A 60,948-nucleotide genomic window follows, 5' to 3' on the forward strand; every position below is an offset into this window, starting at 1 on the left:
CTGACCATGAAGACGGTCATAAGCAGCATCATAAGTCATTCCCAAAGGCTTATAAACCCTCCTTTGCCTTTGGAATCTTTGAGGAGGAGCATTAAGGGCCAGCACATCATTGATGTTGATATTGTTGGTAGCATTATTGGGCTTAGAAGACGAAGAAGAAGGAGTGTCGTTCTTCTTGTTTTTCCAAGTGTTGTTGTTATTGTTGCTACCAATAGATTTCATCAGTTCGTCTTCGATATTGATTCCAATATCGTATACATCATCAAAGGTACTTAAGGGCAGAAACTTCAGGTGCTTGTACTTATGAGTCAGGTTGGCAATGAACAAGCGAACCATTTCCTTCTCCTTGGGAGGATCCACCAAGAGCGCAACTGTTTCTCTCCACCTGCTTAGGTAAGTGGTGAAGCCTTCATTCTCTTTCTGTTTGAGAATGGAGAGTTCACGTTCAGAAGTCTTGGCCTGGATGTTACACTTGTACCGATTCATAAAGCTTTCAGTAACATCCTCCCAGGTCGCGACATGCTTGGATTCCAGAGAATAGAACCACTGTTGACAGGCATGTTCTAAGGAAAGAGGAAACACCGTAGGAAAGAGTGTCACATCTACTGCCTTAAGAGCCATAGTTGCAGAAAAAGCCTTCAAATGGAAAAGCGGATTATCAGTAGGCTTGAACTTGGGAATATCAGCAGTGGAAAACTTCTCAGGAAGCTTCTCTCTTATAGACGAGGAGGTGATAGGTTGTTCCACATAAGTGAACTCTTCGGAAATCTTGCTCATTTGTTCCTTGATCTTATCCATCGCAGCAGTAGTGACACTGTTTTGCTTGTCTTGCTCTACAGTAGTGAGTATCTGCATCATGTCAGACAATCTTTCGATTGTCCTGTTGAGGTTCTCGATGTCTTCCTTAGTGGCCATTGGTTGAAAGTAGACTGGAGACGAATCTTGTGGAGATGACTGAGGTGGTTTCCTTGTACGCCTCTTTGGTATAAGAGGTTGTTGGGGTATGGACTCGAACCGTAACAATCTAACCCTGCTTCTGGCCCAAGTGCTGTGACACCGAAACAAACACACCTTTAATGACCAAACTTGACCTTAACCTATCCGGATTAAAAAAAGAAAAAAAAATTATTTTAATGAAGCTCTACTTATTAAAAAAAAAGAAAAAGAAAACATGAGAGGATACCATCCGACTTACTCCGAAAAAAAAACGACACAAAAAACAAAACTTCCCTAAAATACGGTCAAAAGTGGTGCATGACTAAAAAAAAGTGTGTGGACATAATATGTGAGTGATTAGGTGAGGTTATAGACGCGTGTTTTGACCGGATAGCTAGACACGACTCAATACTGGACACAAAAATCGAGAAAAAAGACTGACAGGACACTGTCCTGGGCACCGTGTCACGGTGCAGACTGGCGTGACACGGTACAGTCTACCGTCAGACGGTATACTTTCCCGTGTCACGGCACTGTTCACCGTGACACGGAAGAACCTGCCGTGACACGGTGCGCAGTTCCAGGTCATTTTTATAATTTTTCTGACTGGTGCCCTGTTTGCTTTTGCGCGCAACCGAGTTATCCAATTTTTCCTACGGGACAAACTTGAATGCGACGTTAAAACGTCTATGTAGATGCAAAAAATGCCAAATTAATCACAGGAATATTTTTTCAAGAATCTTTCAAGTCTCATCCACTCATCTTAATTAAATACCGATCGCTCAAATCGATAAATAATTAAGAATCATCCCCAGTGGAGTCGCCAAATTGTAGGCGTCGTTCGAAGTGCGCCTACGTTAAAGCATGTTGTGAATATGTTTGGCACTCATAGGAAGTGGGAACTGACATTACGATTAGGGACAACGATTAGGGACAAATAAAGTAGGGAGCCGCCAACAAGTTTTTAAGGAACTTGTAAACCGTTCACGGATCATAAAAGGCAACCACGAATAAGGGACAACGAAGGCAACAACGATTGACCCGTGAAGGTTACACCCCATTCATAATCCATGAGATTACTAACTCCATATGGTTCGGAACCACGAAAGGAGGATCGGGGATGATGGTACGAAGTGATTCATGGAGTTACATTCGCCCGTATTGGCCTCTACTCGATTCTTATAGTGAAAAGCATTCCTGTGATCTCAAAGGCATACAAACAATAATTCAATTCGCTCCAAACTATTATTTAACTAAATTGGTTCAAGATTAATGCACACATAATTCTAGAAATTTGGTGATCACTTCAATTAATAATAAGATTAAAAAGGATCCTAAATCGGTCGTCCAAATTATCTTATTAGTCGTGATTTTCAATTACATATTCCCTTTAACATGCAATATGGTGATCAATAAATAAAATCAACATTAATATTCAAAACCAATTTAATCACAATTCCAACAACATAAAAATCGTTAGAAAAATAATAATAATAATAAAAAGAGCATGATCCTTACTTTGAATCTGTTTGCTTGCAACTACAAAATAATAAACGAGTTAGTAACTTCAAGGAAATAATAAAACAATAACTAAATTAAATTAAATAAAACTAAAGTTGATTTTAGGGCCAAACCCTCAAACGATTCTACCTTTCACGCCTTGGCTTAAGGACATAACCTCGAGTAAAATATGGACTCCTTTGAGTGCTTGAAGAAGGAATTTTGAAGTGAAAAGGGTAGACTAGTGTTTAGGTTAATAGCATAGAAGAGAGAAAATAAGAATAATAAAATTCTCGTCGCCCCGTACATCAGGAATGAGGGGGTATTTATAGGGAAAATGTGCTGAGGGAGCACACGGAACCCTAAAATAATAAAAACCCTAAAAAAGTATCCCGTGACACGGTCAGACTGTACCGTGACACGGTCAGACTGTACCATCAGACGGTACACTTTCCCGTGACACGGTACAGTTTTGGAGTGACGCGGGAAATTTTTAGAAAACGGAACGAAAAACGCGTTAGGGGTTTACGCGGAAAGGACACGGAACATCCCGTGTCACGGTAGACCTCCCGTGTCACGGGAAATCCCACCGTCAGACAGGAAGGGTTCCCGTGACACGGTCATACTGTACCGTGACACGGTCAGTTCCAGTCCATTTTTCCGTCTAAATTCATTTTTAACCCTAATTTCTTTCGGCTTTTTAAGTGCCGATTGATAATTTCGGGCTTTTTCTGACTTTTATTATTCGGGCTAAAATAAGAAAATAATAAAATAAAAATAAATAAAATGTTTGGGCCAAAAATAAATAATAAATCAATAAAATAAAAAAGGTTTGGGCTAAAAATTAATTAATAAGTTTGGGCTAAAATAAAAACTTTGCTTTTACCAAACAACAAGACTAATCCATGGACCTTTCAAAAGTATGAATTTAATAAAATAAGATTTTTTAAGCACTCTCGGGATTAAATACTAAACCTGACCATTAGTGGCGGTGAAAGGTTATTTATCATCGGGTTTGGTTTTGGGGAGACATTTTTAGGTGTCTACAGTTAGGTTCTAGATTGGGGGGAGATGTTTCTCATTTTGTCCATTTATCATGGGAACGGTAATCTAATGTCTAGCTTGGGGGAAGTCTTGGGGTCTTTATGTATAGGGTAGTTTTGGTTTTGATAGGATTTGTGCTTTCATGTGATGATCTTGTGCTATATAAGGAGAAGTTTAATTTTGTATGTGGAATGTTTGGCATGAAAGGCTTAGCTTAGACTTTGGGACTTGTGCAAGCTCAACTGACCTCTATTTGCCAAAAATTAGATAATCTGAGCACCGCTAATGTAGCTAATGTTTCTGCGATAAATAATAATTCTAATGAGGCTTTCTGTGAAAATTGTGGTATTGTAGGTCATTGGGAGAAACATTGCAGGAGTTCCGTGGAGCAAGTTAATGCCTTCCAAGCTTATAGGCAGAATAACCCATACTCCAACACCTACAATCCTGGGTATCGGAATCATCCATACTTTTCCTACCGGAGTACTAATGTTCAAAATCTACCACCACAAGAACCACAGGCGTCGCAGCAACAGCAGCAGAAATATTACCATCCCAATGCTAGCCAGAAGAACCCACCACAACAACCCTCCTCATCTTCTGACCCTTCTCTGGTGGAAATTAGAGCAATGTTGGTAAATATGCAAAAGCACATGGAGAGTAGAGATGCGACAATTGATCAAATTCTAGCGCATAATAAAATTGTAGATAAACAAATTGCGCAACTCTCCGCTACCCTACAAGCCCGCCAACAGGGAGCTCTTCCGGCACAGCCGACTAGGCCTACGGATCAAGCATTTGCAATTACTCTAAGGAGTGGTTCAAACTATGAAGGGCCCTCTATGCCCAGAGTCGATGAATTTGTTTTATTAAATAATGCTAATCTTGATTCCGTTGAACCAAACAATGTAGTTGATAGCCCTTCAGGGCTAAATGATAATACTAACATATCTAATTCTACATTGCAGGGTACAACTCCAGAGAAGGTGGCTACTCCAGACAAGAGTAATAATGCTCCAAAGCCAATTATCAAACTTTCATTCCCCAATCGTCAATTGAAGACAAACTTGGATAAGCAGTTTGGTAAGTTCCTGGAGGTGGTAAAAGATTTGAAGGTAACAGTTCCCTTTACTGAATTGATCACACAAATCCCCTCGTATGAAAAATTTATGAAAGAAATATTGACGAGAAAAAGGTCTATTAGTGAGGTAGAGACGGTAGCTTTCACTGCAGAGTGTAGTGTCGTACTTCAAAATAAGTCTCCACCTAAATTAAAAGATCTGGGTAGTTTTTCTATCCCTTGTCATATTGGCAATCTCTTGATTGATAATGCATTATGTGATTTTGGTGCTAGTGTTAGCGTCATGTCATTATCTGTGTGTTCTAAGTTGAATATGGGTAAATTAAAAGCTACCAATATAACTCTACAAATGGCCAACCGTTATTTCAAATACCCTTTAGGTGTTTTAGAGGATGTCCCCGTTAGAGTAGGTAAATTTTATATACCTGTAGATTTTGTTGTCCTTGATATGGCTGAGGATATGCAAACCCCAATTATTTTGGGTAGACCATTCCTTAACACTGCAGGAGCAGTCATACATGTAAGAAGTGGTAAGTTAACATTATCAGTAGGGGATGATAAAGTTGTTTTTAATCTGAATAATTCCCCTAAAAGCTCCATGACTGAGGAGAAATGTTTCAGTGTTAATGTGGTTGTAAATTATCCTAACAAGCCCCAAGCTCTTGAAAAAGATCCATTGGAGGCGGTATCTTGTGTTGCATCCTTTTCAGATGAGATAGACAAATGGCAGAAGGAAGTCAATGCAATAGAAAGAGCGCTTTACACTGTTGGTCTTGGTTTCGAGGATGAACAGGTGGAACCGATCGAGCAAGTTGTGCGAATCGAGCCTACGGTGAATGTTCCGCCAGATCGAGTTGCAAGTGTTGAACGCAATGACAATTTGAAGCAACCTTCGATCGAAGAAGGATTTTTAGTGCGCAGCATTGAAGATCCCCCAGTCCAAGTCAAGGAGGACCCGCCTGATAAGGTAATTTGGCGTCCCACAGGGTATGTCAGGAAGCCGCATCGCAACCTGAACACCGCTAGACCGGGTGAGAAACTACCCGATCAAGCGTCAGGCCAAGGGTCCTTGATATTGTACTTGGTAAGAAGGTCGTGCGGGACCTAGATAAACCAGCGCTTTGCGGGAGGCAACCCGTACTTCTTGCTTTCTAGACTAGTTTTCCTTTTTATTTAATTTTACTTTTATTTTAGAGAGGTGAGGAGGGTGAAATTTTACCGTTTATAAGTGTTTTTGTACAGGTACAGGTTTCAGAGGTCGAAAGACTTAGAAAAATTTGAAGACGAAGAAAAAGCTAAGGAAAACTGACTGGGCACGGGCCCGATCGGGCGGAGCTCGCGAGATCGGGCGCGCAAGCAAGGCAAATTTCAGCCTTAATTTCGCCCGATCGGGCGAGGCTGCCCGATCGGGCGCGCAAGTGCAGTCAGAAACTCGAGTAAATTTCGCCCGATCGGGCGAGGTTGCCCGATCGAGCACAAATCGAGTGAAGGAAAAGATATGTCGGGCGAGTAAGAGGGCGAAAATTTCGTTCGTGTTCGCGCCCGATAGGGCGGAGCTAGCCCGATCGGGCGGGCAACTGAGTTTCTTGAAATCAAGTTTATCCGCCCGATCGGGCGAGGCTCGCCCGATCGGGCGCACCTATTTTGGTCTTCCCTTTAATATGAGAGGATGGATGACGATGAGGAGTAGCTCTCCCTAGCTACCCTCCCAAGTCAATGAGGGCATTGCTTGATTTGGCTTGGGGGGAGATTTCTTGTATATATGGTAATCCTCTTTCTCTTTTCTCTATTTATTGCTTTCTTAGTGTAGTTTTTATTGCTTTCTTATTTATGAAAAATACAAAAAAAAAATCAAAAATACGTTCCAATGAATTATAAATTATGCTTCCCTGTGCCCCTTACTTGAGAAAAATTGTTTTGATTCCTGGTATTTGATGATAAGCATTGTGGATTAGTTGATCATGATTTGATGTTTGATTGCCTTGAAACCTTGACATGCGTCAATTTTGTCCAACTACTTGTATATATAGTGCTTGACTAGTTGATTTGGTAAGGAATGTGTGATAGTTCCATATTTCCTGGTATGTCAATGAATTTGAGTATTGGTTTGCAACTATAAGTAATGATTATATGATTCATTATTATGCACATTGGTCGAGGAGGACGAAGGCATTTGTTCTTTTAGGTAGCCTCCAGATATTGTAGATACATTTGTTCCCTTCTTGCTACCCATGTTGTTGCCTTGACTTTTTGTTGTTTATTAGCCATATTACAAGCCTATTTTTCCCCATTGGTTACTAGTCCCAAGCTTGGCTTGGGGGAGCTATTAGTGAGTGAGGTGAGGGAGCTTGTAGTGTGCTTATTATTTGCACAATTTGGGTGGGCTTTTTAGAAGTTGTTTGTTGTTGATCATGTTTATTTTTGATGAGTTTGAGAGTTATATTTTCTTGAAAAAAATAAAGCATGATATTATGAAAAAAAAAAAAGAGAAATTCAAAGAAAAAAAAATATGAAAAAAATAAGTGAACTTCGAAAGGAAAAAAGTGTTCAAATGTTCTAGTTGGAGGTTGATCAAAGAAAAATAATTTTGAGCTTCAATGAAAAAATATTCAAGTTTGAAAATAAGGTTTGTTTATTCACTCTATTTCTTCATTATTATATCTTATGAGTGAAATCGTAAGAGTTGGGATTATTTATTATGATTGGAGTATATTTGGTTGATGTTGGAGTTGGTTATGTAGGAGATGTATGATCATTATTTATTTTGATCATGGGTTTTATTAGGATATGGCTCCTTTAAGCATAGCTTTTCTCTCACTTATTCCCAAATTTATCCTACCCTTTACCCTAGCCTTACATTACAAGCTTTAAAGACCTTCCGACCTTTGTGCATAGAATTGTATGAATGTGAAAGTGTTGTTTATCAATGCAAGTTATGATTTGGCATATTTCGAGTCGACTAAAAGGATTGAGCGTTCATTATTTTATACACACGAGAGTGTGAGTTGGGAGGGCATTGTTCACATAAAGGGGTTGGATGGAGAGCAATCGAGTACATCTTTTACTCGCCACATAAGTGAGAGTTGAGTGTGTGAGTACTAGTCTTGAATTCTATATGCTCTTGTGGTTTGCTCTATTTGACAATTGTTAGGGAGATTGGTAATTAAATGGATTTTATTGGTTGACTTTGAATTGTGTTTATTTGATTTACCCTGGATCGTTTGTGCTTGATTTTACTTTTGGGGTGAAGCACATTTATTGATTCATTGATGAGATCTTTGCTTAGGGACAAGCAAAGGTTTGGCTTGGGGGAGTTTGATATGTCCATTTTATATAATGTTTTACCCCCGTCCCTTGGTCGTTATTAGTAGTGTTTTTGGCTCTTTTGGGCCACTTTTATTACTAATTTGTGTTTTATAGTGTTTTCGTAGTTTTAGTTGTATTTTATAGGAAATTGCACTCTTGGAGCATTTTCCCGGGCTTTATGGATCAACTACGGAAGCTAGAAGGACACGAACACTTTTGGAGCCCAGGATCGGTGAGAGCCGGTGATTAAGGGCTCGGTAATTGGGATCCCGGGGTATTCGGACCGAGTGTTCAAGACCCGAGGAGGAAATCCGGATTGGGCCGAGAAATCAAGCCCAATCGAAGTCCAAGCCTCAAAGTGGAGCAAGGGCCCGATCGGGCAAGATGTCGCCCGATCGGGCGCGGCAAGGCTAGGTGTTGTGCGTGCATAAGCACGCCCGATCATGCGAGCATCTAGCACGATCGGGCGATGCTGCTGGCAAGGAAAGCGAAGAAAAAGGCGCGCCCGATCGGGCGCGTGTTTCTATAGGACCTGATTAATTAGTTTTAATTTTTGTTTTAGGAAACGTTTATATACGTTTTTGTACGGATTTTTGTGTATCTTCTTCCTTAGACTTTCTCTCTCTACTTAGGATCTTTTCTCTCTCTTAACTCTTCTCTCAACTCTTTTTCTTGGTTATTTTCCATTAATACAGATTAGTTTGGTAACGATTTCTCTTCTCTTAATCTTAGTTATTTACTTTAATCCTTTTATCATGCCTTGCTTTACTGCTTTGATTAGTTTAATTTCTACTATGTGTGAGTAGTTTTAATTCTAGGGTTTGTGGGGATCCATAAATAATATGAAGGGGTAATTTATTATTGTTAATTATCAATGCTAGATTAATTTACTATTGATTGATTTAATGCTTTGTGACTAGATTAGGCCTGATCTTTTATGCATGAGTTTGACAATATTGATTCGAGATTCGAGAGATGAGAATTGATGTTTAGGTCTAGTTTCAATAGGCAGATTAATTTATAAATGGTTAAGTCGAGATTCGAGAGATGAGATTTAATACCGGTAAATTAATTGTGTGATTGTAATACGTAGCGAAATCCCTTTACAATCTGGTTAATTGATGCATTGATGGCTGACTATTATTGATTATTAATATTGCATGATAATTTCTTATTGAATTGTTTTAACGTTTTACAATTGCAGCTTGTAAAAGTATAGCAATATTGAATTGATGAATCGAGCAGATGTTGATTTGATATTAAAGGCTATTTTCAATAAGAACTTAGATCTAGTAAATTGCGAGAGCCTGTTAGATCTATGTTGATTAATAAATTGCGCTAGGCTGATAATCATGTAATTTATGCAATGTCAATGATTGATTACTATGTTTTACCCTGGAGTATTATTTATTGGTGAACCTATGCCCTAGATCCTTTTATATATTGTTTTCTCCCTATTCTCAATCTTAGTAGTTTAGTTTCTTATTCAAATATAAATATTGGTTACTTCATAATCTAGATTATTTTAATTAATTAGGAATAGAAAGACTTGTTTCCCTGTGGAGATCGACCCTACTTCCCTATCTACATTAGTTAGAGGATTTAGGTATTACTTTTGATTAGGGAATACGACTTTACCCTGTCATGGTGATTGGGGTACTAGTAGTGCACCGGACTACGGTCACTATCGTAGTAGCCCCAACTATGATCTTCCTCTATACATGGATTAACCTTCCTACTCCGGCGATGTAGACCTAAATTATAACTACATGTCATCGCCTCCTAGGGAGGATGATCGGGTGTAGCCTTTAGACATTTGTTTTTACCGTTCCCTTCTCTTCTTTCCCGTCATGTGTAACACTTAGGCCGGTGTCAGGTTCTAGCTTGGGGGGAGATGTTTCTCATTGTGTCCATTTATCATGGGAAAGGTAATCTAATGTCTAGCTTGGAGGAAGTCTTGGGGTCTTTATGTATAGGGTAGTTTCGGTTTTGATAGGATTTGTGCTTTCATGTGATGATCTTGTGCTATATAAGGAGAAGTTTGAGTTTGTATGTGGAATGTTTGGCATGAAAGGCTTAGCTTAGACTTTGGGACTTGTGGTAGGATTCATGTGGTATTATGTTTTATATGGCACGTCTAGGCTAGAACGATTGCATATTGATGTTTTTGTCTCATTTCTTCTTATATGTGTGCTTTGGAGCATCTTATTCCAATGAATAGCTTTGGTATTTACATGTTTCTGGTTGGTTTGTGTGATGATCGATTGCATGGTATGGTTTGTTTGCTCTTGGTCTCTTTGATGATGATTTGTGATGCTTGATGAGGATTGATGATGTTGGTCTTTCCCTAATATCCAAACTTCTTCTTCTTATCTTTTAACCCCTCTAATATCCAAATTCCCTAATATCCAAACCCTTAATTTCCAAATTTTTTAATTAGTTTTCTTATCCCCCATTTTCAGCTTTCAAAAAAAATGAAAAAATGGAAAAATGAGCTTTGAAAAAAAAAAAAAAAAAAAAAAAAAAAAAAAAAAAGGAGTTTGTTTTGCCTTTGATTGGTTTGCAATGATGATATTGGATTGTATGTGGTGGATGCTTGTTTTCTTTTTGTAATAAAATTTCGACCATGGTTTAGATGCCCTTGATTGAACATAGAATTGGCTGGTTTAGGCTAGTGTGAGAATAACCTTACCGAATGTACGAGACTTAAAGTCTAGGTTTGTGGTAAGATGGTGTCACCTATCTCAAAGGAATTTGATCCCCGAAAGGTAGTATTTGATCCCACATTGTCCCAAAAAGTGAGGTTTTAATATTTTTCAAGCCTACTACATTTTGTATGAGTAGGAAGGATCCTCTTTGATTTAGTACCTAGATCGAGAACTTGAGTCTCAGCTCCCAAGACCGCGGCCTAAACTACTCTTAGTATTGATGAAGGTTGTTATGTATTGATTACTCACAAAAGTTAAGGCATATCATTTTTGTTTCCTTAATTCAATATTTAAGTTAATTGTAATTAGTAGTTAGTGATGTAAATATCCAAGTTTGTATAATAATAATAATAATAATAATAATAATAATAATAATAATAATAATAATAATAATAATAATAATAATAATAATAATAATAATAAATAAAAAAAAAGTAAGTGAAAGAAAGAAAGAAAAGAAGTGATGAAATGTCACCACCCTAGCAATTAAACAAGCTTGTGGGCGTGTTTTTGTTTCAATTCATTCATGGTTTGTAACATAGGTCAAAGTTAGGAACCTCTTTAGGTTTGCTCTTAATGATATACATCTTAGTTTGGCTTAAATTAAAAAACACTTCTAGTTCTATCTATGCCTTAACTTTGTGCCGAAATCCTTGAGTTTTGTAATGTTAGGAGAGTAGTAGAAGCCATTGTCGGTGGATGGAGTTGATTCATAAGAACATGGAGAGGGTACTTTTTCATTGAGATGTCGAGTGTTCAATAACCCACTTTATCTATATTTTTCGGTTCCTTCGAGGAGTCACGAGACACTACCATTAGGGGGGATTTGAACTTTGTGATGGGGACGCGGTAAGATGTGTTGAATAGACTTAAGTTGAGTATTTTCGAGAGGTTAGCTATGCCTTGGATAGTCATGATCGTGGTTGATCTTAGGCATATTCCTCATGCTTGAGTTTTATTGCATAAGAATTCTTGTATCTATGCATGTGTTTTTCTTTGACCAAATTGAACTTTTGGTTTGTTTTTGGGTAATGTGAATTGCTTGAGGACAAGCATTTGGCTAGCTTGGGGGGATTTGATAAGTGGTTTATTTGACCAATTATTGTGTTGGTTTAAACCTGATTTTTGCAATCTGTTCCCCTCTTTCTAACCCGTTTATGAATGAAAATGTTGTATCTCGGCTTCGCCCCTTCTTTGCATGTGTTTGTCCATGTTTTCAGTAACTATATCTCAATTTGACAAGCACTCAAAGCATGGAGTGATGTCCAAGGCCTGAAGACAAAGAAAGGAGAGCCTGCTCCAGGAGGAGTGGGCTCTCCTCAACTTAAGCAACATTCTGCCCAAAATCCAATCCTTTGAGGAGGGGGCGTACGCCTCGTCTAGAGCGGGCGCTCCTTCCTATTTCAAGTGATTCTGCCTTATGGTGAAGCGGGGAGGAGCGGGCGTGCTCCTACCTTGGAGCGGGCGCTCCTCCCTTTGAAGATCAATTCTGGTTTATATGCTGAAGCAGGGAGGAGCGGGCGTGCAGAGCTCGTGGAGCGGGTTCTGACATATGATGAGAGTAGGGGAGCGGGCGTGCAGAGCTCGTGGAGCGGGCGCTCCTCCCCGATGTTTTGAATTCTGACTTTCTTCTAAAGAAGGAGCGGGCGCGCAAGACTTAGGAGCGGGCGCTCCTAGCTGAGGAGCGGGCGCCCCTCATTATGGAGCGAGCGTTCCTCACTGGAAATCTGCTCTTTCTTGACGGATTAACCTATGTAATTCGGGGAGTATAAATACTTTCCCTTTAGCTCATTTGTAAATTAGACAGTAGTAGCCTAGTTTTAGAAACTCCTCTTAGTTTGAAACATTCCTCTTAGTTAATTTAGCTTAGTTTTCATCAAATCCAATCATTGTATTAGTGAAATTCAAGAATTATTCTCAAGGTTTGGCACTTTGTGATCAACATTTGAAGCTTCAATTAGTAATTTCTTCAACCTTCTTCTACTTAATTTCAAATTTTGTTTGGTGTTTGCATGTTACTTGAATCCTTTTAGTTCTTGATAATTTGTTCTTGGATGATAGTGAATTCAATTGTTAACCATTTTTCCCAATTATTGAACTAGTTAGAACCCTAATACTTGTTTGCATGTTGATAAATATGAGTTGTGAGTAGTCTTTTAGGATAGTTATGCAAATGTGGGAGTAGCATTGATGTTTTTATTGCAATTAAATTGATTGTATGAGATTGCTTAGCTTGTTAGTTCTTCATGATAGGATTAGCTACCCTTGATTTAGGAGCTTGATAGCATGATATGCTTAGTTTGACATGGAAATGTGAATGGAGCATGGCATTACTTATTGCAATTTGATTATGTATATTCTATTGCTAAACTAATGAGGAATCTAAGTTTAGTAGTGTGAGTTGTTTCCTAATTGCATAAGGTTGATCTTACATATAGTCCTTGCTATATCTTGTCTACTTTACTCCCCGTTTGTAGAGCTATATAGAGTGCAGTTTAGACCGCACCAAACCGCAATTTTGCGGTTTGGTGCGATTTGCGGTTTGAAAATTGCGGTGCGGTTTTTTGAAATGATCAAACTGCGGTTTGCGGTTTGGTGCGGTTTCCAAAATTATTGAGATCAAACCGCACCGCAAACCGCACTTTAATGCGGTTTGCGATTTTTATACTATATTTTCGTTAAAATTATATAAAAGAACTAAAATATATGAACTAATTTTTTACTATTAGTTAATTAAAGGTTAATAAAAAGAGTTTAATATTTAAATCATCAACTAATAATTATAATATAAAATAAATTTTTTGTTTTAAAAAGAATAATTACAATTTTAATAAAATACGATTAAACCACAAACTGCACCGCACTAAACCGCATCTTGCGGTGCGGTTTGATGCGGTTTGAAATAATTACAAATCGCACTTTTGCGGTTTGGTATGCAGTTTGGTGCGATTTATGATCCAAACCGCACCGCGAACACCCCTACCCGTTTGCCTAATTGTCTTGGTTGAGTGAATCTCATTCCCTAGTGGCTTTAATCCATCGTTTTAGAACCACAATTTGTTTGTCTACTTGACGAACCCCCAATTTACCAAAGACTTCGAATTAGCTTAAGTGTTAAGATCTTTAGAAACCATATACCGTTCCTTGTGGACCGAAATCTTACTTGTCATTATGCTTGGTTTGTAGGATGTTTGTTTATAAGTGAGTTTGATTGAGTGTGGAATGTACAACCGTTCTAACGTCAATCAGGGAACTTTTTTTAGTAGATGTTAGGTTGATTCGGTGTAGGTTTTTTGTGATGAAAGATATATATGAAGTAGGCTCTTTCTCTAAGTAGGAGGGAATACCCAACTAGAAGAAAATACAAGGAGCTTGGTGAAAACATTTTTACAAATCTACCATTGATTTCCTTTTATTTATTTATTTTTACATGAATTTAAACAAACAAACAAAACCACTTTATTGAAAGAATAAAGAAGATAATTGAATTACAATTAGCCATGGTTAAGGATATGCATCTTGTCTACTTGTTCTCTCTAAACCTTGCAAATGCTTCTACATCGACAAATATTATCCACCGTCCATCTAAGACTGAAATAACAACCTACAAAAAAATATTTTGTTTCCAACCAAAGACCTTCAAGACATACATTCATCTCCACATGTAAGGTAGATTGAGTCAAATTGTGGGCTGCTCACCCCCCAACATACCTTGAATACCAAATTGAATAGTTTTCAGCCACTACCCTAATTTCGATCCATGAGTATGTTTATTATTCCATGGGCCATCTACCAACATTGGCGTTGTAAAAACACCACTCCTGCCGTCATTTTGTAAAATAGCCCACATAAATCTCGGGGTGAGTCCGCTAATAACAAGCTTTGTTGCTTAAATCCTTCATAAATATTAGACGGCGTAATTGGCCCCCAAAAATTCTATTAATTCCTGCAACCCACAACCTCTAGAGTGTGGCATAAAGAATGTAGTCCTATGACCACTAATTCCATCCTAGCTTAAAAAAAGCCTAATATAATACAGGAATCCAATCATAAATTGGCTAGTCTGCAGCTATTACTGAGTGGATTTGTAGCATTCCAAATTTTCAACCCTCCAAGCTTCCCTGCAGATGTGCAAAATCTAAATAGATGTTGTAAATCGGTATGGATCACAAAAGGTATCAATATCTATACCTCGCCTTCCTGGTTTCAAAGATTGATTCAGTAAGTATCACAACTTAAATTTTTAAAATTATGGTCTCTAATATTCTACTTTAAAATCAGTACACTAAATCTTTGGTCTTTTAAAACAAGGAACTTGCTCAAAAATTAGGAATTATAAAGATAAATACAAGGAGCTCTAAGGTATACATCAGAATATTTAGGACTCGTGGTGTTTATTATTAGACACGTTGAAATTCAAACTTAGGAAAACAACAGCAAAAGTTACAACAATAGTCAAGAACCTGTTTGTACTCCCTTGAAACTGCAGATTCGGTCTTCTGATCCGCGTTTATCTTCATTGTAGTGACAATCTCATGCATTGCACCTAATTGGTATTGTAGATCAATCCACTAAAAAAGAATGCATTCTATTACTATTATTATGGTGATTATAATGTTACAGCAATAATTTACAAGGATGATCTAAATATACTCGCCTTTGCCTCTCTGCCCTTGTGCTCTCAAAAAATAGGAAGAGGACTCTGGAATCTAACTGATGAATATATGGCCAAATTTGAGCATATGGAGTTGGATAATATGTGAAACTTGAACCTAGGATAAACTAATTATGCCCAAAGAAGCCCATCGAATCCGATTTCCTCGTTTGATACAGGACTATCCCCAATATCCTGATCTACAGCGCTATTATCTATGAAATTATCCAAATAAGGCTCCATTAGATCAGAAGATCTCTCAGAAGGAATCCCATAATCTTTCAGGATGCAAGTTGAGGCAGCTGCAGCTACTTCTCGCTCCAATACAACAAGGTAATTATCTTCAAACTCGAAAACTAGATACTTATCCTTGCAAGCTGTGAAATAGACAATAGAGATATGTAAGATTTAAGGATAGCTAGCATCAAGATGTTAAGAAAGAAATTTGTGTCCTTACAATCGACAAGATGAGCTAGATGATGAATGTTTCTGATGTGTTTGCCATTTAACTTCAAAACCTACAGTTGATAAATCTCAGACTATTAGATTATGTAAACAAACCAAAAACAAATACGGGACTGTTGGACGTATGATAGACTATGAAGCTTACCTGTTGATTTCCCATATCTTCATATCCAATATTCACTTCATTTGCCAAGACCTAATACAACAATCTCCCAGTAAGCTAAATAAAAAAAGCTTTTTTAATTTTTAAATACTTTGCACTCTCTGTTAAATCAATATTATTATGTTAAATTACATATAGCATATTAACTTATATATATTCTACTTGGAAACTGAGGGCACCAAAAGGAAACCCTTGAGCGGAAAGAATATAATTAGATCAATACCATTTCTGTGAATATAATTATTTTCTTGGTGACATCTTACATGTAGACCTAGCAATCCTGACCCCGACCCGAATGACCCGACTCATGACCCGAAAAAGAGTTGACCCGTCCTGACCCGACACCCGAACTAACCCGACCCGAAATTGACCCGAATTGTTTGACCCAAACAGACCCGATACCCGAAATTGACCCGAACAAACCCGATACCCGAAATGTCCTGAACTAAAATTACCTTCTTATTGAACTTAAAATGTCTTGTACCAAAAATAACTCAAATTGTTCATCTTTAATCGTTGATAAGCTCATAAACTAGATTGGTAGTGTTTGTTATAACAATAACAAAATATATACTGCGTATAAAATTATTGGTTTGAGCTCAATTCACAAATGAAACAACCCGAACATGACCCAATCAGATTTTGACCAGACCCGACCCGAACATAACCGACCCGAATTGGACCCGATTTCATGACCCAAACTTGACCCAAAACCCGAATCGACCCGACCCGAATGTTAGCTGACCCAAAATGGCCCGACCCGACCCGACCCGAATGACCCATTTGCCAGGTCTACTTACATGGTACTTGAATTAATTATATTTTTTACAAGACTTCGGCACAAAATTGATTGACATATTATGTAGCTACCTGCCCTCCAAAAAAAAAAAAAGAAAAGAAAAAAGTATGTAGCTACCTGTGATAGGATAACAATTTGTTCTCCTTTGAATCGTGCCAAAGAATATCTTGCTTTTGCCACTAGTTTCAGCTGACAAAATGACCAAAGGAGATGTTAGCTATTTTCAACATCCAAAAAGCAGTCACAGAAAACAAGCACTTTTTAAACAATACTTGTAAAGCATTTTGTTGCTCTTGGGTTAACTCACCCCCATAGCTTCTTCACATTCCTCTCTATGCAGAAGAAAAAAATAAAATAACAGTTCATTAGCATATAAAAGTTGAGCCTTCAAATATAAGCTAATGGAGCGTAAAGTTAGGAGAATAGTACTCTATAAGTGGTTCAGAAAGTGGGGTGAACACCAATCCAGCAACTATCAAATATGCAGGTTGGCCTCCTTCAATGTGGAATGGTACCTTCAAGATCAGAAGTATAGGAATTAAAATCAAATGAAACGAAATATATGCAAGTATATAAATTAAAGTTGCTCAAAATCATTGGCAAAAAAATCGAATAAAGACATACCAAATGGACACGTGGATTCAAAATTGTCTGAACTTTCATATGAACCCCATTCCTAATGATGCCAAGCTCTACAGAATCACCTGAAAATCTATACAAAGATACTTTTAAGATTAACTGCAAACAGTCTCAATATGAGGCAACAGCTAATTCAAGCTGGTTTTCAACAATTCAATAATTATCGCCTGATGGTTTATGTGGAGAGCCAGAACTACTCTGTATATTACTTTTCTGTAAAATTTTGAATAACAAATTTGAACAATTGTGGAATTAAGAATTTATATTATACAAAAAGGTGACTAAATGGAACTGGAAACTGAGTAATGCAAATTGAAATGAAACCTTCCTAAATTGCAAGGTGCTAGTCTCTGATTTATGACTCTGCCAAATAGGACTTGCAAGAAGCTTAAACCAACAATCCATTTCTTTAACATTATAGAGAAGAGGAAAAGTAAAATTACTTCTGACTAATGAGATAGCGGAATGCAATACGCTCAGTTGATCGGAAAGGCACAGTTCCTTCACAGCCAACATGAACTCCGTCAAAATTCACAATCACGTCGCCCTGTAATATAGCATTTCCTTTTAGTATCATTTTGATAGTTGTAGTTTTGACAGTTTTAAGGTTTTTTTTTTGTCATTGAGCTCTTCGTAAACATTACTCTACCATGATTAGCAGCAAATTCAACACATGAGCACAAGCAGCTAATAACAAAAATGTACTGTAATCTACAAAGATATGTTGAATACACAACGGTATAAAGCATAAATTCAAATTTTCATTTTGTATATATACAGTGTGTGGATAAGAAGGTCAAATTCAGTACTAATTGGTTTAGGTTTAGTTTTATCTCTTGTGAGAACCCTACAACGTTTATAAAGTGAAAGTACACTATGAGACTCATCTTCAATATATAAAAATGTTGAATTACAATTAATGGTCTAGATGACAAACTAAAGGGTTCTCTCCCTGTTCACTCTTGCTTCTCCTATATATTTTTCTGATTTCTCTGACACTATAGTAAGCAAAATCCAAAAGTGAATCTAATAAAAGATTAGTGGTAAAATGACCTTAAATGACAGCTCGCAAATGCTTCCCAGTCCTAAACCAATTTCCAACTTTGAATTACTCAGTATTAAGTATGAGTACAAACAAGTAGTTCATATCCATCTCATAGCAATACTCCAATCTTCACTCACAACCCATTCAGGATCATGTCTAAGGCTAAAGTAAATTTTTTTATTTTTTTTAAAAAAAAAAAACGATGTTCACTTCATGCAAAAAATCAATTCAACAGGAAAATGCAGCCTTCGATATAAGAGTTAGCTTACCTCCTTTAAAACATTATGTGCATCAGAAGTGGGTTCAACTCGCCGCACTAGAACTCCCTGGAAATTGGGATTTAATTGTAAACGTCAAACACATAATCTGTTGAGTGTCGTACAAATGTCATAATTGGATTATGCAACCAGAAACACTAAATCTTCTCTACTGCTAGCACAGTAAAGTTTTCTTTTCTTCTCTATGACAAATGTACAACACGGTGAAAGCAGAATCTGTAAGGGATGGGGTCATTCTGAAAGGCAACATCTTAAAACTATAATACAAAACTACACTTGTGTAAAATCTTAGCAGAAGTGATTGCTTATAGCTTGGTGGAAAGATCAACCTCATTAGACGTGACTTTCAAGCAGGAGCGTAGAGCTGGATTCTCCAACTTCTGCAGCAATACACCAAGGCAAGGGAAACCTGAAATTGTATGCAATAATTCATTAAATAGATCCAGCTCAAACCAAAGGTGATTAAGATAATTTTTGTACGCCTGAACAATTAATATTCACATGAAGGTTACTCCTTATCCAAGTAATACTGCAAAAGAGAGGAAGACAGACAGTTGATACACAAATTTCCTATCCTTCTGGCATGATGAAAGCAATGAAACTGATGGAAATGGCCAGTTTAATATAGTTTATGTTAAGGAAAATTTGGATTTTGGTACTTCGAATATGGGGCTACTTGAATTTTCGTACCCGTTTAAAATTTATTTTTAAATTGGTACCTCCAAAAACACATAACTGTAGATTTCAGTACCTCCGTCCAGTTCCGTTAAGTTTTCCGTTAGTGGGGCCCATTATCTAATTATTTAATAATTTAATATTTTTTTTTTTTAAAAAAAAGAAAAAACATTTTAAATAAAAAATAATAAAAACTTAAAAAATAATAAAATAAAATTAAAAATCAGCCACCGGCGCCGGCTTCCGGCTGTTGGTGGCCGAATTCCCCTGGCACCGGCGTCGGCCACCCCTTCCCTTTCCCTCCCTGTTTTCCCTTCCCCGAAACCCTAGCGCAACCACCACCATCTTCCCTCCCTTCCTCGTTCCTGGCCGCGGCACCCCACCCCCTCCCTTTCCCTTTCCCTCCCTATTTTCCCCTTCCCCGAAACCCTAGCGCAACCATCCACCGTCTACCCTCCCTTCCTCGTTCTTGGCCGCGGCGATGTGGTGGTTTTTAGATAAGGTGGTTCGTTTTGTGGTGAAAGGTGGTTGTGGGTGGTGGGTTTCGGGGTTCGTGGGTGGTGGGGTTATGGGTTTCAGGGGTTCGTGGGTGGTGGGGTGTGGTGGGTTTCTGGGTTCGTGGGTTCGTGGGTGGTGGGTTTATGGGCACCCCTGCCTTGCCGCGGTGGCAGCTTCTGTGGCTGGGCTTCCTGCCTGGCCGCGGCGGCTGTGGCTGGGCTTCCTGCCTGGCCGCGGCGCCGGCAGCTGCTGTGGCTGGGAAGGTGGCCGGTGGTTTTTTTAATTTTTTAAGTTTTTTTTTTTAATTTAAAAATGTTTTTTTTTTTAATAATTTAAATTATTAGATAATGGACCCCACTAGCGGAAAACTTAACAGAACATGGACGGAGGTACTGAAAGCTACAGTTATGTGTTTTTGGAGGTACCAATTTAAAAATAAATTTTAAACGGGTACGAAAATTCAATTAGCCCCATATTCGAGGTACCAAAATTCAAATTTTCCTTATGTTAATAAGAGTGAAAGCAATATAACTGATGGAAAAGTTCACAAAACTTTGATATTGCCATCATTTAATTGGTCGGATTTAGATTTGGACAGGAAAAACCTCAAAACTACAAAAATTTAAAAGTACCCTAGTCTTTTTTCTTATGCATCATCCAAACAGGAAGGACTTTAGTACTTTTGTTTCATTTTCTGCATAGTAATTAGTAACCAACCAGAAATACAATTTCCCTTCTTTTCTTTCACCTTTTCTCTCCATCTTTACTCCTCTCTACATTCTCAATCATTTTAGGGAAACAAATAGACTTAAATAAATGGTTCACTGCCACAATGTTTTGGACTCGGGTTCCAATAACAGACCAAGCATAATTTCTAATAATATCAAATGCAAATCTTAACTTTAAACTGTTATTTGAAGACCTAAAAAACAAGGGTTCCTCACCTGTGTACTTCCCGTTCCTCTCATAGTCTTCCAAGAAATGAGACACCACAGTAGTTGGAATCACATATCCTATGTTCTCGGTATCATCTGATCTGAGTACCTGATACAAGAGACTAATAAATATCAAATCAATAACAATGCATGACTGTTGCATGCCTAAGAAAGATGGGTCTATAACAAATTTTAACGAAAACATGCAGCTTCGGAATTCAATACTTTAGATTTTTGCAGTTTACCTGTATCCAAATTCCAAAAATATATAATACATGTTAACTGCTAAATTGAAAGTAATTGTACTTCTCAATTATAATATCACATGAGAAAAGAACAAGAATTATATAGACCATACCTGAAATGCCACACCAATGCACTCCCCTTGGTCATTGAATGCAGGGCCTCCACTATTACCTGAAACAGAATAGAATAGTGTAAGAGAATAGTAAAATAGTACAAGGATTTTAATGCATAATTGACATAACTAATAATTAGTTTAAAATGCTTTGGAAAAAAAGGTTACTGACCAGGATTTATAGCAGCATCAATCTGGATACCTAACAAATCAGATGACCCATGTGCATATGATGTAACCTGCAACACAAACAGATAAGAAATTCAAAGCCTTCACATACATCAAGTAGTATCTTGCAGCACATTGCAAGCAGAATTCATCCCTTGGCACTCACAGTCACAAGTTTGAAAATAAAATTCATTCCAGATATTGAGAAACCAAGCTAATCTGAAATACGAATATATAGATATATAATGACAATTATATGACAAAGGTAAATGATTTAGCATTTTAATTTCTTGCAAGTTTTGACTCTAAACATAAACCAAAACATAATTCTGGAGGTGTTCCATCTTCATTGTACAAAGACAACAATATTAACCAGATAAATAACTTTCAACTATTCAGTAATGAAGTTGCAAAGCAAAGAATAAACTCAACCATTCAATAACAATAATTACATCTTCTTACTCCCTCAAATTAAAGGACGTGCATTCTTACATAAGTTTACATCCGAGTCATCTCTTCCTTGCTCAATTAAGTATATAAGCAGGCCCGTTTCTGAGATTTTGGTGGCCTAGGGTGAAATTTAGATTGGGGCCCTAATTAACAAGCATTATATTTATTTTTTTTAACTTTTTTTTTTTAGGTTTAAGGGTATGCAAAATGAGAATTAGCCTCCTAAAAAATCTAACTCGAAATTACATATCAAATATGAAAACTACAATACAATGAAAACGTACTAGTTAAGTGCTCAATTGCATCACATTAATATATCTTAGTTAAAGGCTTATTAAAATGTAGATTGTCGAGAACAAACTTTACAAAATTCAGATTGTTGAACACGATTTACCAACATTTTTTAAAAAATAATGAGAAATAAATATTCAATTTGAAAGACATGAAGAAGATTGAACACAAACCTTGCAATAATAGAAAACGTTACAGCAATTTGGTAAAGATTGAGAAGGTTTTATCCAAACGTCAAATTCTTGAACGGAATTACTCAGAAGTCGAGAAATTAAGTAAATTTTTGAAAGAAAAAAAATAAGAAGAAACAATTTTATTTTATTTTTTAACAAAACCAGAGCTACGGACTGTAATTGAGTTTTATTTGGATATAGGCTTGAAATACCAGTGAACACACCAATGACAGTAAAACAATAATGGGTTATTGGCCTCAAGGGTCCAACGCCCATCTAATGAACCTTAGCTTACTCAACCCAACATATAGAGGCAACCATATGCCCTTATTTACTTATCAACCACACCTTAGGGTTGTATAGTACTATGAAAAAACCCTAGCACCTTAGCCAAGCCGTAGTGCATGCCACGCATGGCTCAATAGGGGGTCTTACATACGACCAAAACCTATACTATTTCAAGGAAGTGCTACATTAGTAATGAAATACAATAATAGTAATACTAAACCAGGATCCAGACAAGGGGTGTATTTAAGATGTTCATGATATATCTCATAGGCGGTAGAACTTATCTCCATTATACACTTCAAAACTTTTAGAATCTAAATCATACACCATTCCATAAATTTCTTCCTTCTATCTATTTAAGGTTTTTAGCCAATTCCATAAAGCTTTGCCTAATTTACACTATTTTTTTTAATGGCAAAGAAAAATCTTTTTGTTTTACTTTCCTTTACCGCACCACATGGGTCCACTAAAAGGACCCTATAGCATTTGGTCTGTGTAGTTACAGTTACTCAGAAAAGCATAATGGCACAGAGGTAGTAATACAGTGGGAGCTTAAGGAAAAACTAGAAACATAATGGAAAAAGAAAATTCAGATGCATATATAAATCACTGTTTTTTTACAGAAATGCTTTATCATCAACAAGTAAATAATAGCAGGTATCATAAATATTTTGTTTAATACTTCAAAGTAAAGGCAAACCTCTATTCGTGAAACCACCCCCTTTGTCACAGAAATTGTATCTCCTCCAAGTGGATATCCTACGACAGTGACAGAATCCTGTCCATGAAAATGGCCACATAATAATTAGTTTGCATTAATTTAGAGGAAGAATAAACTGATAGATTATACTTCCTCCGTTTCTATTTAGTTGACACGTTCAATTTAGGCACACATATTAAGGAGAGGAGAGAGAGTGAGAGAGAATGATAAAGCAAGTGGGGTACAATTAAAAAGCAAAGTATAAAACTTACCCAAAAAGAAAACGTGTCAACTAAAAAAGACTTCCTAAAAAGAACAATGTGTCAACTAATAAAAAACGGAGGTAAGTATTTCTTTACCATGCTGTTTAAGATGCTATTTATAGATAATACCATAATTCTATTGACAGGAAAAAAAATACCAAAACTAAGTAGAACTATTAGAGATCACGTAGAACTATTAGAGAATACCAACATTTATAGTCATCCATCCAAATGGAAAGTCAGAAAATCTATTTTAAAGAAAAGTTAACAAAAAAGGAAATTCAGACGTAATATCTCAAATTCCTTAGACTGCATTTCAAACTATTCCACATACTCTTGCTCGTCAAGTATTTAATCCTTCTGTGTGAGTTGTGCAACCATTTACAACAAGGCTCAACAGTCGATGCAGAATTCTCATCAGATCATCTCATCATCTTATAATTATTTCTATTTGTTGACACCACTAAACGTGCAAATGAAACAATTTGCTCACAATTATAGCTATTTGTACAATAACCTCACTAACTGGACTAGGGGTTTTTTTTTTTTTTTTTTTTTTGCAACTTTATTAACACTTGATTCCTATACTCCCAAAATAATTATAAACACTTGATAGATTTGGGAAGGATTTTCGATGGTTATTTAAAAATGAGAACAGCATTGGGACACAAGTATGAGTTAAGCTAATAAGCGCTTAAATCTTTGCATACCAAATTACTTATTCATTTCCAATGTATAAAAAAGCTCAAGGAGCACTGAAGCAAGAGGGGTTCTGCTGCGCCTAGGTGCACCTCTTTGAAGTGAGGCGCACTATATGGACAGTTAAAAATTCTGGCTGAAATTTGCTTCAAGTGCGCCTCAAGTGCACCTCTGGCGCTTTTTGTGCACCTAACCCAAAACGCCTCGCCCAGACCAAAATAAGCGCTCACCCCTGATTGCCTTGCGCCTAGACGCGCCTTAGGCGCGCTTTTTCAAACACTGTTCATTTCCAACACACAAACAAGCAGAAGCAGTTCACAAGGGGCTCTTGAAACCCCATGGAAGCAAATGACCAACATACAGGTTAGAAAGTACCAAACACAAGACTTAAACATAAACTTGAATGAATTTGATGACTGTGATTTATTACAATAATAATAACATTGACTTTTAATGTATCTTCTCCCAAGACTTCGAAATCAAGTCTAATGTACAGTTGCAGTTATTGTTTCTTTTAAAAGCGATAAATATGAAAGGTAAGCATTAAAGATAATTTATCATTTAGAAAGTAGTTCCTACACATCTATGAATTTCTTCATGTCCTTTACATGCAAGCGAACCAAAAAACTTGTCTGTTACTTGTTGCACACATATAATGCTGTCTTGAATTACAATGTGTAGAAAAGTCGATCTATTCAAGACTAACTAGTGACTGTTATGTCTTTGAAACAAACAAAAAAAAAAAAAAAAAAAAAAAACAAAAACAAAAACAAAAAAAAAAAAAACACACACACTATGGCTGGTTTGGGAAATACCTCAAGCGTGCATGACCTACATTTGGTAAGTGGTGGACAATTATTGTGTTCATCTATAACTAGTGTCAAGTTGGTGTGGAAATATGTAAGTAAAGAATGAAACAAGGCATCCTATACTTATTATCAGTGTAAATTGAACATGATCTACAGAATACATTAAGACCCAATAATATCATTTGGGTTTTTCTACATAGTACCCCCAAGTAGAACTGGAAAATGGGTCATTCGGGTCTGGTATGGGTCGGGTCATTTCGGGTCAAAAGGTTATCGGGTCATTTCGGGTCTGGTCGGGTCATTTCGGGTTTTGGGTTGATTTTGGATCGACTGATAAACGGGTCGGGTCGGATATCGGGTCAACACTTCAGGTCGAGTTCGGATCGGGTCAAGTTTGGGTCGGTTCAATTTTCAAGTCGGATCAACTTCGGGTCGGGTCATATTCGGGTCAATGCATTGGGTTAAATTCAACTGTGTATATATATTTATTTATTTATTGACGAAAAACTCACTACATTTATTAAGGCTACTTTTTTCATAGAATAGAGTAATTGTTTGACTGTTATTGACCTTTTTTTTTTGTGTTTAGATTGAGAATCAATTTCAAGATCTCCTGAAACTTAGAGGGATGTTCTAACTAATTGAGTTATACGGCTTATACCTCATAATAAGGTTTTTCTTGTTCAAGTTTTTCAAACGAAACTCATAATAAGGTTTTTCTTGTTCAAGGTAATTTGATCTCAAATTCAAACTTGATAGGATTAGATTAAACCCTTTGTGGCTACTCAATAGCTCAGTCTCCGACTCTCCGATTCAAATTAATTCAAAGGATATCTCATCACTATTAGTATATAATGAACTAGTGAATTATGAAGTATTGCAGTTATGCAACTATGCTTTGCAACTATGCTTGTATCTATCTACTAGTCTACTATCTAATTAAAGAACTCAAGATCATACATGACTATATTTTTCATTACATATAAAACACAAAAGAGGAGTGTGTGAATAAAGTCAAAACGTGTCATTTAAAAAAAAGGAAGGTATTATTAATTAAGTGAAATATTCTCATATTCAGATGTAAGATTATGGACACACTTGTTGATCAATTAAAAATTTTCAAAATTTCAATTTTAACAAAGTTACAACTTAAAAGTGATAATTTAAGAGAGAAACAAATTAAAAACTTTTAACTTGGTTAAAATTGTGGGAAATTCTTCCCCCCAAATGGCTAAAACTCCAAAAGTATTTCATCATGAGGACAATAGGTAAATTATGAGTGGGAATACTCCCTCCAAATATAATTTCCACCAGTAAAAGTAAAGTGACTAAATTCTAAAATACAGAAAAACAAAAATAAAAGTAAAACAATAAGAAGAAAAAAAAAATCTTTAGCTTAAATAGATTTGGGTCAATTAATTCAATTTGATTGCGGTTTTTTTCTATTTCGGTTTGCTAAGGTCAAGTCTTTAACTTAAATAGATTCTGGTCATATCAGGTATAAGATAATTTTGGTTCGGGTCACTTTGGGTTTCGAGTTTATTTGGGTCAATTAATTCAAGTTAAAGGTCGGGTCAACTTCGGGTCAGGTCAACTTCGGATCTCGTGTCACTTCGGGTCGGGTCGTTTCGGGTCTCGGGTCGGGTCAACTTTGGGTTTCGGGTCAAGGTCGAGTCAGTTTCACTTCGGGTCGGGTATGGGTCGGGTCAGGTTAATTCGGGTTTTGGGTTAATTTCAGGTCACTAGTTTTGGGTCGATTTCAGGTCATGGGTTGGGTCATTCGGGTCGGGGGTCGGGTCATCGGGTCGACGGGTGTAGGTCAGGATTGCCAGGTATACCCCCAAGGTTTTGCGTTTTCTATGTTGCGCCCTCCTAAATCCAAACTTCTACACGGTGCCCACAAGTTTAATTAACTTAATCAGTTTTAACCTTCTTTAAAATTAATGTTAACTTAATACTCTTCATTGACTACTAACTATGGTTAGTAATATTTTATACTAGGTAAGACAGTTTTTCACTCTTTGTTATGGAGTATCATTAAAACTATATTAAAATATAAAAATAATTTGGTCCATAATCTATTTCTTATTTTATTCCACATCAAGCAACTTATACTATTATTGTATTATTTTTTATGACTACATATTAAATTTTTATTTCAAATTTCACAATTTTTTCATTCACTAATTATGTTAGGTTGAAAGATTATATATATTCATGATTTTTTTTTACTACAGATAATAATTATATAAATTAAAAAGTAATTACTTATATAGAAATAGAAAGATATGCTTAGATATCTAAGTTGTTAAATAAATTATTTTACAATTTTTTTTTCCTAAATTTTGGAAGAAAATATTTTGCGTATATTCTCTATCAATTTTTTCAAAAGCATTTTAAAATACATATATATATATATATATATATATATATATATAAGGACACGCCAGAAGATGACACGCGTCATTGCTGGTGTGTCTTTTAGTATATAGTATTAATGATTTTTTTCCTTTTCTTAAAAAAAAGTGGTTAGCAATAAGATTAATTTGGCAATACTATCTTCCCCCAAACTCACGTGTAATGACCCTCCCCATTCTTATTTCTTTCTTAAACTTCTGCAACAACCCAAACCATAACCAATTCGTTTCCCTGCAACCTTCCCCAAAAACCCAGAATTCTCACTCCCCGTTAAGAGTGTAAACCCCTCCAATTTAGCACCACAATTCGTCGCATTCTCATTTCTCCGACGAAAATGACTCAAATGTACGTAACCATACCTCTGCTCGAATGACAAACACCAAAAAAGCTGATTGAAAAAAAATGCAAAGAAGAATTTGGAGATGTTAATGTATTAATCAATCCATATTAGCTTCGAATTTTTAAGCAAAAATCTTAGGGTTTGAAACAATTGTATAAGTGTTCGAATTAAACAAAGGCAAAAGATGGAATGTGAGGGGTTTCATCAGAAGGGGTTTTAATTTTCTATTTTAATTTAAATTATTTCCTTTGAATTAAATTAGTAATTAACTATGGTGGGTGGTTAACCTAACAACATGTTAATTACCATTAACAAAACAGCTTATGAAGGGCATATATTAAACAATATAATAAACTTGTGGGTACCGTGTAGAAGTTTAGATTTAGGAGGGCACAACATAGAAAACACAAAACTTTGGCGGTACTATGTAGAAAAACCCATATCATTTTCATATATGAGAAGAGAAGCCATAAGATTGTAGTGGATAAGTCTCTGTAATTTATATTTGATGTCACAGGTTTCAGGCTTTGTGTTGCCAATGTTAGTAATTTTGGATTGAGGGCCATTGCACGAGGAAAGGTGCTACATGGTCAATACATTAAAAAAAAAAAAAAAAAAAAGATATTGATGGTTTGTCCTTGCTTATACTTCAGTAGCTATGGAATCATTTCAGCCAACTCTCAAAAGGTTGCTCCTTTGTTAGATATTTCACTAATATCAGTGCATTTTAAAACCTATTTATCAGTTGAACTAAACAAATAAATTCCAACCAAAAAATCTTGCCCCCATTCTACAGAAGGGATAGAGTATAATTATCCAGAATAGTAAATACATATTACATTCATTTCAAACCAAATACTTTCTACAATTTAGACACCCATTTTTATCATTTCATCCAATAGGTATTTGTTATATAAATATATATCAGTCCAAAAACTCACAAACACATCAACAAGCCTTGGGACCTAACAGGCTAACAAAAAGTATCATAGTGAGTCACATAGACAGACAGATTATAAGGTTGATCAAAAAATGGATCTGGCTTTCAACAGGAGTCTATTTGCTTTCTTATAAGTAATTTATAGGCCAAACAGATGTATTATCAGTGTTGTCTGTACTGGAATGAAGAGTCCAGCTTAGCTTTTTAACTTTACAACCATTAAGAAAAGTTTATACTAGTAAATAAACTTCCTGCAGAAAGTATTTAAAAAAGAATTATGTTACATTGTCAAGGGGAGAAAAAATTGCACCTGTAGATGCGGTAGCCGACCTAAACGAAGCGGCTCAGCTCCATTCCAAAATTTCTCATTTTCCACAGAAAGCAGAGCTATGTCACAGTCAATACCTCTGGCTAAAACCTGTACACCAAATGAACTGAGAGGAAAGTAAGTTGTTGAAGTGTCTTTAAGTTAAAATAACAGGGACAACTCATCTAAAATTTCCTGGTCAGTATCAAAAGTTTAATTTCCCAAAACATATTTTCATACGGAGTATTTTAGCTTCAAAGAAACAACCACATTACCACAATGGGGAAGGACCGGAGGAAAAAATTAATTCGAATTCACTCATTAACAGGTTTATCCCATATTCACAAGCTACGGAATTAGAGCCCTTAATGAGTTCTTTATAAGGCATTTCGAAAGAATATATGGAAACTACAAATTTTAGGTGGGTCACTACCGTTGCTCTATATGCCATATTATTTCAAAAGAACTAAGAGGAAAGTAAGTTGTTGAAGAGTACAGCATAGCTTTGTAACGGCTGAAATGCTATCTGATGCTTAGAGTGGGCCACAAAGAAACACACTAAGCAACAACATAAAATTTGAAACTATAGTACCGATAAAAGAGAACCTCAGGCTAATAAATTTGTACCTTTGCAACATATTTTGTATCATCTCCTCTCCTCTTCAATTTCACCTGCATTATATAGAAAGCAACACAGATGTGATAATTGTATAAGCATTATGACAGAAGTCAAAGACTTCTTATGAATTTGCTTATTCAATGAGCTTCTAAATAAGTTCTAAGAGATAAAAATGAAGAATTGTCGGAAAGCATATTAAGAAACTATACGTGCAAACCCCCACATAGTGATTGCATCTTATGCCTCGATTATACATCCCAGATTATGCAATTTAAGAAGCTATACTTGCATACTGTCGTGGAATGACACATAATTGCAAGGTATTATTTTTTATTGTTCCTTCTATATACATGAGATCTAAGCCAACAAAAATGTAGCTCTCTCTCAACAAGAAAATTTTACACATGTCCACAGTGTAAAAGATTTCAAACAAGTTTAAAACTACATTTAAAAAAGAAAAGGTAAAATATGAAATGAAAATTATTTTGGAAACAAGTAAATGGGATCATTTCACAGAATGCACACGCAACAAGACTCATTTACTGCATTTTATGAAGGAAGAAGAAACCAAAAGAGTGAATGAGAAATGGGAATGAACAGCCAAATGTGTTTAAGAAATAAAGGAAGAATATAAAATAAACAGAGGAGTCATGAACAAGGATTAGCAAATACACACACCTACACAAATACAGCTATTATAAACTCTCTTGAATAGATACTTAAAATTCAAATTTTACCACAAGATGCAGCTATTTCTTTCTGTAGGTTGATGTAAAAATATTGTTGAAAAGAAATAAAAGGAAAACACACACGCACACACAACACACATAGTTACAAAATTAGAAAGACTAATTGGTAGATTACTTCTATAATATTACTTGCGACAAATGATATCAATATCAACAACCAACAAATATTCTAAAAATGCTAAAACAAACCCCAAAAAGTTGTTGGCCGTCTCATAAAGCAGGCTAGATTTTAAAATGCGCACATATGTGATGCATGTGAAAGGAGCTTAGGAGGCGATGAAAATTCAGATAAAGACAGGACATAAGGTTATAGTGATTGAAAGAGTAGTAGCTTACACGTGCACTGCTTGCCATTTCATCCAGGTCAATCACATTTCTTTCTTTTATCATCCTTAGTTAGTTCCATGCATGATTAAAGCACAATGAATGTCTAATTGTTTTAGTCTAGTGATTTCTTAAAAACTCAATTAGTTTGAAAATATCTGCCTCTTCAAAGCTAAACCCAAAGTGTCTTCATTCTCTCTCTCAATCATTTAGTCATGCAATAAACTAAAGCTCTCGGAAATCTGAAATGCCAGAACAGATGATTAAGGTACTTTACCAAACACACAATGACCTAACTATTATTCACAGCACATGGATAATCCAAACTGAATAATTTGGGCAAATGTAAACTTGGCTATAGACAAGGCAAAAGTGGGGATATCAATCAGAATATGATCAAGATACTTCACAAACAATGACATGCAAGCATTTCATTGCTGCCACTGGATTGATGCAAATAGATATCATCACGTTCCAAAGCTTTCAAGTATAGCTCTTTGTGAGATTTAACCGCAAAATAAGAACATAACCAGATCATATACAATAAATAGTCAAATTTCAACATATGCTCTCTTATTGCAACTCTACACATTTCTGGTTGGTAAAAATTTCAATTAAGTCAATGTCAAGCTAACATGGTCTTCGCTTCAAAAACAAAATCATTAAGATAACAAGAAGAGATAAAAAGCTGCAACTTTATAAGATAAAACGGAAGAGATGATGAAGGATAAAGAACTTTTTTACAATCACATAGACTGAGCTCACCTGTGTATAATGTTCAACACAATGCGCATTTGTCAAGAGCTTTCCATCCCCTATCATGAAAGCACTGCAAACAGTCTTCTAACTTTCTAAGTTCATATCATTAAAATTTTAATTGGGAGGAAGATGAAAAGGGGTACCAATAGCAGAAAAGATACCTTCCAGTACTAGTATATTGTCTTTGCTTTTGCCAGGGAAGGGAATAATCAGGTGCAGTATGAGTACAGTACACCTAACAAACATAAAGCATCAAAAGAGTTACAAGTTAAAGCATACGACTTAATAATTGGGTGTAGTATGAGTACAATACACATAACAAACATAAAACATCAAAAGAGTATCAAGTTAAAGCATACGACTTCTATTCCATATTCACCAATAAAAGCACATTGTAATATTTAGTAAAATGAAAGTCTTCAACGTAAATGGAAAGGGAAATTTGCTTTAATTACTATTATTTTCCAGAATACCTGCAGAAAGAGCATAAGAAGCTATTCTAATTGCAACAGTTACTCACAGAATAAACATTCTAACAAGATTCCTTAGAACAAAGCCAGTTTCTTCATGAGCATAGAAATAGGTAATATGACAATGAAAATAGTGAAAATAAAGTAAAAATCTATCATACCTTCACAACAGCATTCAGAAAAGCCGCATTCTGAAGATTCGCTGCCTCAGCCTGTGATAAAATTAATCCCAAATCAACAATAGAACTTCAGTTACTTGCACATATGTTTAATAGGAATTTGATCCTACTTAGACTCTTCAAACATTACCATTTTATGTTAAGTGGTTGTTAGTGCACTGATAATTTCTCAGGTATACTGCTTTTGTTTCAAGCATACATGAATCATGTCATATGTATCATGTCCTAACTTCTAATGAAGAATCTATCACCTCCTTTTAAGAACTAATGTGAGTTTTCTTCAAAGAGCAAGTTACATATTGAGTTAATATTATGATTCTTTAAAGGGCTTCCAAAATCCAAATTGTTAGTACTAGTCTTGTCATAGAATGATGATTAGGGACTTAGGACCAAATCTCACTGTTGGGTTCCAAATATGTTAGCGGGTTTCCTCACTCTTCAAAGCGACGTGTTTAAACACGATATCCTTTTGTAGTTTGAAAATACATAAATTATCTTTGGTTTTTCGATTCAAATAAAATAAATTGAGCTTATGAGAGAGAGAGAGAAAGAGAAAGAGAGAGAGAGAACACAGCTCATTTCAGTAAAGATTCCCAACATCAATACCTGGTCAGAAAGATGCATCCATTCCTTTCCATCCACATAGCCTAAGGGATGACCATACAAACAACCAGTCCCAGCTAACAAGGTTTTCCTACCCTTTTTCCTCCCTAAGTAATTCAATGTACTTGCTGATATTCCAGAGGATTACGGAGTTACACAGTCTTCATCTTTAAAATGGTTTCAAAGGGCCAAACTCAAACTAAAATTGAGTGTTTCCCTTAGAACTTAAAGAACAATAAGGCTAATAGGGATAGCACACAAAAAAAAATGCAAATAGCCCATTTTCGCTGAATTTATGCACCCCAATTCACAATACTTTTCAACCTCCAAATCTCCAATTTTCGGTACTACGAGCAAACCAGATAAATCAATTAATGCATTAACTTGTCAAAAATTACCACTTCCTTCCAATTACCAACCAATACTAAATATATATTTGCGCCCTTGTTCTCCCACATACAGCTTCTAGTTATTCCTTAGATAAAGCACATCAAAGCATGATATAACGGATGAGCATGAGCCACAGCTATTAGATAAAGTGAGCAACAATACCAGACCCAATAAGGTTTTTTTGTTTCCGACATGCTGTTGAAGTTTAAAATATTACAATTGATAAGGATCCCCTAAATGTTCCTGCTGGATAAGGACTAACTATGGTGTCTCTATATCTAGGGTTCTCACGGAAAAATCAACATATAGAGGTCACATATAAGCAACATAAATATATACTTAGCAAGATTCTGATATAGGACAATAGGAGAGTCACCCCAAAAGCTAGCTCAAGGGGAGGAAAGCCCATTGTCCTATATAAACCCCACATCCACCCCCATACAACCGATGTAGGACTCAAGTACCATACCTTGGACAGTCCTATAACATTCGTCCCTCCTTAAAGGACCAACGTCCTCGTTGTTAACGGCCACGTACGGTCACGGCCATGTTTGGTCATGGCTGGCTTCTTCAGGTAGGTCGGCTTTGATACCATTGATATAAGACAATAGGAGAGCCACCCCAAAAGCTAGCTCAAGGAGAAAAGAGCCCATTGTCCTATATAAACCCCACATCAGCCCCCCATATGACCGATGTGGGACTCAAGTCCCATACCTTGCAATGGACAGTCCTATAACAGATTCTTACACTATAGTTTTTGTTGTTGCAAGAGTATTTGGAGAAACTTTCATGCCGAAAGATTCCTCAAAACTTAATTCCACTTAACATTTGAAATCTATAATTAAAATCATATACTATGGATCTTCTACTCCTTTTTAGCTCTCTATTATTATATGCATTTGTTAGGCCACAGACACAATAAGTCAACTCAACTGCAATATAGTTGTGGTGTTTTGGAGGTTTTGAGAAAGATAATCTGGAGAATTCAAATTCTGTGGGTGGGCGGCTATGGAAAGCGGAATTGCAGTAGCATTGGGAAGCTCTGTTACACAAAGCATCTTTTTCATATGTGATATGTTGCTTGAAATAATGAAAGGGGCTGGTGGCTCGTGTGAGACCTAGATAGAAGCATCGTGGATATCATGGACATCAAAATAAAGGGCAAGTGGTCCTCAAAGTACCACGAAACAAAATTACAAGTTCACTCAATTTAATTGAATTTCCCCAACTCAAGAGCCCCAGCTGCCTTAGTCTTAGAATCCAACTCCTTTTGATGTATTAAATTCCCTTTAGATGCTTTTTTAGAGTTTAGTTTTTGTTTTCTTAGCTTGAGGTCTCATTATTGTGTTAGATGCTTCAGTGTTCACTAGGAATTCTCCTTATAATCAATTTAAAGCTCTTTAGAGGGTGAATGATTATGAAATCTTACCAAGTGTTGCTTTGCTTTTATGTTTGTTTGTTGTTAGACCTTTATAGATATTGTGCCTTACTTGCATAATAGCTCCCCTTCAAACCAACTTGATGCACTAAGAACTCGTGGTTAGGACCCGCTTGTGCCCGCCTTGAATTATCGGCCGTCACAAGCCCCAACCACCCGCACTCTGTCGCCCAAATAGACGCGAGTGCTCCTTTGATTTAATTGCCCGCTTGTGTTGCTTTGTGCTCACAAGCCCCTCTTCTGCTGAACGCTAGCGTTGTTGCCACCAGAAGGCTAGGGTGCGCCGCACGTTTCAAGGTCCAAAGTCCAAACTCCCGGACCGTGACACTTAGCCTACAAAGAATATAATTAAGAAATTATGTCCTATGTTCTTGATAAATTACGCTTTCCTTCTCTGAGTCTTCCGACCACATACACCATAAAACGCCATAAATTATACTAAACATTTTATTCTCTTTTGCCCTTCCAAAGCTCACAAAACGAACCTCAGCTGTTCCAAAACAGTAAAGGAGAAGACCGGAGACCCATGACTCCTCATACACAGCTTGCTTCTATTCCGCAAAATAGTCACCCGGCTCATCCCTGGTGTTCTCCTTCGAAATCATGAACCTTAGTATCTCAATGTATGCGTCAAAGGCATATTTGAACAATCGTCCTACATTACTCTTACATTAGCTTCTTGGGCAGCGTCAGGATTTCCATTATTTATTGTAGACATATAAGGATGTATGAAGGATAAATAAAGTTTGATTATAATTAGGAATTTAGGATAACCTTTTTTAATTAAACACCAGTGTGTATGGGCTGTGTGGTAGGTTAAGGGTGAGACACAATGTTCCGGTGGCTCAAGGGTAAAATACCTAATGTGAGGCTTTAGACTTTTTATTTGGTTAATTTAGAGTGATTGTGTTTTTTCCATGCATATGCTTGTATTGTATATATAATTGATAATGGTTTAATTTATTGACAGTTATACAAGCTGGGGTGGAAGAATACCTCCGCTATATATATTCATGTATTACATTAATTATTTTCATTCATTCTAATTAGATGGAACTCTAGATGGTAAATTTCGTAAAAGCATCAATATTAGAATTGTCAAAGATAAATGAAGCTAGAAACAAAAGGAATTTTAGAGAAAAGGCAAAAATGCATAACACCTAACTCAAGACTTGGATCATGAAACTACAGTTATCACACAATTATCCTCATTTCTCAATGAATTATTATTGGCTTTTGGAGCTTCGTAATTGAAATTGGACAAACTTGAAGCATGAAGACAGTAACTAAGGTGAATGTGGAAGTATACTATCATGCATATAAGACAAAGAATGAAGGAAAACAAATGAATTTCAACAAATCAGGCAGATAATTTCTGTCAGATAGTGAAGACAAATAATAATCCAGTGCCTAGATAGAAACGCACAAAGGCAGCAATGTTACCATGATAACTATAACTAGAATTTGCTAAAACACAGTTAAAGAAGACTAAATACCTGCTGCTCCTTCAATTCGAAGGCAGAGCCTTTCCTGTCTTTCCTTTGCATGACAAATGACTGGATGCCTGATGATTGCGACCGCCCCATGTCTTTATTTCTGTCATCATAATGTCTATAGAAGGAATGTTTTTCATCTTTCGGCTTCCCAAAAAAGAATTTATGCGAAATAATATCTGCCTGAATGATGATAACAGAAATTCAATGTCTACAACAGTACCAACCAATGAGCCCACCACAGGTATTATTATTGAACATACAGAGATAGACTAATTAAGAGAATTAATTAGGTATTAATGACCAATGAATGGAACATTGACGCCCATATCATACAAGCATTTTTTTATGTGACTTTGATGAAATGTCATAAATACCAGGATGAGATAAGTTGCCTATGCAAATTTATCAATGGGTGATGTAACCTAATAGAAATTGATTATATAACAGTTTTCAACTCAATGGCTTTTTCTCTTGCTCAGCTGTAGGTTGACCGCCCTATTTATTCAACGAATAATTAGTAATTTAATGGAAATCAAAGTTCGTATGGATCATCTAGTTTCTGCCAAGAATAATTCCATGGTTAAGTTAAATACAGCTCCACCATTAGTCTGATATGAAAGATTTGGGTCCCAGCAGGGCATTAAAGGAGAGTGGTTTCCATGGTATAAGGAGTTTTTTGTGAGAAAAATGGAACTTTTCATTTTCATATATAACAGCAGTAGAATTGGTGTTTACTAAGTGAACCAAAATTAAATCTCGGGTGTTTCATCATATGAGTAGTAACTCACACAAGACCCACTTCAGCAAGAATATTATGATGCTGCTAGCCTGCTATATAATTTGATTGCTAATCTGCTATCTTAAGTTAATCCAAACTTATGAATTACTTCAACCTCTAAGGTAATCCAAACTCAAGAATTACACCGAGTGCTAGTAACGACGTGCAATCAACTAATCGTACACCTATCAATAAAGGACTAGTCACCAAAAGTTGTCCCCTTACTTGACAACTCTCATTTCTAAGTAACTGTTCCTTGAAAGACCAAAGGAAAAAACCAGGCAGCATTCTTCAAAGAAGATCGATTTCAAGCTACGACCACCGTGCTAGCAAACTTACTACGGAGTATCAATCAACTAGTTCAGTTAAAATCTTTCACATCTTATAATCAACTTCAAAAGAGCCCAATTTCATGATAAGGCCAAACTCTTTATTATGATATCCAAGCAATTATAACTTGTTCCAGACATATATAAACAGATTGCACTGAGACAACTACTTCTTATAATCAACCTCGATAATTCATATATCATGCAAATAACATCTAGAAATTTGCAATTTAGCTGACCATTATTGATATTTTGAAGCTTATATAGCAAATTATTGAAATAGAGAGACTAATTACAACTAACCAACACTAAATAATACCAAAATCAACACAGTAATTTACAACAATAATAATTCAACTCAATAGTCTCAATTTTCCAGCAATTCAAGCTAAAATTAAGCAAAACACACACAACTCACTAACATTATTGCATTCCACAATATCAGCGCCACAATTAAAAATGGAGATTAGGTTTATACCTCTTTAGCGATATTCCTACTATAGGAAGAATGTGTGGCACTTCTTCTTGAAGAAGATTCGCCATTACTCTTGCAATTGGCGCCCATTGAAATGAGTGCACGAAATGTAGGATGCGGCGAAGGGAAAAAAGAGTGGGAGACGAGAGAAGCGCGAGCTACATCGACAGAAGTAGTACCGTTAAGCCAGCAGCAGCTTGCGGCTCCAATCGCCATTTTCGCAGGTGGTTTGGAGGAGATGGCAGCAGCAGCAGCAGCTGAAGGAAGGAAGGAAGGAGGGAGAGAGAAAATGGAAGAGGAAGAAAGAATGAATGTTGGTTTTCTTATCCTCTTTTACGTATTTGGAGTGAGGCCCATCGGATATTTTGGCGCCTCCTCTGACGAAAATTTGAGCATAAAAAACTGGGTACCCGGTTTTGAACCCGGGATAGGTGAGAAATTGAGAACTTGTCGAGTCTAATTAGAAATGGTAACAAATTTATTATTTTGCCTAACGAGTGTAACGACACAACATAAAATGAAAAATATACTTGCAATAAATAAGCAAGTATTTTCTTAAAAAAAAAATTAATAAGGAAGTATTTATGCATAAGTGTGACGCATGGGAAATGTGCTTAACAAGGGCTATTGCAGAGAAAGGGAAAAATTAGTAAAATAGGAGGGAAAAACAAAATGGAATAGTAAATTTTGAAATGGCTAATTGCCCACTTAGATTTCATGTTAATGGTGACTTTGCAACTTCACTTTACCAAATTCTTTACAATCCCAGAAAGAAAGACATAGCTAGAATAGCGACTTGTAGACACCTAAAAATGTCTCCCCAAAACCAAACCCGATGATAAACAACCTTTCACCGCCATTATTGGTCGGGTTGAGTAATTAATCTTTGGAGTGCTTAAATCCATATTCTATTCAATACATTTCATAAACCAATCCATTTCCTAGCTCATTTCCCTAAACCATAACTTGTTTTCCACTTTTCGTGTCCACATTGCAAAACCGAGATAAACTGATTTTTTGGTCTTATTATTTTGATTTAATTATTATTTGGTTGAATAGGCCTTGAAATAAGCTTTCCAACAATATATCATAAGCCCAATTCCGATTCAAAACGAAGAAGATATGAGCCAAACACTAAACTCGGCCTAAAACCGGCACCCTTCTACTAAAACGGCCATATCTTAAAATATAAAAATGATTTTTACCTGAATTTAATTGAGTTGGAAATTAGACTTGATAAGCTTTCTAATGATATATTATATGCTTTATTCCGAGTTACGTATCAAAAGTTATGATGATTTTAAAAACGTATAAAAAACTGGAATTATTGCGCACAGTGTAAAAGCACCGTGTCACGGCGCCTGATGACGTGGCACGGTTCCTGGTGCCGTGACACGGTAATGTACAACGTTTTACGGTGCGTTTTTCCATGTTTTTAATCCACCGTGTCACGGGAATATTGCCACGCCACGAGATTTTGCACCGCGTCACGATACGATTTCCCGTGTCACGGTGCCCATTCCTTGACACGGGGCTATTCCGTGTAATTTCCGGGTACTTTTTTTTACTCTCGTAGGTCAAATATTTCCCGCATCACTCTAGTTTTTCCCGCGTCACTCCAATTTCCCCCATGTCACGGTATTCTTTGCCGTGTCGCGGTATTCTTTGCCGTGTCGCAGCAACTTTTTTTAGGGTTTTTATCTTTTTAGGGTTTCGTGCGTTCCCCTACTCATTTCCTTTATAAATACCCCGCCCCTCCTTTTTACAGTTCGGGGCATCAAATCCTTCTCTGTTCCTCTCTTTTCTACACCAAAAATCATTCTCTTCTCTCTCTCTCTCTCATATTCTAAGCCTTAAACCTATATTCTTAATTACACCATTCTTTCCTTAAGCACTCCAAGGAGTCCATACAACACCCAAAGTTCCGTCCTTTAACCAAGGCGTGAAAGGTACAAATAACTGAGGGTTTGGACCAAATCAACCCTACTTTTTATTTTATTTAATTTAATTTCCATTTGATTTTTTTTATTGAAGTTACTAACAATTTATTCATGATGTATCAATTTAAAGGAACACGTGGAATGTGAGTAATTAATTAATTTAATTGCTTATTTTATTTTAATATTGCTAGTATCATGATTAGCTTATTCTATATTTGATTTGACTAACGTTATTATTGTTAAATTGCTTCCAATATTAATTTTTATTCTATTATATTTTTTATGATCACCATATTGCATGTTTAAAGGGAATATGTAATTGAAAATCACGCCTAATAAAATAATTTGGACGACCAATTTAGGTTCCTTTTTAATCTTGTTATTAATTCAAGTGATCACAAATATTTTAGAATTATGTATTGCATTAATATTAAACCAATTTAGCTTAATAATAGTCTGGAGCAAATTGAATCTTTATTTGCATGCCTTTGAGATCGCAAGAATCACTTTTCATAATAAGAATCGAGTAGAAGCCAATACGGGCGAATGTGACTCCATGACTCACTTCGTACCATCATCCCCGATCCTCCTTTCGTGGTTCCGAACCATATGGAGTTAGTAATCTCATGGATTATGAATGGGGTGTAACCTTCATGGGTCAATCGTTGTTGCCTATTGTTGTCCCTTTATCGTGGTTGTCTCTTTATGATCCGTGAACGATTTACAAGTTCCTTAAAAACTTATTGGCGGCTCCCTACTTTCCTTGTCCCTAATCGTATATGTCAATTCCCACTTCCTAAGAGTGCCAAGCATATTCACCACATGCTTAACGTAGGCGCACTTCGAACGATGCCTACACGACTTCATTGTTACACTTAGTTGTTACACGTTTCCAAAGAAAGTTTCACCATTGTTGACAAAAATAAGAATTGAAAAGTGAAAAGATGTCAGAAAAGTAATTGGTTGCCATAGATTGAATATTTGCGACGTTATTTATACTAGTAAAGCTTAGAATAATCGATCAATTTCAATTAAGCCTTAGAAATTGGGTAAGAAGAGTATAATGGACAACAATGTAAGCCAAGAAGCAGATTTGGAGGAAAGGTGGGTTTTACAAGTTTACCAAGAAGCTAGAAGAAGAAAGAGTAACAAATTTATACTTCCCTCCACGACACAACACCCCTCCCCTTTTCCCACCCCCACCTCGACACCACCCGGTTTTGAAACAGGTTGTTTTTCATTTTAATTTTTTTTTACAGTGGTAAGAAAAAAATAAACATTAGAAACCCTCTTCACTTGAGAAATTCCTAATGCGAGTTATGAATGTAGGATTGGTGAAGACTTATTGAGTCTAGTAGCTAGAAAGAGTAACTAATTTATACTTCAACTCACGATACAACAGCCCACCCCGACAAAAATCTCGTAACATGATGTACTTTGCACTTACCACAAAAAATCCCTCCTCCTCTTTCCTAACCTAAAATCGCTGCCTCGGACCAAAAGGAAAACATCTCGTAACATGATGTACTTTGCACCGACACCCCGGAATTTCTCTTCCTCCTCTAACCCATGACAACTCATACCATATTTTCACAACATTTATAGGGTGAGTGTTTTTTTTTTTTTTTAATTTATATCTCTTCATTTATCTCAATATTTAATTTCTCCCCAATTTCAACCCTAGTTTAGTTTGAATTTGTTCGATTAATTTATTTTTGTTCAATTCGGTTTACTTTTTATCGAAAACAATCTATTCATTTCGGTGTGATTTTGTTCGAAATAATCTATTCAATTCACTCAACAAAATTGAACTGAATTTTGCATGATACTTTACTTAACGATTTCATGGCAATTTCGGTCTTGGGGGTTTGTTGGATGAAGGTAAACAGGGGAACATAAAGCTACAATTTCATGCATTCTCTCTCCTTTGTCATCAATTGCTCGCACCCTCTAAGATTCAGAGGAAAATGAGCTTTGGAGGAAATACTAGTTGATCAGCCTGATTGACTTAATATGTACATCAGGTGGCATTTTCGGTAATTGTATCAAAATGCTTGAGGTAAATTTGTAAATTTCCGTGGATGGTGCTCACACGGTAGTTTCTACAGAAATTTGTTGACTAACGTCGTTCTTACTCAAAGCAGTAACGATCTTCTCTGTCGTTTATTTACTTCACTTTACCAATCTGACAAGCCCCAATTTAATTGGTGACCCAAGATCATCTTCTCCACTATCTAGGCATGCCTACGATAACAAGCAGGGTTACAAAGGATACTTTTGCTTACTTATGTGAAAAAGTAGACAGAAGATTATCTGGTTGGAGATCTAAATACCTATCCCTTGCAGGAAGAATTATCTTAGCAAAGTCTTCTATTTCCACAATTAGTTCGTATGCAATGCACAAAGCAAAGATCCCAAGGTATATTTGCGATGATATTGACAAAAAAGTACGCAGGTTCATATGGGGGGGCAATGAAGACCAACGCAGGATCCATCTCATATCTTGGGAAACTTTGCAGCTTAATAAAAATCAAGGTGGCCCTGGGTATGAGATCTTCGAGAAATATGAATGCTGCCTTCCTTACTAAGCTTGGTTGGAGGGTTTTGACGGAACCACATTCCTTGTGGTCAAGTGTTTTGAGAGCAAAATATTGCAAGGGTCGATGTGACATTGATATGTGACAGGGTAAAGTCGTATCCCCAAATCAAAAGTAATACCTAAATCCTCTAACTAATGCAGATCGGGAAGTAGGGTCGAATCCATAGAGAAACGAGTCTTTCTATTCCTAATTAACTAATATAATCTAGATTATGAAGTAACTAATATATAAATTTGAATATGAAACTAAACTACGAAGATTAAGAATAGGGAGAAAACAATGAATAAAAGGATCTAGGGCATAGGTTCACTAATAAATAATATTCCAGGGTAGAATATAATAATCATTCATCAATGCATACATTAATCAGATTATAAAGGGCTTTTGCTACGTATTATAATCACACAATTAATTTACCGGTATTAAATCTCATCTTCCGAATCTCGACTTAACCATTTATAAATTAACTTGTCTATTGAAACTAGACCTAAACATCAATTCTCATCTGTCGAATCTCGAATCAATATTGTCAAACTCATGCATAAAAGATTAGGCCTAATCTAGTCACAGAGCATTAAATCAATAAATAGGAAATTAATCTAGCATTGATAATCAACAACAATAAATTACCCCTTCATATTATTTATGGATTCCCATAAACCCTAGAAATATAACTACTCACACATAATAGAAACTAAACTAATCAAAGCAATAAAGCAAGACATGATCAAAGGAATAAAGTAAACAACTAAGATTAAGAGAAGAGAAATAGTTACCAAAAGAAATCTGGATTAAGAATAAGGTTGAGAGTAAAAGTTTAAGAGAGAGAATTAATCTAAAAACTAAGTAGAGAGAGAAAATCTAAAAAAGAAGGTAATCAGAATTTACGTACATAATTCGTACTTAAACCCCCCAAAACAAAAACTAAAACAAAACTAATCAGCTCTAAGAAAAACACGCGCCTGATTGGGCGAAGGGCCGGCCGATCGGGCCCGCCTTTTTTGCTTTGTCCACTGCTGGTGTGCCGCGCCCGATCGAGCTTACGCTCACCCGATCGGGCGCGCTTCTTCCTTGAGGTTACTCTTGCGCGCATCCGCCCGATTGGGCGTATGCTTGCCCGATCGGGCCCGACATCCTCTTCGGAACTTGGATTTCGATGGGCTCGATTCCTCGGCCCAATCTGGATTTCCTCATCTGGTCTTGATTAGTCGATCCAATAGCCCTGTATCACATACTGAGCCCTTAATCACCGGCTCTCACCGATCCTGGGCTTCAAGAGTGGTCGTGTCCTTCTAGCTTCCGTAGTTGATCCATGAAAACCCGGGAAAATGCTCCAAAAGTGCAATTTCCTGTAAAACTCAACTAAAACCACGAAAACACTAGAAAACACAAATTAGTAATGAAAGTGGCCCTAAAGAGCCAAAAACACTACTAATTATGACCGTGGGACGGGGGTAAAACACTATATAAATTGGATATATCAATATGTTTGAAACAAAGAGCAATATGTCTAATGTTTGAAGTGGGATCTATTTGGTGACCTTCTGCTAGAACATATACTCTCCAAGAAATTGCAGCTCACCAAGTTCGGGATGACCCTTCGATGGGCGATTTGTTGTATTGGGGAGGCAGTGCTAAAGGTAAATTTACCATTAAATCTGCTTTACAAATTATTTGAGGGGAGGATAATGTGCCATTGGATGGAAGTTGGGATCTAGTATGGAGTATTTGAGTTCAGCAGCGAATAAAAGTTCTATTATGGCTTGTGTTGCATGATAGACTCATGACTAATGAGAATAGATTTAAGATAAATCTAGCGGATGATCCTAAATGCAAAGCATGACCAGACCATGATGAAACTATGCTCCATATGCTAAGAGATTGCAAGGTAGCACGGGATATTTGGAGACAAGTTGGAGGTCCTGCCAACTCTCCTCAATTTCGAACAAGCTCTTTGAAACAATGGATAGTGCGAAATATAAAAATTCAAGAGAGGAATGAATTATCACCAGAAATTTGGCCAACCTATTTTGCTTTGGTTATATGGTGGACTTGGAAATGGAGAAATAATGTTGTCCACAACCGTGGCGATGAGAATCCCATCATATAAGAGCTTTTTTATTAGCAAAGTTTGAAGAAACTTGGAGAGTTGTTGGGATTTCGAAAGCCCTCTAAATGCAAGATCGAGGCAACATGTTGAAGCTTATATTCGATGGCTACCCCCCTGTTGGATGGCTGGTTCTTAATACAGATGGAGCAGCAAAAGGGGCCCCTGGTCATGCTGGAGGAGGTGGCCTGATTCGTGATGCTACGGGTAAGTTAGCCTACGCTTTCTCTTTGAATCTTGGGGTGTGTAATGCTTTCAAAGCTGAAGCAAAAGATCTTGAATATGGACTAGAGCTGGCAGCAAGATTACAGCCCGGTAAACTTCAAGTGCAGCTTGATAGCCAAGCTTTGGTGCTAGCTCTACAAGGCAACCAGACGCATGTTGGCGAAACTACTCATATTATTTCAAAATGTAAGAAAATGGTCAAAGATGATAAGTGGCAAGTTCAAGTACATCATATATTATACACAGAGAAGCAAATAGAGCTGCAGATTGGCTGGCTAATCAAGGAGTCAATCAGAACAACCCTACGGTGTTGATTCAAGTCCCCCTTCTAGCCTTAAGGAGAATTTTACATGATGATGTAGTAGGTGTGGCTATGCCACGTTTAATTCCCCCTTAGTTTTGTTTTTTCTGGGGCTTTGCCCCTCGTGAGCACAAAAAAAAAAGGGATTTCAACAGTTGGTTTATACACAAAAATTAAGATGTCGTTTCATGCAATTGGGTTCTCCTTGGACCCAAATTGCATTTGAATAGTCTCGTCATTGTGATTAGGGAGTTGCACTTTGCTGAAGTCAATTAAATTGGGGCTTCACTGCAATTTAGATCTTCTCCGACCTATTTTAGTCACGAAATTAACTCGCAAGTCGCAACCAGCTCTGCTGCGTATATGCCGGGGTGGAATCACTCTAAGTTGTTGGCTGGGTTAGGCTCGTACCGACTTTATTTAATTTTCCGTTTCTGCAATTTTTGCATAATTACGATTTTGTAAAATTACAATTGCAATGGGATGATCTAAATTGCAATTGTAATTTACGTTAGAGCATGGTTAACAGTCAATTTCAATCCCGTTTTGTCTTGACTTTGGGAATCACAAGCTCTGCCTCACCCCGTCGTTGAGGAATCTGGAGAACCCGATCAACAAGCTCTCCTCCTTCTTCTCTACTCCATTTTTGTCAGAGTTTGAGATAGCAAGATACGAATTTGATGTCATGAGCGTACTTGGTGCATAGATCTGAAAGTGGTACAGCTGAATTGGTAAATTTTCTTATCTTGAAAACCCTAGTTTTTGCAAACCCTTTAATTGCGGACGATTTCCCTAGAAATTGTTTAATTATAAATTAATTCCCTAATTGCGTTGGTGTTAAAACTTATTCCCATGGTACTGTCCACGTAGGACTGGTACTGTGGACAGTACAAGGCTCGTTTTCTTTTTTTTATTATTATTTTTTATTTTTTAGTTCAGTAAAGAACCGCTAACGGTGATAACGATTCTATACATATAAACCGCTAACACCAATAGTGGTTCTTACCTAATTTTTTTTTGACAAACGGTTCTTACCTAATTAAATAATCTCTCTTACTTATAATATTATCTCACACTTACTTAATTTCTTCTGCCATATTTAGGCCCTGTTCTTTTGAGCTTCTGGGCAGAGCAGATTAAATTTTAGCCGAGCAGAGAAGATTTCTTTTGAGCAGAGCAGAGCCGAGCCGAGCAGAGCAGAGCAGAGCAGATTTCAACATTATTATTAATACTATTATTAATGGTGTTATTATTAATATTATTATTAATTTTACTATTATTAATGTTGTTTTTATTATTATTATCATTATTATTATTATTATATTATTATTATTATTATTATTATTATTATTATTATTATTACTACTATACTACTACTACTACTACTACTACTACTACTACTACTACTACTACTACTACTACTACTACTACTACTACTACTACTACTACTACTACTACTACTACTACTACTACTACTACTACTACTACTACTACTACTACTACTACTACTACTACTACTACTACTACTACTACTACTACTACTACTACTACTACTACTACTACTACTACTACTACTACTACTACTACTACTACTACTACTACTACTACTACTACTACTACTACTACTACTACTACTACTACTACTACTATTGATAATGTTATTATTATTATTATTATTATTATTATTATTATCAATGTTGTTGTTGTTGTTATTATTATTATTATTATTATTATTATTATTATAAATAAATGTGTATCATATTTAACATATGTTAATATTATTATTATTATAAATAAATGTGTATAATAAAAATAGCAACGCATTCCTTTAATTGAAATTAGTACATAGTAACGTAGAAAATGTGGCCAGTTCAAACAAACGATAAAACCAAATCCGATACATCATAAATCCGATATTATTATTTTAAGAACCTCTCATGGTTGGATTTTAAAATGTCGCCTTTCAACTAGGTAACGAATTCACAAAATACCGATGGATACATCAATTATCGCCTTTAATTAAGGTATTTGTCCCTCATGAAAAAAGTGACCGTATCTTCTCTACATGAGGTAATGGTTTCGTAAGGAATATTCCAGGTATATTTTTATGTTTCTGCAAAAATAAGATTTAATTTAGATAAAATGAATTTAATAAAGTAACCAACAATGTACCAATAATAATAAAAACTTGTTTAAAAATGTCATACCTTCACAAATAGCATCCACTTATCATCTTGTTCAATCAGAGGACACCCGGTAATAGAATCAAATTTAAGGTCAGTCCAAATGAGTTCCATCTCAGTCCAAACTTTGAATTTATTCCTCAAATCGTTCCAATGATTTGTTACTTGTTTGGTATTGAATTGCTTTCCACTTTTTACAATCAAAGTACTCACTATTCTATCACAATTAAGCTTTAAATATCCAAATTCTTTCATCTCCAAGCATATGTCCAACAATATCTCCGTAGATTCTTCAGACCATGCTACCCTACCAGCCATTACACTATGATAAAGAGCACTTTCGAATCAATATTTCATGCATAAATTATAGACATTAATGTTGAATTGGCACTAGGATTATAATCAAAAGGATTCTCATGAAATAAATGAACTAATGATAAAATATTAATTGTGCGTTACATTTTCATCGATGTTACTTGCATTAGGTCAATTGTTAAATTCATGAAATCAAATAAATGTATATTTTCCTACACTATTAAAAAACAATGGACAAATGATAAAATTAATGACGTAGAGTGTTGAAGTATTTACCTATGATGGAGATTATATTATAGACAAACAACCTATTGAAAAGATGAGGAGAAAAATATTGTAGGAACTTGATTTAGAGTGTGAAAATTATGACAGTAAGATGTTGTTTTATATAGGAACATAGAGGTGTTACCCATAGTAGTTTGGAATATTGAAATATGAAATATGAAATGATAATTTTCATTTCAATTTAGTCAACCAATTTACGTTACCAAAAAAATTGGAAACTTCTCTATAACAAAGACAAGTCAAATCTCTTTTTTCTATATAACAAAAAACTATGATAACTGTAATCTGTAATTTAGTTTTCTTAGGATCCCCATTTTAATACTTTCTTATAAAAAAATTCATTTATGATGTGGGATATTATAAATAATAAAATTATAAAATATTACAAGTTCATTACCTTCTACTATATGATAATATTAATACTTCTAGATTTCTTTTAAAATATTTGTAGGAAATAATAACAATTTTCCTAACAACAACAACAACAACAACAACAACAATAATAATAATAATAATAATAAATAATAATAATTAATAATTTATAATCAAAATAATTAATAATAATAACAAAAATTAATAATAATAATAATAATTAATAATTTATAATCAAAATAATTAATAATAATAACAAAAATTAATAATAATAATAATAATAATTAATAATTAATAATTTATAATCAAAATAATTAATAATAATAACAAAAATTAATAATAATAATAGTAATAATAATACCAACAATAATATTAATCATAAAAATAATAATAAAACATTAATATTGATTGAAATTAAAAGTAGAATATTGAAATAATTATTATTATTGAATATTAATTATTATTATTAGTAATTATTATTTGAAAATAGAGCAGAGCAGAGCAGCTTTAAAGAACGGGCCTTATACTACTATTATACGAAGAACAAAAAATCACCCAAACTCCACAGCGCGACCACCAAACTTCATAGCGGCGACCATCAGACACGACCACCACCGCTGTGGTTCACGGTGAAGTCCGTACGACCTCCACGACAGCGGTTCGGCGCCCATAATTTGTCCCAATTGTATATTTCTACCATCAATTGTGAGAGGTTAGCCCTAATTTTCCCTATTCATTTTGTGAATTGTTGACGTCGTTTGTTGCAATTGTTAAAGATATGCTTGTTCTGTGTCAAATACAGTCATTGGGTGGGTAAAACGAGGTTGATTTTATTGAATGTTCTTCTAATTAATCGAAAATGGAATTGGTATGGAGTGAAGCAAAAGGTAATTGGGAAGGGTCTAAATCATCGAAATGCTCTGTAATTGTGTTGGATTGCAATATTTTTGTTGTGTATGGACTGATTTCAAGTATTGTACTAGTTAATTTGGTTGTCGAGTGAATAATGGTGTTGTTGTGGGGGCAATTCGACATTGGGAGGGTTAGTGTATTTGTTGTTGTTCCAGTTGTTGATTTGAAATAGGAGTGAGTAAAGTGATTTCTGGTGGAGAAGTTGTCAATTTCAAATTTGATCTCTTTCATTGCTAAAAATTGCTTGTCAATTTGATCCTTTGTTGTTTCTAATTGTTAATTTAAGTGAAGTCTGCTTAAGGTATATATGTTCTCGATCTGTAGTGATGAGTGTTGGAAACTTTTTACCTTTGTTGCATCTGTTATTGAGTATGAACTGTTAATACCTTCCCCTCCCCCCCTCTCTCATTTTGAATAGACTGCATAATACAAATTTCCTGCTTTTTTCCTGGCATTCACATTCTAGTTTGGTAACCATTAATTAATATGTTTATATTGATGCATGCTCAGTTGTAAGTTCTCTCAGTTTGGTATCTGAAATAGGAGTGATTTAAGTGATTTCTGTTATAGAAGTTGGCAATTTTATGTATGGTTACCAAAATCTAGATAACTATTACCACATGTTCACATTCCTTGTACTTGAAGAAATTAGCCCCTTTTTTTTTGTTACAAACCCAGGAATCTTCCAAATCAATCAATCCAACCACATGTTCCAAACTTCTCTGTAGCTTTAATTTTCTTTTTTTCGAAAATGAGACAAGGTGACAATCAGTTAGTATGTGTTCATATTTGCTTCATTATGCATGAAAGAATTAGACGAAAAACTAGATGGAGTTGTGGATTCTTGTATATTTGATTGGTAGTTTGTTTTATCTAGTGTTTCATTGAAGTTTAAGTAGAACATCATAGGCTGATGCAATTTTAAGTCTGGCTATATACACACTACTTCAGTTTAATTCCACTATTCTAGAGATATAGGAGTTTTCTGACATTTTAGAGCAAAATAACAGGAAACAATATTTGAACTCTTAGAACTCAAAATATCTAATACTTTCTGCACTTCCTGCATATCAGAGTTTGCCTTGGTGTTGTGGCATGTAGTAGTAGTAGGACTATTGCTCTCACTGCTATCAGAAAAAGGTAGCAAGAGTTTTTTGCACAACACCGGAAGGCGATGAGACCGCAGTCGCCGGTGGAGTGACAAACTCCACCTCCCGGACATCAGACAATGCCATATTACCCAGCCGCAGAACTTCGGCCAATGGACCACCAGGTGTGGTGGAAGAATCAATAAGGCCAAGACCCATATGAATTTGGCACATTTCATCATCAATAACATTGGAATTGCCTCCATTTGATGAGGACAATGAAAGTTTACTACTTCCATTGTTCTTATTATTTCCTGCCGTACCCATTGACCAAGCATCAAACAAAGGCCTCTCTAATAAACCCAATTCATCAGATTTGGTAGGGTTGTAACCAGATTGAGAGTTCACATTCAAGGGCTTCCCTTCAAATTGTTGATGGAAAACACTGGAATTCATGTTTGTCTGCACTAATTGATTCCATTTTTGCTCATTATTCCAACCCAAATTCCTAAAAAACAAGAAACAAACATAATTTAGCATAACTTAAAAAGTTGAAAACCAAATTAAATGTGAATAATTAGACAAAAAAAAAAAAAAAACAAACATAATAATCATGTTCAAGAAAACCCCACCTAGAATCCTCAAAAGGGTTAGCAGGAGAAACCAAGGAATGATCAAAGATAGAAGCTTTAGAACAAGACGGGGACATGAATATAGTAGGGTTTATAGAGAGTTTTATATGCTCTCAGCAGGGTTTATACCTCAGAAAAATTTCCAGTTCTGCATATTTTGCGCTTCCAGTTTGTACTCCCCAATGAATCCATTCTTTCTGCCAACCAATCCCTGCATAGAACTTCCTATCCACATTAAGAACACGTTAATTCCAACTACAATTTATATCAATACATTGTCATTGTGCTAGTTCAATCCCATGTACTGCCATACTCAATTTCAACCTTACTCACTGCCACCTATTTCAGTCGATAGCAATTCATTTCACTACAAAATTTAATTTATCAATTCACTTAGCAACAACAATACTGGGCGCAATCAAATTACTACATTGTCAACATACCATTTCAATCCCAATTGCAACAATAGTCATTGCGACCGAAAATGCGTGAAATCCCTTTACACCATCATTGCACAATTTAATATATCAATTGCGCAAATTAATCTACAGCACATACAGCAACAATTAAACACAGTTATACCCATATCAATTCAATTCTTAGCAATCATTGCGCAATTCAAACACATGAACAATTTAAGGCACACTCTACTGAAAACCCCGATGAAAAAGGTCTTAATTGGGAGGATATGACACATACCTTTCGAAGCCCTAGCTGTACATTCCTCAATCGCGGCCCCGAGGTCTCCGCCTCCACCTCCACCTCCTCAACTCTTTATCATCGGTACAGCAATTTGACGCCTCAACAATTACCTAGAGGTTACGCATCTTCACCAAGTTACTGCTACCTCCATTAACAGGAGCTAATGTTGGAAAGGCAAAATTACTCTGAAGTGCAAAGGGGTGAACAATGGGGTCATGTAACACACTAACTCACTGACTATGTAATAGAATAGAAATTAGCAATAAAGATGCAATTTTTATGAGGGAAGAAAGCTGTTGATTGATTGATTGAATGCAAAAAGATGAAATCTTGGACATATGGTGGCTTCAGGCCACTACTCTCTAGGGATTACCTTGAGGGTACGACTCTCCTTAACCTAGTGTTTACCAATTGACTGCCTAAGACAACACACTCTCCCTTCCCCTTATATTTACATAACTAGCCAAAAAACAGAAGAAACAAAATGGCATATTGCAGCTGTCACATCCTCAGAGGATGATGCTACATTGCTCACTGATTGGTAGGTTGATTTGGTGGCTTTCCCTGCTGTGCTTGTGGCTGCTGTATTTGTTGTATTTGTTGTGCTTGTGTCAGCCCCCTTTTCTGTTATGAATTGGGTACATGGAGTCAACACCGCAAGTCAACCACCACTTTTGGTGTATACGAGGAGAGCTAAGAAGGGGCAGCAGGGGTCAAGAGAAGTCAGCAGCAACAAGGAGCAAAATGCCAAAGCTAATTAAGGAGAAATTATGGAAAGGAAGCAGCCCACTTTAATCATGCTTCTTCTGGGTTTCTACTTTAGTTAATTAATTTCACATGTATGATTTAAGTCTTGAGTATATGTATGGTAGTAGGAGGAGTAAGGGGGGTATCCAGAAATTTGTGAGTTAACACTAGAGAGAGACTTGTAGCCTCAAGCTACTAAGGGAGATTCATAACCTCAAGTTATGCCTATCAATCTGTAATCGTTCTTCAATCAATCAAAAGTACTCAAGCTTTCATCTTTAAATTAATATTCAAGTGCGCTAATTACGGTGACCATACTCAGTACATAACATTTTCCCCCTAGTTGGTAGTAATCCAGCCCTTGTGCTTGGTCTTTCCAGCATTCGTTACAGGTCAATATAATTATGAACGGGGTCAAACATTTTTAAATGGACGTTAGTTTGCAAAGAATAAACGCCGTTAGTCTTCAGTTAAGGTGATAATTCCCTGTTGACGACATTACCCTTACTAAAGCTGGCGAAATGACGCGTATAACCTCATATCAACGCAGCTCGTTTATATGGCATATGAACCAAGATTTTCTCCATCTCTGTATCACGAAGTCACTCTTCTAAATGTTGAATTCGTGGTGTGTGTGTGTGTTTTTTTTTTTTTTTTTGAATAATTGTTAATCTAAATATGAAATCTGATTTATATATAAAGATTTGATTAGTCTATATTAGTTAGATAGAATTAATGTCTTAGAATTTGTTAATTTAAATGGCAGAGTTGATAATTGTAAGATAAGAATTGATAATGTGTTCATTCTTTGTTATTTTGTTTTGCTATGTGATGTGGAGTGGTTGATAATTGCTCAAAGCTGGATTTATTTGCTGCTGTTGATAATCTGTTGTTTGTTGTATGATGGCAGAAATGATAATTGTTAGATAAAAAATTCGTCGGATTAGAGTCAGAGGTTGGATATTGAAGTCGGATTGGATTCGGAGTTGCGGAGTAGGATTCAGAGTCAGATTTAGCCTCCGACTTCCTATAGGATGAGCTGCCGTCAAAGGAGCACCAAACCGGCGCAACCGCCAACAGTTGTCAGCGGCCACCCACCATTTTCATCTTAAACCTTAGAATTTTCCATCAATGGCGGCCTTGTGTCGTCTCTCCCGCTCCAGCCGTAAACTCCTCCCATTTTCTCTCTCTTATCCTCATCTCCTCTGCCCATCATCATCTACTTGCCCCAACGCTAACCCCTATCATAAACCTAACGATATTTACAAAACCCCTGATTTTAATTTCAATTTCAAATTGAATTTTTTGGACCAATTTACATTATGCCAGAAATCGTTTTTCTATGCTTATTCTACGGTACCTCAAGGGTCACGATTTGCGAATTTTGGCAAAGAAGACGATGATGATCAGTTGAAGTTGAAGACAAAGACTGAGACTTCATGGGTTGATTTGTATTTGCCGCGTAGTGCTCAGCCCTATGCTAAGCTGGCTCGGTTAGATAAACCTATTGGTACTTGGTTGCTTGCCTGGCCATGTATGTGGTAAGAGGTTTTAATTGGAATTTGGTCAATTTTAAATGCATTTATAGTTTAATTTTCGGTGATTTCATTGTTTTTGATTTTGTATGATTAGATTACATAATTGGTCTCTAGTAAATAATAGGGGGTTGTTATCTATATAGCACGGAACAGTACCGAAGAGCCCTCCCATGGATGGTGATACTAAATAAGTAGCTATTATATGTACAATTTGTAAAATTCAAATAAACTACTCATTGAAACGAATCAAATAAAACTCAACATGACTATGTTAATTTTTTATATATTGAGATTAATTTAGTAGATTATCTCAATTTATGAATTATGCCAAGATTCTATATGGGAACAACAAAAAGAATGCATGCTTCATGGTTAGAAATTTAGAATGACATAACTATTAGGAATATTTGTCAAATGTAGCTTGTAGATGAAAATATATAAAATAAAAAAGAGGGATAAGGTAGTAAGAGATGATGAAAGGAGAGAAGCATTGATGGGACGACGAGAATGGGGAAAAAATGCATTATCAATTTTAACTTGAAAAGGTAGTGTAAACTTTACATTGGGGCAATCATAAATTGTACATTGGAAACTCATTAGGGACAAAGGGATTTTTTGTGAAAAAATTGTAGTAAATAAAATGCCAATATATTATGCTATCTCCTGCAAATTAAAAGGATAGTGGCAAAGCATAGTTTGTCTACATATCTGAGGTGGGGAAATGAAGGTGGCTGAACTGTGCTAGGATGTGATGTCAGATATTAGAAATTATTAATCACCATCTAGGTGATCTTAAGCTCATGAGGAAATAAATTGTTTCCGGCTACTGTTCTATTGCAATGCTCAGATCCCAGCTTTATAGTGGTATTATATTTCTGATGGCTTAATCTTTTCATTTATGAGGTTTATGCATCCAGTTTACTATCATGAAAGCATTAAACCTTTTCAAATGAAATATAAAGAACAATGTTGAGTCTGGACTTGCTCCTTGAGACCTTGACTTTACTTATTGTCTTGAGCTTAGGGCTTGCATGCTTTACTGTATTTACGAAATTTATTAGCTACAATATAATTGTCAATATTTTCATTCATGATTAATGAAACATCAACTTGGCATCTTTACCATTTTCTTTTGGCTCTAAGGTCCATTACCATGGCAGCAGAGCCAGGAAGCCTTCCCGATTTCAAGATGCTGGCTCTGTTTGGCTGTGGGGCTTTTCTCCTACGGGGTGCTGGTTGTACTATAAATGATCTCCTTGACCAAGATATTGATGTGAAGGTAAATTCTTCATTTCTGCTATGTTTGCGTATATTATAGTCATTTACTGATCATCAATTTTCTTTTTCTTTGCAAATGTTTACATCTGTTATTCATTAAAAATGCAGTATGATGGTATACTAAATAGGGTTCAACTAAGCTTATACTAGACAGAACTGTTTGGATGTTAAATTTCTGTATTCACATGAGTATTCTGTACTCTACCCCTATCAATATTTAGCTATGGTCTGGTTTAGTGCAGAATGTACCCCCTGTTCCCCATTTCAACCTTTTTCAGATTCTGTTCCCCGTAGTATCTATCTTCTGATCCTGTGTCAATATTTAATCTGTTTTTGATTTGGTATCCTTTCAAGTATATTTTATGAATGTATGATGATGATGAAACATGCTTAGATGCTTTCTATAAATTTGAAAGAATTTTAGTCTGCTTGTGTGTTCTAAATAATCATGTGAGTGATAATGTAATCTAACTAGTAGGGAGCTGCAGTAGAATTTAAATATAAGGGTCTTATGTAATGAAATTTTCGATTAGATTCACTGTGCTCTTTTTTTTTTTTTTTTTTTTTTTTTTTTTTTTTTTTTTTTGTGATCGAATTTGGTTGTTTATCATGGAGGAGCGTGTATTTTTGAATTGCTGTTTTCATTGTGAATAATACCGCCCACAACTAGGATCGGAATCATTAGCTTAGAATTAGACTTTATTTGGAGCTGAGTGGTTGTTTATTGTATATTTATATTTGGTTGTTCATTGTGATAAATTTACTCATGATTTTATATTTCTAGACATTTGGTCAACTGGTTCAATTTTGGAGAATATCCCTTTTGTTATTGATGTCTACACCTTTTCTTCATTGCCAATCCTCTGCAATGAATGGAAATTCTGTTTTCAGGTGGAACGTACTAAGCTACGACCAATTGCTAGTGGTCTTTTGACTCCATTTCAAGGGATTTCCTTTCTTGGTGTACAACTTCTATTGGGTCTCGGAATTCTCCTTCAGCTGAATGATTTCAGGTGAGCTCTGTATCATTTCTGCTCTGAACTAAGATAAATGATTGACCTAACTCTGCTCCAAAATTAACTGCTATAAAAAGGAGTTGCCAATGCTATATAATTTGATCATACATTACATTAGTGTTACAGAAATGGCCAGTTTGGATAACTCTTTAACCCTTTCCAATCAATGGAGTTTGGTTCCTGTGCACTGAAAAAAGCTAGCTATGAAGTAGTTTTGAGCCTAATAATTGTTTCAACTAAATTTGGTGCTTAGTTTGTGGTTACATCATTGCAGGGATATGACTAAAAAGTTCATTTTACTTGCATTTTCTGGAATAGTGTAAAACATTATTTCTAAATATTCTGAAGAGTGAACTTTTCTGTTCTTGAACTACAATGTGAATAATTAAACTAGATAAAGTCGAAAATGATTATGATAAAAAAAGTTTTGAACTCTATATATGTAGTATATCTTCATGCTTATACACTCTCTGTTTGATTAAACATCAGTGTTTTGACATTCATTTATCAACAGCCGCATTCTGGGAGCTTCATCCTTGCTTCTAGTTTTCTCATATCCCCTTATGAAGAGGCTGACATTTTGGGTAATAATATTGTGAAGCATTTTATTACGTTTTTCTTTGTCCTTGCTTGTAAACATCATGTTATTCCCTACTGACATGTCTGGAATATGTAATTGTGGAGTTACAGCCCCAGGCATACCTTGGATTGACGTTTAACTGGGGAGCGCTTTTGGGATGGTCTGCTGTCAGAGGAAGTTTAGACCCTTTTGTAGTCCTTCCATTGTACTTGTCTGGTGTTTGTTGGACTTTGGTCTATGATACTATCTATGCACATCAGGTACTCTCTCGGAGATTCTTCTCAAATATTATAACATCTTTAGTTCAAATGACATAATCTGCTTTTATACCTAGCATTTGATAATAGTAGTGTGGTGACCTCTAGAGAAAAATTAAACCTGTTTTCTTTCAAGTTTTTGGTTGATCTTCAAAATCATAGTTGTTTATTTATATTTTTGGAAGGATTTTTACACTTTTACCACCAAGAAAAACAAGAAATTGTTTTTTACCACCAAAACTTCTAAAACTTTTATTTTACCACCAAAAAAAATCTAAAAATTATTTTTTACCACCTACCGTCAAGAAAACCGTCAACTCTTAATGGTTATTAAAACAAATTCTTCGATTTTCGTGTGTAAAACATGTTCTTTACCGGTATAAGGGGGCATTTTGGTACCATGGGTCCAATTTGAGGTCAGGATAGAAAAAAATGATCGGAAGTGCCTCGTTTTGCGTGTTTCATGCAAATCAAGGTATTTTTTAGTAGGAAAAACAAGGCATTTCCAATCATTTTTTGTCAATTCCTACCTAAAATTGGATCTATTGGGCCAAAATGCCCCCCCCAAAACCCCTAAAAATCATGTCTTTGGCACGAAAATCAAAGAATTTGAAAAATTCCGTTAGGCTTACCGGTTTTTTTAAACGGCAGGTGGTAAAAAACAATTTTAAATTTCTTTTTTGGTGGTAAAATAAAAGTTTTAGAACTTTTGGTGGTAAAAAACAATTTCGTGATTTTTGTTGGTGGTAAAAAATAAAAAATAAAAAAAACTTTGTAGTATGTAAATTAAAAGGTCTTTGATTAATGTCTTGAGAATCAAACCCTTTGAAACTGTAAATTACTGCAGGATAAAGAAGATGATCTGAAAGTGGGTGTGAAATCTACGGCCTTGAGGTTTGGGGACTTAACAAAGGAATGGGTCACTGGGTTTGGAATTGTAAGCATATGCAGCCTTGCTCTCAGTGGATACAATGCACATTTGGGTATGTGTGTCTCATAGTTTTCTGCTCATGGTTTCGAGTTGTTGGTTTTTATATATTTGGGGTTATAGTTTATAGGATTTTACTTTAAAGCTATTTGCTTTTTTTCTTCTGTTGGAACTACAGGATGGCCATATTTTGCATGTTTGGCTGCTGCATCTGGGCAGATGACGTGGCAGATCTATACGGTTGACTTGTCTAATCGTGCTGATTGTAATAGAAAGTATGTTCTTATCCCTTATAACTAATGGCTGATTTTACTATATTACGCTTCTGAATTGGTTATGATGTTCTAGGTATTGTGTCAAACAAAGTTTCAAATGCAGTTATAATTTGCAAAGAACTAGGGATGGAGTAATTGAGTGCTATTATGGACCAATGTTTAATTGTTTTTCATATTATACTTGACTAATGCCCAAGGACGAGCAATTTGTGATAAATTTGTCATCCTTAGAATTTTCTGATGAATGTTCTAAATTTCCAACCAAATATTGCTTTTTTTTTCTTTTTTTTTTTTTTTTTTAAGTTTTAAATTTATAATGATGGAACTCACAGAATATGTTAATAGACTGCCACCACTCCTTCCATTCCAGAGTTTAAGGTTTAATTTTATTTTATTATTGGGATTGACCAAGAGCTAAGCTATCTTACTGTTTTCGATAAGTTTTCTCTCTACCTTTTCACTAACGTTGTAGTTACACAACTTCAACATCCATGTTTATCCCTCTCTCCTCTTTAATATCATTGCCCTTGAGTAATGTCGATTTAGCTAGTTAGTTCTGAGACAACGGGAGTTATTCATTAACTCCTAGTTACTTTGTTTTTGTTACTGTGCACCTCCCCCCCCCCCCCCCCCTCTCTCTCTCTTCTCCGCAATCCCAACACACACACAACTTCCTTTCTACCCTTTTGCCTGCATGATCACATCATGGTATTGATTTGTCTGGTATGTAGTTGCCATATTGAATCATAATTTATTGGATAAGATGGGCATATTGTTCAAGATGTAGTAAATGCCAATCTATGGTTTAATAAAAGACACTACATTGAACTGTCAATTGTTAAAAAAGATCCTAATGGGGTAGTATAAAAACTGCATGTAACTTAAATCATGTTTAGGTCATGGAAAAGAATACTAGTGCATATGCATGTAAAAAAACATACCAACAAATTGTTGGCTCACTTGGTAAGGTTCTTACCTCAATCTTTTAAAGGTTTGTGGTTTAAATTCTTCCAAGTGAGGGTACTTGGGGGGTAAGGACTCCCTTATCCTCCCCTCTACTCTCTAGTGCTTGGCCTATGGAACAAAAAAAACTTTGAGGATTGACTAGTTAGGGTCCTTTTTACAACAAGAATAGCTAAGCCTTAGTCCCAACATAATTTGGGGTCAACTAACATGAATCGTCATATAAAGAACCGTACGATATAAAGAAAAGGACTAAGGTCCTCCTTACCATTAAAAAAATTTGTAAAGATTATGATAGTATGATGAAAGATTGAAAGAACATAGTCTAGGTGTTGAATGTGATGCTTTTGCATCATAAATGCATGTGTTTGTTTCTCATTCTTGAAATTTGCATGCATTGTGAACTTGTCCTCAAAAATAATATATTTTGGTCTGGTGAAGCTGTGAAACGCTCATGTTATCTTAGTTAATTCCATAGCAAACTTCTGCAGCTGTGCTCATGTTATAATATACCTTTTCCTTCTGAATTATCAGGTTTGTTTCAAACAAATGGTTTGGCGCTCTCATCTTTAGTGGCGTTTTGTTTGGAAGACTGGCCTCATAGCTGTTATTATAGAGGTCTTCTAGTCTTTCATTTCTGTTGTAAGATTTTTATCAGAGGCATTCTCTTGTGAATTGAGAATAACCTTAAGAAGGTGACTGGAAATGGCAATGATTGGCACTCCTTTTATACCAGTTCTCTCCTTTTGGATTCTTCCAAGGTGCTTCGTACGAAAGGTTGTGGTTCTTTCATGGATTCTTGGGCATTTCACAAATCCATGCATGCATCTGAAAGTTCTAAGACTATACACATTACAAAAGGTTATGAGATGAATATGTGGTTCAGCCTTTCTAGTAAACTTGTACCCAAGCATATTAGCCATCCTGTTGAGTCTTTGAATCGGGGTTTTACATTAAAAAAAGGCAGCCTATATCCCCATACCAATTTTGGCCCGATGAAGCATATATTGCTCTGATGGAGGTACTAACTACAGTTTTCATTCTTTATCTGCTTAAACAAACAATGTCATAGCTGTAGCCATGGTGGATTTCAGCATGGCTAGTAATCTGATATGCCATGCTGAAAGCATGTTCAAGCTCCCCTTACGTGTATATTTTGTCCCCGTAGCATATGAAGGTGCTAAGCAACATTCAATCTATATATTTGGGGATATTCCCATAAAGTTTTTGTTCTCTTGTTTTAGGCGGTCCAAAACCACCACAACATTCATGAGGCAACCAACAATAACCTGTAATATAGTTTCGATTGTACACAATTACAATCCTGCAGGGGTCTTTCCCTAGCAAGCACGTATGCAAAGCTATTAGTATGCATTTTATTCAGATTTATTATTCATATATTTGCACAATCATCTTTATTTTGATTTTCTTTTAGGTTCATTTAGTGCATCAATTATTCAAATTTGCCGCGCTTTGTTTTCCTTATTATTTTGCTCCACCATAGACAAACAATTATTAAGTGCTTGTGTATTTAATATAGGAAATAGATATATGAGCTATTGTTTGGTCCTGTTCCCTCCATCTTAAAAAAATAAAATTTTCTGTTCAGCAAAAATAATTTTAGTTCAGTAAAAATAATTTTAGTTAAGTAAAAATCAATAAACTTCCACTATTTCTTCTTTGGTAGAATTTGCTAACCCAAGGTTAGAAAATTTTGTTATACCAGGAGCACCGTATACCCAACTAACTTAAGTTTAGTTTTTTCTTTTCATTTGATGATTAAATAAAAAATAATTATCAAAATAAGAACAAAATACTCACGAGTGTATGATATACCCAGGTGTATAAAACAACCTCTCCAAGGTTAGTGTTTGATCTTTATTTGATGATTTTATAAAAACAATCATCGAACAAGATACTTGTGGGTATATAATACACTTGGGTATATATAACAAGCTCTCTTTTTTTGTTGACACTTTATTTAGTAACGCTTGTTAATAGAGGTGGGCAACGTGTCGTGATGGGTCGCTGCGAGACGTGCCTCGTCGTGCATGGTGGTGGCCCGTGCCTGCAACTTGGCGTGTCGTGCCGAGCCACCATTTAACACACCCCAGCCCACACGCTTGGCACGTCGTGTCGTGTCAAACACCGGGCCGCCCATAATT

General features: G+C 35.9%; 2 protein-coding genes across 2 annotated transcripts; one reads left to right on the forward strand and one right to left on the reverse strand.

The window, feature by feature from the left end:
* Positions 1-14,867: 14,867 nt before the first annotated feature.
* On the reverse strand, positions 14,868-37,875 carry LOC110709947 (protease Do-like 2, chloroplastic). The gene is made up of 21 exons (XM_021888197.1): positions 37,543-37,875; positions 35,958-36,137; positions 32,013-32,063; positions 31,543-31,616; positions 31,388-31,451; positions 29,558-29,602; positions 28,934-29,041; positions 23,155-23,232; positions 21,257-21,323; positions 21,085-21,143; positions 20,736-20,835; positions 18,948-19,027; positions 18,610-18,666; positions 17,739-17,842; positions 17,281-17,368; positions 17,086-17,171; positions 16,964-16,988; positions 16,774-16,845; positions 15,840-15,890; positions 15,687-15,747; positions 14,868-15,606 (listed from the first exon to the last, which is right to left on the reverse strand). Exons 1-21 carry the CDS (start codon positions 37,753-37,755, stop codon positions 15,362-15,364), a joined length of 1,908 nt encoding a protein of 635 aa, XP_021743889.1. The 5' UTR covers positions 37,756-37,875; the 3' UTR covers positions 14,868-15,361.
* Positions 37,876-48,397: 10,522 nt separating this feature from the next.
* LOC110709963 (4-hydroxybenzoate polyprenyltransferase, mitochondrial-like) lies at positions 48,398-60,179 on the forward strand. The gene is made up of 9 exons (XM_021888220.1): positions 48,398-48,579; positions 52,859-53,489; positions 54,630-54,765; positions 55,656-55,777; positions 56,295-56,364; positions 56,471-56,620; positions 57,465-57,600; positions 57,724-57,820; positions 59,318-60,179. The coding sequence occupies exons 2-9, from the start codon at positions 53,080-53,082 to the stop codon at positions 59,385-59,387; spliced, it is 1,191 nt and encodes a 396-aa protein (XP_021743912.1). The 5' UTR covers positions 48,398-48,579; positions 52,859-53,079; the 3' UTR covers positions 59,388-60,179.
* The last annotated feature ends 769 nt before the right edge of the window (positions 60,180-60,948 follow it).

The sequence above is a fragment of the Chenopodium quinoa genome, unplaced genomic scaffold, assembly GCF_001683475.1.
Source record: "Chenopodium quinoa cultivar QQ74 unplaced genomic scaffold, ASM168347v1, whole genome shotgun sequence".
Classification (NCBI taxonomy): domain Eukaryota; kingdom Viridiplantae; phylum Streptophyta; class Magnoliopsida; order Caryophyllales; family Amaranthaceae; genus Chenopodium; species Chenopodium quinoa.

What these genes read in the sequence shown, in the direction of transcription:
- LOC110709963 (XM_021888220.1), top strand. Translation starts at nt 53,080, where the DNA reads ATGGCGGCCTTGTGTCGTCTCTCCCGCTCCAGCCGTAAACTCCTCCCA. An exon ending in TGAAGAGGCTGACATTTTGG is followed by an intron (nt 56,365 to 56,470) that starts GTAATAATATTG and finishes GTGGAGTTACAG; the next exon opens with CCCCAGGCATACCTTGGATT. An exon ending in CGTGCTGATTGTAATAGAAA is followed by an intron (nt 57,821 to 59,317) that starts GTATGTTCTTAT and finishes CTGAATTATCAG; the next exon opens with GTTTGTTTCAAACAAATGGT.
- LOC110709947 (XM_021888197.1), bottom strand. Translation starts at nt 37,755, where the DNA reads ATGGCGATTGGAGCCGCAAGCTGCTGCTGGCTTAACGGTACTACTTCT. An exon ending in GTGTTGAACATTATACACAG is followed by an intron (nt 29,603 to 31,387) that starts GTGAGCTCAGTC and finishes TATATAATGCAG; the next exon opens with GTGAAATTGAAGAGGAGAGG. An exon ending in ATACAAAATATGTTGCAAAG is followed by an intron (nt 29,042 to 29,557) that starts GTACAAATTTAT and finishes TTTGGTGTACAG; the next exon opens with GTTTTAGCCAGAGGTATTGA.